At 41.6% G+C, this 72,089-nt stretch overlaps 2 protein-coding genes across 2 annotated transcripts; both read left to right on the plus strand.

The window, feature by feature from the left end:
- The first annotated feature begins 468 nt into the window (after window positions 1-468).
- Window positions 469-44,920, plus strand: LOC117476194 (caspase recruitment domain-containing protein 8-like). Its single transcript, XM_034122565.1, has 5 exons — window positions 469-834; window positions 1,739-1,998; window positions 39,877-40,005; window positions 40,815-40,956; window positions 44,068-44,920. Exons 1-5 carry the CDS (start codon window positions 675-677, stop codon window positions 44,487-44,489), a joined length of 1,113 nt encoding a protein of 370 aa, XP_033978456.1. The 5' UTR covers window positions 469-674; the 3' UTR covers window positions 44,490-44,920.
- A 1,494-nt stretch (window positions 44,921-46,414) lies between these two features.
- On the plus strand, window positions 46,415-54,920 carry LOC117476213 (atrial natriuretic peptide receptor 1-like). The gene is made up of 8 exons (XM_034122589.1): window positions 46,415-46,658; window positions 49,171-49,339; window positions 49,844-49,990; window positions 51,196-51,319; window positions 52,557-52,625; window positions 53,465-53,639; window positions 54,039-54,137; window positions 54,710-54,920. Exons 1-8 carry the CDS (start codon window positions 46,415-46,417, stop codon window positions 54,853-54,855), a joined length of 1,173 nt encoding a protein of 390 aa, XP_033978480.1. The 3' UTR covers window positions 54,856-54,920.
- The last annotated feature ends 17,169 nt before the right edge of the window (window positions 54,921-72,089 follow it).

Raw genomic sequence — 72,089 nt, forward strand, 5'->3', positions numbered from 1 at the left:
ACACACACACTTACAGCCAGGCTGAGAAAAGATAAGGCTGAGTAAGTGTGTGTGTGTGTGTGCGGAAATCTGGAGCTGTTACGTCACTACGACCAGGAAGAAGAAAATACAGAAAAGTATCTCCAACGAGGCGTTCTGGGGCAGCATAGACACGTCTTTTCTGTGTTAGATTTGTACTCGCTACAGGGTGTACTTTGAGGGTTTGCGACTTTGCAGACCGTTTACATTCATAAAAAGCTACATAACACACAAGGGGACGGGTAATAACCAGAAAAGCATGACATGGGACCTTTAATTTCATGTCTTTCACCTTGAGGTATTGCATCCAATCTCTTTCCAACAGACATAAATAAAATAATGCCTCTGTGTGTAGGAAGGATTGTTTTCTTGTACCAGATCCTCGCTGGACTAGACATTTAGTTAATTTAATGAAAGTGGACACACACATTCTGACGCATGTGGACACATCTTCAGTGATGTTCCTGTAATCATCAGGTGTTTCAGATCTTTCAACAAACCCTCCTCCAGGTCAGACTCCAGCTGGATGAACACCTGTCAGTCAGAACACAGGCCAGTGAAGGCTTGTTGTAGTAACTTGTCCCCTGTGTGTCTACAGGTTCAGGTGTCCTGGTCCAGGTGAGTTCCAGTGTGCTTCGACTGGCCTGGTGTTCGTCATGGCTCAGGAGGCGGAGCTTCTGTACAGGACGGTCCCTTGGGGGGAGAGCCTCCTCCAATCAGCTGGCAAGCAGGCAGCAGGGCCGCTGTTCGACGTGAAGAGCTCTGTTGAAGCTGCCGTCGTCCAGCTCCACCTGCCACACAGCGAGACAGAGGATGGTAAAGACATCTAGTGTTAACAAATACACACTTATATAATGAGTAGCACCTTATACCATTCACTACTGGTCAAAGGTTATACATTTGCTTTATTAAACTAATTTAACAAAGATAGCAACAGTATAATTAAGAGACCAAATCTGTTCTTTACATTCAAATAGTTTTGTCCCCAAAAGAAGAAGAAAGAAATTATAAAACATCCATTTAGTCGATGTGTTTCATGACATCATTGATCATTATTGAAGCAGACGATGCAATGCAGCTCTAAATACTGAGTTGGATTGTCTTTGGGCCCTCTGCAGTCTCCTCACTGTAATATTAAAGAGATGTAAACTGTGATTGGTCAGTCCACAGCATGCTCAGCTGCTAACAGTGCTAACTCAACGCTAACTCTCTGTTACTGTTGTGATGCTAAGCTAGCAGTTTGAATAATTCTTACTTTGTTATCCATCTGTTGCTCTTTCTGCTCTTCACATTGTCAGTCTGGCTGAACCATGAACAAAACAAAACAACAGACAACAACATTTATAAGTTAGACTTTCTACGCCCTGAAAGCTTTAGAGAACTCTTCACACATCTAGAGAGTCACTCAGACATGAGAGCGGACTCAGTCAAGCTGTTCTGGCTGCAGATTACTAACATCTCAGCAGTCTTGAAGATTAGAAAATAATGAATAAAGTGTATGCATAACAGTAAATGCTCACATCCAGAAAGATCACAGGGGACAGATCAATAATGAAACATTAGAATAAAAGGTGGAGGATATAAACTGGAGCATCCTAGTGAGGCTCCAAAGTGAATGACATTAGATGAACATTAGCTCTGAACTAAAGTGGTGAGACATTGAATATGATGAAGCTGTTTCAGCAGCAAAGCAACAGATGACCAGCTCTTTGCTCCACAGCGCTGCTCCTGGACGGCCTGTTGTCTGTCGTCCACATCACTGATGAAGGCCTGAGCATCTTGGAGCCGCTGGAGGTCACACGCACTCACGTGGTGGTGAAGGTGCCTCACCTCTCTCTCTATGGCCTACTAATCGATACATTGAGAAGGCTTCTAAAACAGCGGATAAATGGCCAAATTCTGGTGTTCCTACGACCCCCGGGCAGAGAGAAGCAAATACTGGATGTATTTTTGCTGCCGAACAACGTCCTCGTGAAGGAGGTAATGTGATCACCATCAGACTAAACTCTGGTTTTAAACCACAGCTGTTTCCACACACACTGCTCCTCTTCTCAAACCTTCTCGTGCTGGGAGAAGATTAAGATCTATCTGAACTGAATATTTTTTAGCGTATATTGCTTGTGCGGATGCAAACTTGTCACCTTTCGGCGAAATTCGCCGTTTTGAATCCAAAATACGTAGTTTGTGTGGTTCATGTAGATCTGCCATACAAATATTTTTGTGGTATGGGGATATTAACAACCAACGTTAATATCTAGGTCGCCTCCGATACCGAGCTCCGGTGCTTATACCAATTAAAACAATGCAAATGTAATATCAAACATAGCCAGAGTCAAATATTAATATCACAGCAGTGATATTACCACATCATCACCGTGGTTGATGTGGTTTTGATTGATATTGAAATATGACATGTGCTCGTCATATTTCAATATCAATCAAAACCACATCAAGCACAGTAACCAATATGAAACTATAGTTTAACCTTAGCAGGGTTTCAATTCCCCTTAATCAATTTCAAGTCCAAATGAACAACTAATGTCAGCCTTTTCCAAGGAAGGGTATTCTTACCTCACTCTAAGACCAAGCAGATACCTTCAGAGACCACGAGAGAGACCAGGAATTGGGTTGAAATGTACAATGTACAAACCGGTTTTATTACGTTTTTAACAAAAATAGAGGATTTACAAGAATCCAAAAAAAAGTTAAACAAAATAAAGATACAAAATAGTTTTACAAAGACACAAGGTCAAAATACCAAAGCAACAGGTTCACAAATGAATCCCCTAGAGCCGTCTAAAAGAGCCCAGGCCCAGGCCCAGGCCCAGGGCCCAAGAGCCAAGACCCAGAATCAAGCTTCCAAAAAGTCCCCCCAAGCTCTCAAGCCCTTCGTTTCTCTTCAATCATCTTTTATAGTCTCTTCCCTCCTCCCTCTCTGCATCAGGTGGTTTCCCCTTTTCTATCTTTGAGGGAGAAGGAGGTCACATATGTTCAACTTTTACTTAATGAACAATTACAAATGTAAAGTTAAAATAAAACAAATAAAGACTCATAGTAATAATATGTCATTTTAACGAGAGCAAATATGCAAACTTTATACTTTAATTTATTAACAGAGACAATAGGGACAGCTTGTCTCTAAGATTCGCTGGCCCAGGAAGTTGGTTCAAATCTTTACCTAGTCCGTCTGCATCCTGTGCTCATTGTCTTCGTCAACCGTTGTAACCGTTGTCAAGGTGTCAAAAACCACAACGCCTTCCTAGAATTGTGGTTGGAACTTTTATGCTTTGCTTGCACCTTCTAAAATGCATAAGGTGCATAGGTCAAGAGTTCAGGATGTTCTGTCTAGTTTCACATGTCTGGTTTCACATGTCTGATAAGACATTATTGAGACATACATCCTTTCCATCAAACCAAATTATAGCCAATTAAAAAAAATGTATCAATGGTAAGCTTAATAGAGGTAGGTGAGTTAAAGGTCAGGTCTGTCACGGCCACTTAAACAGCAGATCTGTCAGCACCCTCTCTTGGCCGTGGCATACTGGAAGGATCGAATGGCGCTGATCAGGGTCAAGGACAATACACATTTATTAGTGCAAGGAACTTTGGACCATCAGGTACCTTATAGGGCAGTCAAATCCTCCGTCCACCGTCTGGCCCCTCAGGCTGGCGGCCCCCTCTCTGCTACCATCACTGGGGAGGGTTACACACTACTCAGATACCTTTACCATCTGCACCTCTTAAAAAACGTTTTCACTATTTGTTAGGCCCAGCATGGTGTTTGACTCCTTGAAAAGGCTTACCTGAAATAGTCAAACATAAGACAAATGTAATTACAATTTGATTGTAAAGCAATACAAAAAAGTCATATTAGTAATATTAGAGTAAGAATCAAAAATAAATTCTTGTCAAAGTTTAAAAAGCACACTTATCTCAAAATAAATGAATATTATCATAATGTCAAACAAAAAAATAAAATAATATAATGATTAACAATCATGTATATCAGAAAACACTTTTTTTCTTAACATGGATATGCACCACTGAGTATCAAAGTGGGTTTAAACAACACAAAGCCTAGTGGCTTAACAGCATTAGCATTCATATATATATTTTTTTCTTTAAATGTACGCGTACAGTTATGTTTAAAATAAATGAAGGTACTCTTAAAGGCACAATGTCAGCAGGTCAGGTCCACAGCAGTTCTGGAGCCCTCTCTCATCTGTGGCCCGTCTGGTCAGCTGCTCTAAAAGATCAGTTTGGAGACACAGAAGTCCTGGGTTGCGGTCGAATAGTCCAAAAATCAGCTCCTAACGTCTAACCCTATCGTCTATCCCTTGACCTCTGAGTGAAACGTCATGGGGTTAAGGGATAGTGGATAGGAGAATTCAAAAGGATTTAGGAGAAGAGACTGCGGCACTTTAGAGAACCGACTGCACTTTCACTATCCGACGTGTTTATGATGCGCCAGCGGACGTCATAAATGTGCGCATGCTGCTGTGGGGAAACTATGGAAACTACAGTTTTCTATCCAGCGGACTACAACATGGATGTTTAATAAGAACGAGGGACTACTGTAAACTCATCTAGAGACTCTGCACCGTGCTCTGATGCTGTTATGCTTTATGAACGGGGACAACAGAGAAACATATTCTTCATGACCAAAGTTGGAATTGAAATAAAAAAGGAAAGTGAAACTTATGCTCGTCACCCTCTCCCTCCGGTCCACATTAATACAAATGATCCCAATACGTATGAGTGTATGAAAAGATCTTAAAATCAATACAAATGTATTTATTATAAACGTTAGTCCTTAACATCTATCACTGTGTATATCATCATTCAAACATCTTTTACAAGTTGAACAAACCCCACACAGCTCAGTAAAGACTGTGAAATGTTGACTTTATTTGATCATTTCAGTAAAAACTAACGTTCATATTTCTCTTTTTGATTATAATACTGATGAACGTTCAAAACAAAGCACTTTGGCAACTTACCACATACGTTTTAAAATGCTTAATACGCACCGTAACTTTCATGATATCATTTCTCGTTCATAATCGGTTGTTTCCGTGAACGGCCAACTGTTGTGTGACGGCAAATGCCGCGGCCGCAAGGCATTGTGGGGCAGCATTTTCTCCTCTCCTTTCGGTTAGGGAGGTCCAGTGGTTCCTAAGCTAAAGGAGGTTATAAAGGAAGTTTGAAACCTCCTTTCCTTTCATTTAGAGAATTCGAACGGCACTTATCATGGCTGCCACTGAGGGACTTCCGGGTCATTTCACTCCGTTAGGAAGGTTCCTAATCTAAATGGACTATTCAAACGCAACCCTACACTTCTTAGCCGGAGGAGCAGAGGTAGACCTTTCCTCCAGCTCCCTAGGACTAATGTCAAAATAATTCTCTACATTTTCTGTAACATACCAGAGAGGTGGTTCCCTCTCATTTCTGCGGAGTCTAAGGCTGCCTTTACACGAGAACGTTTGCGTTTATGCACAGTATGCGTTTTCAAAAAAGTCTTCCGTTCACATGCATTCGTTTCATTTAACGTGTCTGTTCAAACGAGACCGCTGGAAACGCTGTAGTACATATGCCGGGACTGTAAGTGGCGCTGTACTTCCACACGAGACCGCTCGAAAGTGCTGGACACGCTGTAGTACATATGCCGGGACTGTAAGTGGCGCTGTAACTTCCGCCACAAAATACACCAAAAGCAGCGAAGAAGACCCCGGAGCAGCCCGGAGCAATGTTGCCATGGCTACCCTTCTGTTTATGCCCCGCGGTGGATTTAGCAACATGTAGTTCATGTAATTCTCCATGTCCACTTGTTGCTGATGGTTGTGGTAGAGGAGCTGTAGATTTTGCACTAACATCTGTAGCACGGTCGAGCTGTAGATGTTGTACTAACATCTGTAGCATGGTCAGTAGCAGTAGCACTAGCAGCATGCTACAGCAGTGTACTTTTGCGGGGGTGAGCAGCAGAGGTGGGGGAGGCAGGGCTATTGCGTCATCAGACATTATCACAAAATGACCGTATAGAGGCGATCACACGGAGCCGTATGACCCCCCAGAGCACTCCGTTCCCAGATCTATCCACCTTTGGACCCGTTATCGTTTGCGGGGTCCGTTTCTATCATTTTGTTACGGCCTCGTGTGGCAAAAAGGGCTATACGCAAGAGAAACTATGCGGATACAACCCGTATGCGGTTGTATTCCATGCTCTTCTACGGCGGAATATTACTGCCAAAAATCACGTGAGTGAGTCATGTGACTTTTGGCAGTAATATTCCGCCGTGAGAAGAAAAAGTTTTGTACTTGTAAAAAAAAGTGTTGTACTTGTAAAACCTAAGCTGAATTTGTCTCTGAAACATGATTTATTAGAAAAATGTTATGTGTTTGTTTGATAGATACATTTTTTCTTTGCAAAACTAAATGCATTAGTTTGTAGATGGTGTTTTGTATTTGCAAACCACATTGTGTTTGTTAGTGCATTTGTAAAACCTGTTTAGTTTGTTTGTGGAGTTATGGCAGGAAATTAGCTCCATAGTTTTGCCGTATGCGTTCCCGTGGGGCAAGCACCTATGTGAGAGACCCCTCCTAGATGCTGGCAACAAAATGATCAGTTAACTCTTCTCTCTGATATGAGTGTCTATTATTAACCATCCACTCAATAGAACGTCTAGATAAAAGGGGCTGAAGAATTACAAATGTAAATATCACTACATTTTATTTTTAAAGTGGAGCTATCATGCTATATTTGAATAATATAGTGTAGGACCATACCTATATAAGGCATATTTATACCTTTTTTTTTTCAAAATACCAAACAGATCATGCATTTTAGCCATGCCTCATTTCGCTCAATTTGCACTTTTTTAGCTCTGTTTTTGCAAGGGCTGATTCAGTGAGAACAGCACCATCTACAGGCCTGGCATATGTACTACAGCGTCTCCAGCGCTTTCGAACGGCAATGGCCGTGGCTGTCTCCTCCTGATTGGTGGAGTTGGCCCAATAGCCGTAGCACCACCGTCCTGACGTCAGGACAGTGTTCAAATCTGGATCAGTTTTTATCAGATCCGTTGCAGCCCCTTTTTTAGAGATTTGGGTATGGAGGAAAATAGAGAGGGTTGTGTTTTCTGACACTTGGTGAGTTCCCTGGAACACCGGGGACACATATTCATGTATTTTTTTATTTTTTTATTTAACCTTTATTTAACCAGATAAAAACATTGAGATAAAATCTCATTTTCAATGCTGACCTGGCCAAGAAGGCAGCAACGTTACACATAACACAAACATATAAAATACAGAGAACATAACTAAGAAAACAAAAGACGAAAAAGCAGTCACTACATTGTGCACATTAGGACAATAAAAAAAGTACACTACTTGTTACTGCAAGAGCAGCTGGTGGTGAGGACTTCAGACAACTTCAATTTAAAACATGATATAGAGACAAGTGCCCTCAGTTTAAGGCGTGATTGAAGGTCATTCCAAGACCAAGGACCATGATAAGAAAGACTCCTTTTTCCAGCCTCAGTCCGTACAGTAGGAACCTGGACCCGTATCCAGGCACTGGATCTGAGGTTGTAAGAGTCACAAACTGGAGCAAATCTGACACATATGTAGAGTGGAAGCTTTCCTAAAATGGCTTTATACATTAATAAAAACCAGTGCTGCATCCTACGCATAGTAAGTGAGGACCATCCAGTTAGGCTATACAGTGTGCAATGATGAGTCCTATAGGGTGCATTTGATATATAACGCAGTGCAGCATGGTAAAGTGGGTCAAGTTTGGCCAAAACAGTGGGACAGGCAAATCTATAAATGGTATCACCGTAGTCCAGCTGGGACAGGAATAAGCCAGAGACCAACCTTTTACGGGATGAAATTGAAAAACAACATTTAAGTCTGTAAAGGAAGCCAAGAGTGAATTTCAATTTCTTTGTTAAAACTTCAATATGGTGTTTAAAGTTCAGATTACTGTCCAACCAAAAGCCCAGATATTTGTAGGTATCAACAAACTCAACAGAAACGCCATCAAGGGTGTCAATGGAGAGGCAAGAGGAGGACGCTGACTTGGGAGCAAAAAGCATTGCTTTGGTTTTCTTACTGTTCAATAGCAGTTTGGAATCAAGAAGTGCATGCTGCAGCGTGATAACATCTGATTTTAAATTGGAAACGGCCATATCCAGAGAAGGAGCACACGAGTATACCATAGTGTCATCAGCATACATATGATAGGTAGAAAATTGCATCTGATTACAAATATTGTTTACATATAATAAAAAGAGCAAGGGCCCCAAGATAGAGCCCTGTGGAACTCCCTTCTCCAAGGTGACAGGGTCAGAGACAGTACTACCCAACCTGACGCATTGAGTACGGTCGGTTAGATAACTCTGAAACCAGCAAATGGCATTGTGACTGAAACGAGACACCAACATAACATTAGACATAATGTGGTGATCTACAGTGTCAAATGCTTTGGCTAGGTCAATAAACAATGCAACACAAACTGATTTCTTATCCAAAGCAGCCTTAATATCGTCTAAGACTTTCAGACTGGCAGTCACAGTACTGTGCTTTGATCTGAATCCAGATTGCATAGGGTTAAGGATGTTGTGTGAATTTAAAAAAAGTTTTAGCTGAGTAGAAACTAGGGACTCAAGAATCTTTGATAACACAGAAAGATTTGAGATAGGACGATAGTTATTCAACTCCGTGGGATCACCAGCTTTCAAGAGGGGCGATACCAGAGCTTGCTTCCACACAGCTGGCAGTGTGTGAGTGGACAGGGAGAGATTAAAAATATCAGTTACTGGTTGTGCTATCATCTGAGCTGCAATTTTTAAAAAGAACGGGTCAAGGCCGTCAGGCCCGGCAGACTTTTTAGGATCAATCGAGTGCAAACCCTGTAAGACTTCAGAGACCGAGAAATAAGCGAAATCAAAAACAGGGGAGTTCATCTCTTGACTATGGCTGTGAGTACGACCATTTAGAGAGTCATGACTTTGCTCATCAAAAATGTGACCAGCCTTTTTGAAGTGAGCATTAAAGGCATTAGACATACCATCTGAATCTGAAATAAAAGAATCACTGACCTTCAGTTTTTGTGGGAAACTAGAAACCTAAAAGTGATTTAATTGTTTTCCAGAATTTAGAATGATCATTAAAACAATCAGTGGTTAAGCTCAGATAGTAATCAGCTTTAGCTTTTTTAATAAGGGCAGAACATTTATTTCTGAGGACACGAAAAAGAAGCCAGTCATCACTAGTGTTAGACTTTCTAGCTAAGGACCATTGCTTATTTCGATCATGAATGAGATCAGATAGTTCTCTAGTAAACCATGGAGTGTTCCTATTCTTAACTCTGAATTTTCTAAGGGGGGCATGTCTATTAATAATCGATAAAAAGTGATCAATAAAAAATTGGACGGCAACATCAACAGATGGAATTAACGCTGTGAAGTGCCATTTAACCTCCGCCAGATCGTGTAGGAAAGCCTGCTCAGAGAAGTGTTTGAAGCAGCGCCTGAGCACAATAAGGCCCTTGGCTTTGGGCAACTTAGTGCTCCTAACGCAAGCGATAGTGCAATGGTCACTGATATCATTAGGAAAAACACCAACAGACACATACTTATGAGCTGCATTTGTTAGAATGACATCTATAAGGGTATCGTTATTGGGTTTGGCAGGGTTTATTCTAGTGGGACTATCAATAAGCTGAGTTAAGTTCAAAGAATCACAAACCTGCTTAAACTGTGAAGATTTATCACTTAACCAGTCCCAATTTAAATCACCCAATAAAATGATTTCAGAAGAAAACTTAGACAACAATTCAGTAAGGCTAGTAGTTGCATCCATGATGGCCGATGGAGGCCTATAACAGCCAATAACAGTGAGAGGAGCATTTGCTATAGTTATTTGGACTGCTAGCAACTCAAATTGCCTTGGAATTGAAATTGAGTGAAGGACAGAGCACTGTAGTTTCTCAGCAGTGTATATTGCAACACCACCAGCTCTGCCCTTACGATCAGCTCTGAATACATTATATCCATCAATCTGAATAACAGTGTCAGTGACAGAGGGTTTTAACCAGGTTTCAGAAACTACAACAATATCAGGCTTAGCAACTAAAAACCAGGTCTTGAAAACATCTAATTTGGGCACTAGGCATCTAGCAGAAAACCCAATCCTTGCCTACAGCTAAACTCATTCGGAGTTGGCAAATGATGCAAGGAAGCAGAGAAACACTGGGATTGCTGGGAGGCAATCCGTCAGTTTTGCCGACATGCGGGCTGACAATTAATCCCAGGAAAAAAGCGAACACAAGGGTAGCTTTAGGCAACATTGTGCTGCAACACACCCAATTCAGGATCCGCAGCTCAGGTCGATCAGCAGCTCAGGTCGACCAGCCCCCGACAGCACGGCAGGACAGACAGCAATCCACAGTCCGAAAGAGCGACAGCTCAGGCAGAGAGCAAACAATCCAGTCACAGCGAGGCACCGGCACAAAACGACGCAAAACAGCCCAAAAACTTTTAAAAGCTTTTAAAACGTTTTTAAAAGCGCAGCAGACCAATTTAAAAACGGGTCTAAAAAGCTAAATAATTTTTTTTAAATGTCAGTATGCACAAGAGGTAGTTAATGCCAAAAAAAACAACGAGAATGAGACTAACAGAGACAGAAACAAATCAACGTGCTGCCATCTTGGAACACACACCTAGGTGCAATCAAGCATCAGAGAGAATGTCCCCTCAATTAGTCCTGTTTGTGAAGCCACCGCACAGGTAAACGTCCAAAAGACGTACAAAAGTGCATTTTGCATGATAGGTCCCCTTTAAACAATTTTTACATCCACTTGGTTTTAAATTCATTACTACCAACCAGTAGTTGGATAAACACCGATACTACAAAAGGAGTTGGTAAAAATCTCCAAAGTGAGCAAACCTATTCTAATGACTTTTAGCAGCTCAAAAACTTCTAACATTATTCTACTTATTGAACCACCAGAAACGGTGGGTTACGTAATGTAACCCTAGTTATATAAGCACAGGCGGAGCCCTCTACTGGACTCTATGGGTACTGCCCTTGACCTTACTATGCGAGCGTTCACCTACCGAGATATTTATAAACGTAGCCGGCCCCCCGGGGGCGGGCCTACCTGAGTGCGTGCGCAGGCCCACAGTATATAAGGCGGCCTCGCCTCCTGACTGTCATCCTACACCCTCTTCAGCGAGCAGCATAGGACAGACAGGGCCCCTAGTAGAGGGCTCCGCCTGTGCTTATATAACTAGGGTTACAATACGTAACCCACCATTATATCTCACACAGGCTCCGCCCTCTACTGGACTCTATGGGTACAGTGGGTGGAGCCCTGATGGATACACGCTCTGTCGTCCAACAACCCATCACACTGCCCCTGACCGGCTTTTTGGTTAACAGCCACTGCACCGCAACCTCTCCTCCCTCGGTTGTGACTGTGGAGGAGGCGGGGCCGCAGTTTACTTGGCTGATAGAGCACACCCAGACACGCTTACCTCGCGAAGGGTGTGCACGGAAAGAAAATAGTGAGGAAGGCCCTGTATGGCGCTCACTGCGAGTAGTGTTACCAATCCCGCTTCAATCACATTAGTATGCATAAAAAAGTGACAGGTCACACCTTCTAAGTCCCGCCCCCTAATTATGCTAATGAGCCCCCTTTGATATGCTAATGAGCCCCTTTGTTCGAGGTGTTATCGCGTACAGGTGTTACATCCTCCCCGGTAGCCCCCACCCCCCTCAGCCCACCCCCCTCCCCCTCACATACAGGTGTTACATCCTCACCGGTAGCCCCCACCCTTCTCAGCCCCCACCCTTCTCAGCCCCCACCCCGCTCAGCCCCCACCCTCTCAACCCACCCCCTCCTTACAGCAGGTTTCACATCCTCCCTGTCGCCACCACCCCCCCCTCCTCAGCCCCCACCCCTCTCAACCCCCTCCTCCTCCCCCCTACTGTCCGGCCGGCATGTTCGTTACAGTTTAAATCTTCCGGGGCAAAATTAGAAAAGTGCCGGTTAAAGGTCTTCTATGTTATTTAATGAGCTTTGAAACAAACTGATATGATTCGATATTAAAGCAACTAATTATAGTAGATTAATTAACTATTCAAAACGTGTACAGTAATTTACAATAACACGGGAATAATAAACGGAGCGCTCTCCCCCCTCCTGACAACACGCCAGTATCAACGTCGCGGGTCCAATAATGAGTGACTCGACAGTAAAACTAAAACATATCTATAAATAGTTTAGGTAGTTTGAGAGGTAATTAAAATAGCTACGTGTGATATCTGAAGAGTGTGTTTTGTTCCGCTCACCGCATGCAGAGATGCATGTCGAATAGTCCGCAGCACCGGTCTCCCCCGTCAGCAACAGCGGGTCTCCCCCGTCAGATTAGACTTTACTAGCGTTTATGTCCATGCGCAATCAGCCCATACAGGACATCTTTTGTCTGTCACACACTATGCTTGTATGTCACATAAGTGGTGCAGCTGATGCGGTATTGCGCTAAAGGGGATATCATTCTGGCCGGAGAGATTTCCCTCCACACACACACACACACACACACACACACACACACACACACACACACACACACACACACACACACACACACACACACACACACACACACACACACACACACACATACCCGTATTCCCCTCCTACCCAGCCTTTTTTATTTTATTTTTTTTAAATAAGAGTTGGGTTAATAACCAAGGATGTTCTTTTGAATTGTATGGATGGTGAACTAATGTTTAATTACTTTACTAACTGTAAGGGGCTCTCTTATTGAAAGGAGGGGTAATCTGGTATTAAATGCAACAAAGTCTCTCTGAAGAGGTTGGCAATAAATTAAAGATCTTAATGACCCCATGGTGTTTGGTTTTTTCTTTATGTTTAATTACATCAATCCATTAATAAAATAATCCCTATATGAAGTTATATGTGTCATCTTTCCTGAAACTGACGTGCTGTCCGCTTTACAAACAAGTTATCTTTCTGCTTCTTCACCCCTGAATTTTCCTCCCCCGTCCCTATTACTTCAGCCATCACAACAGCAATCAAGTCAGATCTGTGAAATTAAACACCTCTTCCCAAAGCGTGACTTCCCTATTGGGGGAGTGGGGCAGTAGGGCCTAACCCGATTTGGCCAAATATACTAACATGCAGAACATATGGTATGTTTGAAAAAAGACTAACCATCTATCCAGTTCAAGCTGTCTTTAAGATGTGACATTGCGCTCTGACTTTTTCCCGTAAAATCGTGACAAACTATTACTTACTAAATTTGACCTCATACTGCTTGGTTGAAAATGATAGATGAGCATTTTACCAACAGATCAACGCGCAATCAACCCATATTTGAGGATTCTCAGTGCAGGCACTAACAGGAAGCTGCTGTGCATTAGTGGAGAGTCCTCTGAAGGCAGCTGTTATTTCATTCACACACTCATCTGTTACCTGCTGACTCCTCATAGTAAGTCTAGCCAAGTCAGCTGTTAAGTTGTCCATACCATCGCTTGATAACTGGTAACTTTTGATTGACAGTCCAGCCATGGCAGCTGCCAACTCGTCCATATAATTCTTAAGAACGTGGTGACAATACTACAAAAAAGTGTATATATTAGGTCAGTTAACCTTGAAGAGCTAAACAGTTCAAGTGGTAAGTAACTAAGTATTTGCAATGAATAAACATAGAAATGATCACTGTCATATTATATAATCACTTAATATGGAGATAAGTAAAACTGACACAGACAGTTTAAACTGCTTGTTAAAACGCTATTGCTTATTGTGTTTTCTCAGCACACTAACATAAATAAGGATGTATAATATAAAAAACTAGAAAACGATATAGTATTTTCAAGTCTTACTTTAGTATGGTAAAATTAAGAATAAGTCACATTAAAGTGTGTCATGATTTTCCGTAAAAAAGTCAAGTATAGTTTGTCAAAAGAATATGAAAAAATCATTTTGTAGAGTAGTATGTTGAAAATCTCAGTGTTTAACTGAACACACCTACATGTGATAACGCCTCGAACAAAGGGGTAATTAGCATACAAAGGGGGGTCACTAGCATCAGTGAGGGGAAAGGTGCTACGGGAATGAACTTTGAGGAGGGGGAACTTGTAAGAATTTCCAGCTTATGAAGACAATTATATGGTACCCGTCCTTACAGCTAAACAAATCCTATGCCAGGTAATCAACAGACCACAAGAAGCACAAAAAGCCCCAGAAAGGATTACATTCAGAGCTAATAATGGTGAAACCGAAGAAGAAGCAAAGCAGATTATAATCGTTGCGGGTGAAAGGATAGAGAATTTGCAAGTGATGTTAATGCACTTATCTGATATAAAAAAATGCATTCATTTACTTCCAAGAGACCCCTAAACATCTAGTTGGGCAATGTGAATTGAACGATAAACCGATCACTGTAAATGAAACGCGGAGAGAGGCAGCAGTGCAAATCGTTAAGTCTATTACCTTGTATGCACTACGACATTAACTTGGTCAAATGTAATATGTCTTTCTGAAGATGAGGCGAATGGTGTGTTTTTCAATTAAACAACCATAACAAATGAAAATGTGTTTTATTTTTGCTTTCATATATAGTAATAGTATTAACTCCTCTGACTAGACTGTACTAAAATAAGACATTTCACTGTTAAATAAAAATGGAAGTAGAAAATCGAGATAATGATGAGGCTCGTTATGTATCCAGTAACTATGAACAGCAGTTTTGAAAATGTTATTTAACCCTTTAACTCTAATTGACAAATCTAAAATAGCCTCTATCTTATCTATAAGTTTGGGATTTTAACACTTATTCACTGACACAAGGCAGATTATGGCTTTTTTCTCTTGCCAAGATACTTTTAGACACACTCTGAGGTATGCAAAACCTTAAAACTAGAAAATGAAGTACATTGTCTGATTAGATTTTTTCGTAAAGACTGTTTCTCTAAAAGGCAAGTTTGTGATTTTTAACACTTATTTACTGACACAAGGCAGATTTTGACTTTTTTTCTCTTTTCATGTGTTACCAAGATACTTTTTAGATACACTTTTATGTATGCAACACTTAACAAAGGGGTATAATATGAAGTACTTTGTAAGGGAATGGGGGTTTCCTTAATACCCCTTTTTTATTTCTAAAAAACACTTGTACAGTTAAATAATGTAGGTTTTCTCTGATATTCTAGTTATTTTCAGCTACCAAGATACTTTTGTTGATACACTTTTATGTAGGAACATTTGGCAACTGGTAGAATGTCAATTATTTTGTAACAAAAATGTATTTTCTTAAAGACTGTGACTCTAAAAGGGAAGTTGGTGATTTTAACACTTCTATTTTTCCCCCGTTGTCTTTCACTTACTGTTTTGATACAGTTTTATGTATGACAACTTTACAACTGGTAGAAAGTTAAGTACTTTTTCTTTCATATTATTTTAACACAACATTACTTTTTTCATATTTTTCAACATACTGTGATATATATATATATATATTTTTTTCTCTCCATTATATTTTGATGTGGCGAATGGTGTGTTTTTCAATTAAACAACCATAACAAATGAAAATGTGTTTTATTTTTGCTTTCATATATAGTAATAGTATTAACTCCTCTGACTAGACTGTACTAAAATAAGACGTTTCACTGTTAAATAAAAATGGAAGTAGAAAATCGAGATAATGATGAGGCTCGTTATGTATCCAGTAACTATGAACAGCAGTTTGAAAATGTTATTTAACCCTTTAACTCTAATTGACAAATCTAAAATAGCCTCTAGCTTATCTATAAGTTTGTGATTTTAACACTTATTCACTGACACAAGGCAGATTATGGCTTTTTTCTCTTGCCAAGATACTTTTAGACACACTCTGAGGTATGCAAAACCTTAAAACTAGAAAATGAAGTACATTGTCTGATTAGATTTTTTCGTAAAGACCTTTTCTCTAAAAGGCAAGTTTGTGATTTTTAACACTTATTTACTGACACAAGGCAGATTTTGACTTTTTTCTCTTTTCATGTGTTACCAAGATACTTTTTAGATACACTTTTATGTATGCAACACTTAACAAAGGGGTATAATATGAAGTACTTTGTAAGGGAATGGGGGTTTCTTTAATACCCCTTTTTTATTTCTAAAAAACACTTGTACAGTTAAATAATGTAGGTTTTTCTCTGATATTCTAGTTATTTTCAGCTACCAAGATACTTTTGTTGATACACTTTTACGTAGGAACATTTGGCAACTGGTAGAATGTCAATTATTTTGTAACAAAAATGTATTTTCTTAAAGACTGTGACTCTAAAAGGGAAGTTGGTGATTTTAACACTTCTATTTTTCCCCCGTTGTCTTTCACTTACTGTTTTGATACAGTTTTATGTATGACAACTTTACAACTGGTAGAAAGTTAAGTACTTTTTCTTTCATATTATTTTAACACAACATTACTTTTTTCATATTTTTCAACATACTGTGATATATATATATATATTTTTTTTTCTTTTTCTCTCCATTATATTTTTGAATATACAGCAAACTCCTGGACTACTATCGTCACCACCATTGTGGACACCCATATATTGCAGTACTACTGCTGCTGATGTTACTCCTGGGGCCAAGACGTCTCTGTTTCTGAACATAGTGAAATCGGAGTTGGTTGATATTCTGGAGAGGGTGCTGCATCGGTACAGAGAAGAAATCTGCAATGGATGTCGAGTCAGCCACCCCAGCCAGAGGCAACACGATTGTCTGAATGACATTCCAGAATATTTCTTCAGAAACAATTACAACGCGTTAATGAAAAGACTTTGGCTCGCCGACTTCATTACTGTGATTGACCAGAGTCTTAATGATAAAAACATTTACACGGCTGAATGGAGGATCCAAGGCGCTTCGGAGGCTTTTCTGCACAATCTCAAAAACTGCAGACGCCTTAAGGAGAGACTTGAAAAGATCCATGCCGAGCTGGATGGAGAAGAAGAAGACTAATAACCAGCGGTTGATTGAAGCCAGGGGTTTTTATTTTATTTTTTTTCCGATACTTTGACTTTTCTTTAAAGTAAAATAAAAAAAAAGGGATAACTACTATGGAAAACAATCTGTATATATTTATCAGAATGCAGTCAATACCTGTTTAATAAGTGTGTTGTTGATGACGATTGAAAACAGAATGAGTAGTGATCCCCGTGTAAACAGAATGGCTAAAGTTTGTAAACTAGAAGACATTTTGGATATCGTTCATTCTGGCAGTACTATTCCGGGGTCATTGGGAAACGATTGTAAACGAAACATTTAAAGTGGTACTGGAATCTTCATTTTCCGAAACATTCTGTAACATTAGTCAAGTCATAGTATAGTTTGACAAAAAGATCTTGAAAAAGTCATGGCATTGTGTGTTGAAATGGTTTTGAATAAACACATCAGTATTTAAAAAAGTAAAATTGTATCAAGTGCATCAGACAACTCAAATTACTCCATTTGAACCATATTTATAAATAAGTAAAGAATGGTCATAGTATATAGCAGGGCTGTTTAATAGTTTTCTGTGTTCTGTGTTTTGTGTGTCAGTGTTTCTGTGTTTCTGTGTTTTTGTGTGTCAGTGTTTTCAGTGTTGCAGTGTTTCAGTGTTTTGGGTGTCAGTGTGTCAGTGTTTTGTGTTTCAGTGTTTCAGTGTTGCAGTGTTTCAGTGTTTTGGGTGTCAGTGTGTCCGTGTTGCAGTGTTGCAGTGTTTCAGTGTTTTGTGTGTCAGTATTTCAGTGTGTCAGTGTGTCAGTGTTTCAGTGTTTTCAGTGTTTTGTGTTTCAGTGTTTCAGTGTGTTTGTGTTTCAGTGTTTTCAGTGTTTTGTGTTTCAGTGTTTCAGTGTTTTTGTGTTTTTGTGTTGCAGTGTTTCAGTGTTTTCAGTGTTTTGTGTTTCAGTGTTTCAGTGTTTTTTTTTTGTGTTTCAGTGTTTTTGTGTTTCTGTGTTTTTGTGTGTCAGTGTTTTCAGTGTGTCAGTGTTTCAGTGTTGCAGTGTTTCAGTGTTTTCAGTGTTTTGTGTTTCAGTGTTTCAGTGTTTTTGTGTTTCAGTGTTTCAGTGTTTTGTGTGTCAGAGTGTCAGTGTTTACAGCCTTTCTTTGCTCTGATCAATCCCCAGGGATCCTCCCCTGGAAGGAATATAGCAGGATGAGAGAAAAACATTTAAAAAAAACGTATCTTAGAAGTGGCTATAACATTTGATGCAATTCTAAAAGATAGTCAGATTCCTAAAAAGTTACAAACGGATGCTGGAAAAGAATTATTTGTTTCTTCAGCAAGGCTTCAAAAATCTTGTTAAATAATTATTTTCCAGCATCCGTTTGTAACTTTTTAGGAATCTGACTATCTTTTAGAATTGCATCAAATGTTATAGCCACTTCTAAGATACGTTTTTTTTAAATGTTTTTCTCTCATCCTGCTATATTCCTTCCAGGGGAGGATCCCTGGGGATTGATCAGAGCAAAGAAAGGCTGTAAACACTGACACTCTGACACACAAAACACTGAAACACTGAAACACAAAAACACTGAAACACTGAAACACTGAAACACAAAACACTGAAAACACTGAAACACTGCAACACTGAAACACTGACACACTGAAAACACTGACACACAAAAACACAGAAACACAAAAACACTGAAACACTGAAACACAAAAAAAAAACACTGAAACACTGAAACACTGAAAACACTGAAACACTGCAACACAAAAACACAGAAACACAAAAACACTGAAACACAAAACACTGAAAACACTGAAACACAAACACACTGAAACACTGAAACACAAAACACTGAAAACACTGAAACACTGAAACACTGAAACACTGACACACTGAAATACTGACACACAAAACACTGAAACACTGCAACACAAAACACTGACACGCAAAACACTGAAACACTGCAACACTGAAACACAGAACACTGAAACACTGAAACACAAAACACTGACACACTGACACCCAAAACACTGAAACACTGCAACACTGAAAACACTGACACACAAAAACACAGAAACACAGAAACACTGACACACTGACACACAAAACACAGAACACAGAAAACTATTAAACAGCCCTGCTATATACTATGACCATTCTTTACTTATTTATAAATATGGTTCAAATGGAGTAATTTGAGTTGTCTGATGCACTTGATACAATTTTACTTTTTTAAATACTGATGTGTTTATTCAAAACCATTTCAACACACAATGCCATGACTTTTTCAAGATCTTTTTGTCAAACTATACTATGACTTGACTAATGTTACAGAATGTTTCGGAAAATGAAGATTCCAGTACCACTTTAAATGTTTCGTTTACAATCGTTTCCCAATGACCCGGAATAGTACTGCCAGAATGAACGATATCCAAAATGTCTTCTAGTTTACAAACTTCAGCCATTCTGTTTACACGGGGATCACTACTCATTCTGTTTTCAATCGTCATCAACAACACACTTATTAAACAGGTATTGACTGCATTCTGATAAATATATACAGATTGTTTTCCATAGTAGTTATCCCTTTTTTTAATTTTACTTTAAAGAAAAGTCAAAGTATCGGAAAAAAAATAAAATAAAAACCCCTGGCTTCAATCAACCGCTGGTTATTAGTCTTCTTCTTCTCCATCCAGCTCGGCATGGATCTTTTCAAGTCTCTCCTTAAGGCGTCTGCAGTTTTTGAGATTGTGCAGAAAAGCCTCCGAAGCGCCTTGGATCCTCCATTCAGCCGTGTAAATGTTTTTATCATTAAGAATCTGGTCAATCACAGTAATGAAGTCGGCGAGCCAAAGTCTTTTCATTAACGCGTTGTAATTGTTTCTGAAGAAATATTCTGGAATGTCATTCAGACAATCGTGTTGCCTCTGGCTGGGGTGGCTGACTCGACATCCATTGCAGATTTCTTCTCTGTACCGATGCAGCACCCTCTCCAGAATATCAACCAACTCCGATTTCACTATGTTCAGAAACAGAGACGTCTTGGCCCCAGGAGTAACATCAGCAGCAGTAGTACTGCAATATATGGGTGTCCACAATGGTGGTGACGATAGTAGTCCAGGAGTTTGCTGTATATTCAAAAATATAATGGAGAGAAAAAAATATATATATATATATATATATATCACAGTATGTTGAAAAATATGAAAAAAGTAATGTTGTGTTAAAATAATATGAAAGAAAAAGTACTTAACTTTCTACCAGTTGTAAAGTTGTCATACATAAAACTGTATCAAAACAGTAAGTGAAAGACAACGGGGGAAAAATAGAAGTGTTAAAATCACCAACTTCCCTTTTAGAGTCACAGTCTTTAAGAAAATACATTTTTGTTACAAAATAATTGACATTCTACCAGTTGCCAAATGTTCCTACGTAAAAGTGTATCAACAAAAGTATCTTGGTAGCTGAAAATAACTAGAATATCAGAGAAAAACCTACATTATTTAACTGTACAAGTGTTTTTTAGAAATAAAAAAGGGGTATTAAAGAAACCCCCATTCCCTTACAAAGTACTTCATATTATACCCCTTTGTTAAGTGTTGCATACATAAAAGTGTATCTAAAAAGTATCTTGGTAACACATGAAAAGAGAAAAAAGTCAAAATCTGCCTTGTGTCAGTAAATAAGTGTTACAAATCACAAACTTGCCTTTTAGAGAAACAGTCTTTACGAAAAAATCTAATCAGACAATGTACTTCATTTTCTAGTTTTAAGGTTTTGCATACCTCAGAGTGTGTCTAAAAGTATCTTGGCAAGAGAAAAAAGCCATAATCTGCCTTGTGTCAGTGAATAAGTGTTAAAATCACAAATTTATAGATAAGCTAGAGGCTATTTTAGATTTGTCAATTAAAGTTAAAGGGTTAAATAACATTTTCAAACTGCTGTTCATAGTTACTGGATACATAACGAGCCTCATCATTATCTCGATTTTCTACTTCCATTTTTATTTAACAGTGAAACGTCTTATTTTAGTACAGTCTAGTCAGAGGAGTTAATACTATTACTATATATGAAAGCAAAAATAAAACACATTTTCATTTGTTATGGTTGTTTAATTGAAAAACACACCATTCGCCACATCAAAATATAATGGAGAGAAAAAAAAATATATATATATATATCACAGTATGTTGAAAAATATGAAAAAAGTAATGTGTTAAAATAATATGAAAGAAAAAGTACTTAACTTTCTACCAGTTGTAAAGTTGTCATACATAAAACTGTATCAAAACAGTAAGTGAAAGACAACGGGGGAAAAATAGAAGTGTTAAAATCACCAACTTCCCTTTTAGAGTCACAGTCTTTAAGAAAATACATTTTTGTTACAAAATAATTGACATTCTACCAGTTGCCAAATGTTCCTACATAAAAGTGTATCAACAAAAGTATCTTGGTAGCTGAAAATAACTAGAATATCAGAGAAAACCTACATTATTTAACTGTACAAGTGTTTTTTAGAAATAAAAAAGGGGTATTAAGGAAACCCCCATTCCCTTACAAAGTACTTCATATTATACCCCTTTGTTAAGTGTTGCATACATAAAAGTGTATCTAAAAAGTATCTTGGTAACACATGAAAAGAGAAAAAAAGTCAAAATCTGCCTTGTGTCAGTAAATAAGTGTTAAAAATCACAAACTTGCCTTTTAGAGAAACAGTCTTTACGAAAAAATCTAATCAGACAATGTACTTCATTTTCTAGTTTTAAGGTTTTGCATACCTCAGAGTGTGTCTAAAAGTATCTTGGCAAGAGAAAAAAGCCATAATCTGCCTTGTGTCAGTGAATAAGTGTTAAAATCCCAAACTTATAGATAAGATAGAGGCTATTTTAGATTTGTCAATTAGAGTTAAAGGGTTAAATAACATTTTCAAAACTGCTGTTCATAGTTACTGGATACATAACGAGCCTCATCATTATCTCGATTTTCTACTTCCATTTTTATTTAACAGTGAAACGTCTTATTTTAGTACAGTCTAGTCAGAGGAGTTAATACTATTACTATATATGAAAGCAAAAATAAAACACATTTTCATTTGTTATGGTTGTTTAATTGAAAAACACACCATTCGCCTCATCTTCAGAAAGACATATTACATTTGACCAAGTTAATGTCGTAGTGCATACAAGGTAATAGACTTAACGATTTGCACTGCTGCCTCTCTCCGCGTTTCATTTACAGTGATCGGTTTATCGTTCAATTCACATTGCCCAACTAGATGTTTAGGGGTCTCTTGGAAGTAAATGAATGCATTTTTTTATATCAGATAAGTGCATTAACATCACTTGCAAATTCTCTATCCTTTCACCCGCAACGATTATAATCTGCTTTGCTTCTTCTTCGGTTTCACCATTATTAGCTCTGAATGTAATCCTTTCTGGGGCTTTTTGTGCTTCTTGTGGTCTGTTGATTACCTGGCATAGGATTTGTTTAGCTGTAAGGACGGGTACCATATAATTGTCTTCATAAGCTGGAAATTCTTACAAGTTCCCCCTCCTCAAAGTTCATTCCCGTAGCACCTTTCCCCTCACTGATGCTAGTGACCCCCCTTTGTATGCTAATTACCCCTTTGTTCGAGGCGTTATCACATGTAGGTGTGTTCAGTTAAACACTGAGATTTTCAACATACTACTCTACAAAATGATTTTTTCATATTCTTTTGACAAACTATACTTGACTTTTTTACGGAAAATCATGACACACTTTAATGTGACTTATTCTTAATTTTACCATACTAAAGTAAGACTTGAAAATACTATATCGTTTTCTAGTTTTTTATATTATACATCCTTATTTATGTTAGTGTGCTGAGAAAACACAATAAGCAATAGCGTTTTAACAAGCAGTTTAAACTGTCTGTGTCAGTTTTACTTATCTCCATATTAAGTGATTATATAATATGACAGTGATCATTTCTATGTTTATTCATTGCAAATACTTAGTTACTTACCACTTGAACTGTTTAGCTCTTCAAGGTTAACTGACCTAATATATACACTTTTTTGTAGTATTGTCACCACGTTCTTAAGAATTATATGGACGAGTTGGCAGCTGCCATGGCTGGACTGTCAATCAAAAGTTACCAGTTATCAAGCGATGGTATGGACAACTTAACAGCTGACTTGGCTAGACTTACTATGAGGAGTCAGCAGGTAACAGATGAGTGTGTGAATGAAATAACAGCTGCCTTCAGAGGACTCTCCACTAATGCACAGCAGCTTCCTGTTAGTGCCTGCACTGAGAATCCTCAAATATGGGTTGATTGCGCGTTGATCTGTTGGTAAAATGCTCATCTATCATTTTCAACCAAGCAGTATGAGGTCAAATTTAGTAAGTAATAGTTTGTCACGATTTTACGGGAAAAAGTCAGAGCGCAATGTCACATCTTAAAGACAGCTTGAACTGGATAGATGGTTAGTCTTTTTTCAAACATACCATATGTTCTGCATGTTAGTATATTTGGCCAAATCGGGTTAGGCCCTACTGCCCCACTCCCCCAATAGGGAAGTCACGCTTTGGGAAGAGGTGTTTAATTTCACAGATCTGACTTGATTGCTGTTGTGATGGCTGAAGTAATAGGGACGGGGGAGGAAAATTCAGGGGTGAAGAAGCAGAAAGATAACTTGTTTGTAAAGCGGACAGCACGTCAGTTTCAGGAAAGATGACACATATAACTTCATATAGGGATTATTTTATTAATGGATTGATGTAATTAAACATAAAGAAAAAACCAAACACCATGGGTCATTAAGATCTTTAATTTATTGCCAACCTCTTCAGAGAGACTTTGTTGCATTTAATACCAGATTACCCCTCCTTTCAATAAGAGAGCCCCTTACAGTTAGTAAAGTAATTAAACATTAGTTCACCATCCATACAATTCAAAAGAACATCCTTGGTTATTAACCCAACTCTTATTTAAAAAAAATAAAATAAAAAAAGGTTAGGAGTTGGTTAGGAGGGGAATACGGGTGTGTGTGTGGTGTGTGTGGTGTGTGTGTGTGTGTGTGTGTGTGTGTGTGTGTGTGTGTGTGTGTGTGTGTGGTGTGTGTGTGTGTGTGTGTGTGTGTGTGTGTGTGTGTGTGTGTGTGTGTGTGTGTGTGTGTGTGTGTGTGTGTGTGTGTGTGTGTGTGTGTGTGTGTGTGTGTGTGTGTGTGTGTGTGTGTGTGTGTGTGTGTGTGTGTGTGTGTGTGTGTGTGTGTGTGTGTGTGTGTGTGTGTGTGTGTGTGTGTGTGTGTGTGTGTGTGTGTGTGTGTGTGTGTGTGTGTAGGGAAATCTCTCCGGCCAGAATGATATCCCCTTTAGCGCAATACCGCATCAGCTGCACCACTTATGTGACATACAAGCATAGTGTGTGACAGACAAAAGATGTCCTGTATGGGCTGATTGCGCATGGACATAAACGCTAGTAAAGTCTAATCTGACGGGGGAGACTCGCTGTTGCTGACGGGGGAGACCGGTGCTGCGGACTATTCGACATGCATCTCTGCATGCGGTGAGCGGAACAAAACACACTCTTCAGATATCACACGTAGCTATTTTAATTACCTCTCAAACGACCTAAACTATTTATAGATATGTTTTAGTTTTACTGTCGAGTCACTCATTATTGGACCCGCGACGTTGATACTGGCGTGTTGTCAGGAGGGGGGAGAGCGCTCCGTTTATTATTCCCGTGTTATTGTAAATTACTGTACACGTTTTGAATAGTTAATTAATCTACTATAATTAGTTGCTTTAATATCGAATCATATCAGTTTGTTTCAAAGCTCATTAAATAACATAGAAGACCTTTAACCGGCACTTTTCTAATTTTGCCCCGGAAGATTTAAACTGTAACGAACATGCCGGCCGGACAGGAGGGGGGAGGAGGAGGGGGTTGAGAGGGGTGGGGGCTGAGGAGGGGGGGGGTAGTGGCGACAGGGAGGATGTGAAACCTGCTGTAAGGAGGGGGTGGGTTGAGAGGGTGGGGGCTGAGCGGGGTGGGGGCTGAGAAGGGTGGGGGCTGAGAAGGGTGGGGGCTACCGGTGAGGATGTAACACCTGTATGTGAGGGGGAGGGGGGTGGGCTGAGGGGGGTGGGGGCTACCGGGGAGGATGTAACACCTGTACGCGATAACACCTCGAACAAAGGGGCTCATTAGCATATCAAAGGGGGCTCATTAGCATAATTAGGGGGCGGGACTTAGAAGGTGTGACCTGTCACTTTTTTATGCATACTAATGTGATTGAAGCGGGATTGGTAACACTACTACTGCGCACCATGTTTCTCGGGTCCCTAAGGAGCATGGGAAACCATAAGTGCATTATGTCCAGGGGGGGGGCAGACATCTTCTGACCCACAGTACGATGATGAGCACAGATGATGAGAAGGAGCCAGACATGTCCAAGAAAAATCGATCCAAAGAGCCCTTCTGTAAACACAGGGAATGTAGACGGTGGAATGTAGACAGCAACTAGGACGACAGAATAAAGTTCTCTGGGTAGATAAAATGGACGTAATCCCACAGCTAGCAGTTCAATGTCCGGGCTACAGAAACGCTCCTTCACAGTAACGGACCGTCCACACGTGCGTTGAAGCTTGCTCCATTCACTTGAATGGGGTGACGTCACGCTTCGCCGAACTGCATTGTGGGGAGCGTAGCTACGCGTTGCTCGCTGCAAAAGTTGAGCAATGTTCAACTTTTGAAGCTTCTGAAGCTTCGGTGGAAGCGTCAGCCAATCAAACCGCGTGTATGCTGGGAGAGACACACCGCAGGTCATTTCCTCATATTCCAAAAAATGGAGCAAGCTTCAACGCACGCCGCTGTGTGGACGGGCAGTAACATGTCCAGGGTTACACCATCGTTCGTTCACATACAGTGCAATCCCTCCTCCTTTCTTTTTGCCGCTCAGAATAACGTCCCTGTCCGCCCGAACACTCGTGAAGCCGGGGAGAGCCGTGTTATTATCCGGGATGAGCGTGTGCAACCAAGTCTCGGTAAAACACATGATGCTACACTCACGGTATTCCCACTGCGTCTTCGTCAGCACGCGGAGCTCGTCCATCTTATTCCCCAAAGACCTCACGTTCCCCATTATGATGGCCGGTACACAGGGTTTGTATCTCATCTTCTTCTTCATCTTCAGCTTGGCCCCAGCTCTGCAGCCCCGCTTGAGCCTCCGAAGCTCCTCCGGGATGTCATGCCTGGCTCCGGGCAGCAGCACGGGTTGGCACCGCGCAATCAGCTGCTCACGCGAGTAAACAATGCCATCACTCCTCAGAGCATGGCTCTCCGACACAAAAAGTGAAAAAAGTAGCAGAAGAATGACCAGAAAACGTTCGAAGTAAAACGTGGCCATAGTTCGCTACAAGACAAAATAAATATCCAAAGAAAAAAGTACAACTAAGAGGATAAAAGTAAACAAAAAGATAAAGATCAATAAAACACAGGGAGCTGCAAAGCAACAGGCAGCCACCAGCACGGCGCCGAGAGCTCAATTTGCTCAATTAGCAATGAGTGAGATGCCCAACACACCCGTGTTTATTTGCAGCCGCCCTGTCAGCTCTCTGCTCAGCCTGCTGCCTGCTGGGAGCAGATGGGCACTCCGCTGCCATGGTCATCACCGATGGGAAATCCTGACGTGCGGACTTGTGGGGTGAAAATCTGAACAAAACACCTACAATTGCCATAACAACTAGAATAATAAGAAATTCCCCACTTCGCTTTATTGAAAGCATAGACAACTTTTAGCCGTAAATCTGTGAAGGCCTTATCAACACTATTAGCAACAGTTAAGGTACCTTCTTTTATCTTTTCACCAGCATTCACAAATGTCTTCTTAATTTTTTACCAAAAACAGAATGCATTGGATCTTATATTGAACTAGCAGATACAACTGCCACTTCATTATTATTTTTGAAAATGAGAAACCAGCTGCAGCCAGTTCTTGTCCCAGACCTTTTGGAAGAGCTCCTTCTTCCTCCACCACCTTTGCTTCTTTCCCTCACTTTTGGGCACATCAGTCTCTTTTATGTCATATGTCCAGGTTAAAACCCCTCTTCCAGGTTTCAACAACAGTCTCAGTGACACTATCACAAACACTTTAGGGTCCAGTCGCTGGGGTCAGACAGCCGTCTGACAAAATCTTTCCCTGTCTCAACTGTCCTATTTCGCCTACTTCTAAAAAAAACTTCCTTCCTGTGTGTCACCATGTCGTCGTATCCCAGATTGGTGAACTCAGTCATTCAATCAAAATGAGGCACATAAGGTCCCCACTCCAAAAGCTCCAGTCTCTCCTCACAAAGGTATCCTTGCTTGGCCATGTTACCACCCAGTAGGGCTTTCCCCACTAGATGAGATCACAAACCCCTTCCTTGGACCAGGATTACCAGCCCCCCGAATGTGTTCGCTAGTGCAGTCTGTGGCAGGGCCATTCTTTTTTCTTTCTTATCTGTCAAACCAAATTATAGCCAATTTAAAAAAAATTATCAATGGCAAGCTTAATAGAGGTAGGTGAGGTAAAGGTCAGGTCTGTCACGGCCACTTAAACAGCAGATCTGTCAACAATAGAAAGACAAAGCCTTGAACAGAGGCATGAAAATACATTTTCAAAATGCTCAACAGTGCTGCCAAAATTATAAACTGACTGCTACACAATTAAAATAAATGCTTTTATATATTTCTATTAGATGTGACTCTTTGGCGTTTCTGTTATTATTACCACTGCTGCTTTAGGCGCCGTTTACACGAGGAGAAAACTGCTTGTATCTGCATAGTTTCACGTGCGTATAGCCCTATTATTTACACGAGGCCGATAGAAACTGACCCCACAAACGATAACGGGTCCCAAGGTGGATAGATTTGCAAACGAAACGCTCTGGGGGGTCAACCGAGTCCGTGTAATCGCCTCTATACGAATATTTCCTGAAAAAATAACGATAGCCCCACCTCTCCCCGCCTCTCCTGCTCACTGCTGTAGCATGGCCAGTAGCCATCTGTAACGATCAACTATCAAAAATAGCTGTGTTAATTAAACGCACAAGGGGTTCTTGAATGAAATAATATTATAAAAGGCAAACCAGAATTGTTAACGCCAAATATACTCCTTAAACAAAATAAACAGAGTCAGATTTCATGCATTGATCCATTATATTGACAAAGGAGGATCTCACCCGGTGTTTGTAGAGAATATCTCTCTTTCTGAGCCGTCCTCTCCATGGAGACGTGCTTCTTGGTCGGTCGATGCAATATCCACAGATTCGGTTTCTTTCAGTTAACTTCCCCGTTGCATTTATCCATATGCTGAGGAAATGACTATATCCCGCTGAATACCAGCAATCGCCACACACACTTCCTCCTGTCAGTAGCTACTGCTAGTGCTACTGCTACTGACCATGCTACAGATATTAGTGCAACATCTACAGCTCCTCTACCACAACAATCAGCAACAAGTGGACATGGAGAATTACATGTACTACATGTTGCTAAATACACCGCGGGGCATAAACAGAAGGGTAGCCATGGCAACATTGCTGCTCCGGGCTGCTCTTCTTCGCTGCTTTTGGTGTATTTTGGCGGAAGTTACAGCGCCACTTACAGTCCCGGCATATGTACTACAGCGTTTCCAGCGGTCTCGTTTGAACAGACACGTTAAATGAAACGAATGCATGTGAACGGAAGACTTTTTTGAATACGCATACTGTGCATAAACGCAAACGTTCCCGTGTAAAAGAGGCCTTAGTTGTTCGGACTGCTAACATCCTCTGTTATTCCTCATTTTAAAGCCGATATTCCTTTGGATCGGGGGGCTCGGATCATCGGTCACCTTTTTCATACCTGATGCATCCCTGTTAATTATTAACATGGAGTGCCACACTCTACTTTGGTTATCAAACTCGAAGTTTACCTCAATACGTAAAAAAATACATTAATAAGAAGTAGAGGCCCCAAGCTCCCTACTGAGAGAGATAATATGATAGCACGATAGTCTCATTCTTTTAAAGTCTTTAAGCACGTTTTCTCTGCGGTCAGCACCAACTCTAGGCGGATGGACTACTAGTTACTTTAATACTAACTAGAAAATGCATTTCCTGCTGAAAATGCATGTGAATGCTGTAAGCTGCACACATTTGTTGCTGAATTTAGCTTAAAAATGCAGAAAAGCTGAATATTTTATTAGTTGAATGGTGACTGTAGCTGCTTTTCGCTACAAAAACCAAGTAAGTGTCACAGCTCAAATGCATTGCACTGACTTTGTTGAAAACTTAACAGTGACATTTTACTGGAAGAGTGAAAATAGTGATGAAACTTAATAAACAACAACATGTATAGCCTCAATGTCCTGAAATAGCTGAATAATGTTATAGTTGAATGGTTTTTGTAGCTGAAAGTAGGCTGAAGGAGTTAGATATCAAATGCACGTAGTAGTATACTGCAGAGGTGGGGACTCGAGTCACATGACTTGACTCGAGTCAGACTTGAGTCGCATATTTTTTGACTTGAGACTTGCTTGACTAACATTGATAAAAGACTTGACTTGACTTTGACTTGGTATTCATGACTTGAGACTTGACTTAAGCTTGAGACAGATGACTTGAAAGGACTTGACTGTTTAAAATTAAATATTTGCGTTTGTTTTGTAGTGAGATATTACGTTTAGTTTTTTCGAAAAACGTGATTGGGTGATTATAGCGCCGTGCGCGCAAACCTGGCAACCCACTAGACGGCAGGAGCGTCAGTTAACATGGCAGCGGCTAGCGTTACTCCACAAATAGTGAAGTTTGGATTCAAGGATTATGTTGTCGATGACGCTAATAAGAAGAGAACAGCGGTATGCAGGGTCTGCAGCATAAAGATCAGTGACACGACCACCACAACATCCAACTTCATTCGTCACTACAAAAAAACCCACAGAGAAAGGTGCGTGAATGTGTTGTGTTAGCTAGAAAGCTAACGTTAAGTTTAAGCTACGTTAGACTTGGTTTCAAATCGATTAAGCATTGCAAAGAGAAGACAAAACGGTAAATGAACACTAGAACCTCCAAGGGATTCATTTTGACTAACCCTGATACTGACGGGCCGTCAGGAGAGGGAGAGAGAGAGAGAGAGAGACGAAAAGAGATGCCTCGTTTATTTCCCCTGTGTTATTATCAGAAGTTACTGTAAACTGTTGAATAATGTAGTTCATCTACTTTTAGTAGTTTGTTTAAATGTTTTAATTATGATGTTTTTGTTTGTAGAAGTGCATCATTCCTTGATTTATTGTAAAATGAATCTGAACTTTTTGATCTGTTATGATGATAAACTGAAGTCATTTCAAAATTAACCCAATTAACTGAGTTTTAAATCGTCCTACTTAGTTTATAAGGAAATTATGAAGAGGAACAAATTCAATGATTTGAAAATGATATCTATGTAGGTGCTGACGCTGTTGGCGGTTCTAGTGTTAACAGAAATTTAAATTAAATATGTGTAATGGCAAATGCCATATATGATTTTCTTACCTGGAATTCTGCCTTTTTGAACAGACTGATTGAGTCCTAGCTATATTGTCTGCAGTTCTAGGGTTAATATGAATCTGATATGATTGCCATCGGTCTAAATTAGATTTCAAATGACTAACTGTGTATGTAATGAAGATCATAGTGTGGGTTGAATCCATTTTCATAACCACTGTCTTTTAACTGATTTAAATGCGGAAACTGGGCTTATTCATCAGAATTTTGTATGACTTGACTTGACTTGACCTGAGCAATGACTTGACTTGCTTGACTCTCACCACAGTGACTTGGGACTTGCTTGATACTTGTAGGTCAAGACTTGAGACTTGCTCATGACTTGCACATGTAGGACTTACTCCCACCTCTGGTATACTGTAAGCAGAGGTGTGGACTCGAGTCACATGACTTGGTGGACTCGATTCAGACTCGAGTCACCAATTTGATGACTTTGGACTCGACTTGACAAAATCACAAAACACTTGCGATTCGACTTGGACTTGAACACCAATGACTCGGGACTTGACTTGGACTTGAGCCCTCTGACTTGAGGTGACTTGATGATTTAATTCAGGGGTCTCCAACACGCCGATCGCGAGATGCCGCTAGAAGAGCAGACTCCCGTTGGGGAGAGCAGAATCTCCAGCCGCTGTAACTCTTGCTGTGAATCCATGCAGGCAGGGGCGGGTCTTTATTTAGCTGGGCCACCATGCGGCCAATCATATGCGAGGACACACTAGGATCATACCATTATGTGAAAGAAGGGTGGGGGGCAGACGCTCCAAACACAGCAGGTGTAGTGGTACAGGCCAGATACACAGAGCGACGGGGAGACGGGGAGCCGGATTTAAATGCAAGCGCGTCGGAAAAAGTCAAGAAATTAGCGAAAACCGAAAAAAGAAGCAGCATCTGGCTGCATATCAATGATATTGGAGAAAGCAAAGCTGAGTGCAGGATTTATAAAATGAAAATAACCTTCAGAGCAGGGTTTTTGTTTGGTAACCACTCAGGATGTATTGTCAGAGGTGGGAGAAGTTCAGATCTTGTACTTGAGTAAAAGTACCAGAGTGTAGGAATACTCGGTTACAATAAAAAGTCCTGCATTCAAAATGTTACAAGTAAAAGTACAAAAGTATTAGCATCAAAATATAGTTAAAGTACCACCTGCAGAGGGATCTAGATGCAGGTGTTCTCTTCCCCATAGAGACGCCTCGCTGCACATTATCCCTTGCATAAAGATAGATCGTGGGTCCCTTATAACATGTTGTACAGTGGAAATAAACATTCTGGTCACCTCAACATCAGGGATCTTATACATTAAACTCCTTCTGAATCAAACCGTCACGGTAGCCTTACCTTACTGATCCCTCTTACAATAGAAGAAAACACGTTACTTTACCAGCAGAGAGAAAATAGATTATTACAGTATTAATGTGACTAATAAAGAGCAGTTTAATTATTAAGTATTATTCTGTTGATGGGTGTCATTACATTTGGTGAAAAGCACATAATGACTTGTTTAAGACTCGTTTTGTCAAAGTTTAGGACTTGGACTTGACTTGAACTTGCCCATCCTGACTTGAGACTTGACTTGGACTTGAGCGCAAAGACTTGAGACTTGACTCGGACTTGAGCGCAAAGACTTGAGACTTGACTCGGACTTGCAAAACAATGACTTGGTCCCACCTCTGACTGTAAGTAAAAGTAGCAGTAGTAGTAGTAGCAGTAGTAGTAGTAGCAGCTGTAGTATAAGTAGCTGTAATAGGAGTAGTAGTTGTATTAATAGTAGTGGTGTTAGTAGTATAAGTAGTAGTATAAGTAGTAGTTGTATGAGTAGTAGTGGTGGTAGTATAAATAGTTGTAGTAGTGTGTGTGTGTGTGTGTGTGTGTGTGTGTGTGTGTGTGTGTGTGTGTGTGTGTGTGTGTGTGTGTGTGTGTGTGTGTGTGTGTGTGTGTGTGTGTGTGTGTGTGTGTGTGTGTGTGTGTGTGTGTGTGTGTGTGTGTGTGTGTGTGTGTGTGTGTGTGTGTGTGTGTGTGTGTGTGTGTGTGTGTGTGTGTGTGTGGGCGTGTCTGCTCTGATTGGAGGATGTCACTCAGCTGTGTCTGCCCCAATCTGCCCAGTAACTAGGTAACCAGGCATGCATTGAGGTTTATCGGACAATTTTGTTTTGAAAAACTATGGCTCCTATCAAAAAAAGGACCTGACCGTGAGCGCCAGGGAACCCTGATGAACGCATCTGTGTGTTTTTTTGTGTTTGGTGTGTAAAAGATGGCGGCAGTTTGTTTAAAGGACACCTATCATGCTATATTTAAATGATATATTGTAGGGCCATACCTATATAAGGTATACATTTCTGTTTTCAAAATACCAAACAGATCATGCATTTTAGCCATGCCTCATTTCGCTCTATGTGCTGTTTGCTGTCTACGGGGCTGATCTCTGTGAGCTGCAGCTGACCACGCCCCCCTGGAGGAGAGGGAAGCAGTGCTCTGATCAAGTCAAGAGGGGGAGAAAAGAGATCTCTGTCCTCCGTGTTTTATTATATAGAGTCGTTATTCATTTGTTTTAAAGCTCAATAAATAACAAAGAAGACCTTTGACCGGCACTTTTCTAATTTTGTCCGGAAGATTTAAACTTTAACGGACATCTTGACCGGCGAAACAAACTGAAACTGAAACTCTGCCGCACGGTCCCCTGGTTCCTTGGAAGAGGCGGAGAGGTGGGTGTTTGTCATCTGCTGGTGGACTAACCGGAGAGAATTACAGTGCTTGCCTCGACGGGGAGGGATTGCATTGAATTAAAGCAGCGGGAGCAAACGCTTGCCTCGGGGAGGGAGAAAAAAAGCCACAGCGGAGAATAAACAGAAGGGTAACCATGGTAACTATGGGCGGGAAGTCTTCTTCGCTGCTTTTGTGGCAGACTACAGCGCCACGTACAGGCCTGGCATATGTACTACAGCGTCTCCAGCGCTTTCGAGCGGCAATGGCCGGCTGTGGCCCAACCCCACATTCCCCTGATAGGTGGAGAGTTGGCCCAATAGCCGTAGCGCCACCGTCCTGACGTCAGGACAGTGTTCAAATCTGGATCAGTTTTTATCAGATCCGTTGCAGCCCCTTTTTTAGAGATTTGGGTATGGAAGAAAATAGAGAGGGTTGTGTTTTCTGACACTTGGTGAGTTCCCTGGAACACCGGGGACACATATTCATGTATAAAAGACGTACAAAAGTGCATTTTGCATGATAGGTCCCCTTTAAAGTGTAGGCTACTTCTTTCTGATCTGAAGAAAGATCCGGACAAATGTAACATGGGAGTCTATTGGAAAGTTTGTGGACTTTTTGTCACTCAGATCACTATTGGGCCCGAATCATGGGTCAGTTTGATATGATGAAGGCATATAGGCAAGCCAGACAAATATTGCTAATGAAATCTTTTGAAATTATTTGAATAGAGTGTATATTTTGGGATTGAGAGCAGTTTTACAATATTTTAAAGACTCTCTACACTCTGATACCGCATTCAATAAGGGCTATACAAGTGTTATACTGGGTAGTTTATTTAGTTTACATTTTTTTATTGACATCACTAAGTCCAAATGGACCAATTGGCACACAGCTATAGAACAATCGGCACACCCTCTGCCAGGGCGGACTCCCGAGCAGCACAGGAGTCCGCCCCGTGAGGCTCCCGGAGCGGACAGTGTTAGGTGGATTTCCCGCTGTGTTCAAGGTTCAAGGTTCTTTATTGTCAATCTGACATAGCTACAGAGTAATTATGCAGTTGAAAATCTTATGTCACAGGCTTCTCCAACAATGCAACATAATAACATAACATAATAACAATAAGAGCAAGAGCAATACAAAAATAATAATAGTTATAAAAATGAAATAAAGTTATGATGTGGAATAGTGCAGTATGAGTCTATATACAAGTTATTGGAATGATATATATATATTAGGTATTAGATACATACTACTGAGTAGCAGTTGAATGTTTGATGTTGTTTCAACAGTTCAATTGTTTAACAGTCTCACTGCCCGCGGGAAGAAACTGTCTCCGAATCTTCTTGTCCTTGCCCGGATGCTGCGGGTAACGTCTGCCAGACGGCAACAGAAAGAACAGTTTGTGGCTGGGGTGATGGGGGTCTTTGATAATCCGTAGTGATTTCTTCCTGAGCCGCTGGGAGTAAAGGTCCTCCATGGATGGCAGCTCCGTCCTGGTGATGTGCTGTGCAGTTTTCACCACCCTCTGTAAAGCCTTACGATCGAGGTCGGTGCAGCTGCCGTACCAGGCCGTCATGCTGCCAGTGAGGATACTCTCTATCGTGCACCTGTAGAAGTTGCAGAGTATCCTGGAATCCATTTTGAACCTCCTCAGCCTGCGGAGGAAGAAGAGCCGCTGTCGAGCTTTCTTGGTGATGGTGGTGGTGTGAAGAGACCATGTCAGGTCCTCAGTGATGTGGACCCCAAGGAACCTGAAGCTTTTGACTCTCTCCACCGTAGTCCCATTGATGGCGATGGGGGCGTGTCCCTCTCCCTGCTGCTTCCTGTAATCCACAATCAGCTCCTTGTTTTGCTGATGTTGAGATGGAGGTTGTTCTCCTGGCACCAAGATGTCAGGTTTTCGACCTCCTCTCTGTATGCCGTCTCGTCATCGTCTGTGATCTGGCCGATGACGGTCGTGTCATCAGCAAACTTCACGATGGTGTTGGAGCTGTGTGTGGCCACGCAGTCGTGGGTGAACAGGGAGTAGAGGAGAGGGCTGAGCACGCAGCCTTGAGGGGCACCGGTGTTAAGAATCAGGGTGGAGGATGTGATGTTTCCCACCCGCACTGCCTGGGGTCTGCCCGTCAGGAAGTTCAGGATCCAGTCGCAGAGGGCGCTGTTGAGCCCGAGGTCTCTGAGCTTGATGGCCAGCTTGGAGGGCACAATGGTGTTGAATGCTGAACTGTAGTCAATGAACAGCATTCTCACATATGTGTTCCTGTTCTTCGGGTCCAGGTGTGAGAGGGCAGTGTGGAGGGTGAGGGCTATGGCGTCGTCTGTGGACCTGTTTGCTCTGTAGGCAAACTGCAGGGGGTCCAGAGATTCAGGGAGGGAGGAGGTGATGAATAATTTGACTAACCGCTCAAAGCACTTCATTATGATGGAGGTGAGTGCTACTGGGCGGTAGTCGTTGGGGCAGGTGATGATTGTCTTTTTGGGGACAGGAATGATGGTGGAGTGTTTAAGACATGTGGGGACTACAGACTGCAGCAGGGACCTGTTGAAGATGTCTGTGAACACCTCTGCCAGCTGAACTGCACACACCCTGAGAACACGGCCAGGGATGCCATCAGGTCCAGGAGCCTTGTGTGGGTTAACCCTTTTAAAGGATTTACACACATCTGCCCTATTTAAAACAAAAGGGCAGTGTAGCTCCTGGTCCCTCTGTACCTCCACAGCCTGGCTGCTCTCAAAGCGTGCAAAAAAAACTGTTTAGCTCATCTGGGAGAGATGCGCACGCAGACACTCCCGCAGCACCCCCCGCTGCTCCTTTGTAGTCAGTCATTGTCCTTAGTCCCGCCCACATATTCCTAGTGTTACAGCCTTTGAAGTCAGATTCCACCTTCTCTTTGTACTGTCTCTTTGCATTTTTTATTGCTCTCCGGAGATCATACCTAGACTTCCTGTACTCCTCCAAATCTCCCGCTGTGTGCGCGAGAGTGCGCGCTTTCAGTTTGCCGCGCACCTCACCGTTTACCCAGGGCTTTTGATTTGGGAATGTCCGTACAGAAACCTTCGGTACCACGTCATCGATGCATTTCCCAATGTAGCAGATGACAGTGTCCGTGTGTGTGTTGATGTTATTGTCCTCAAACACACTCCAATCCGTAGATGCAAAGCAATCCTGCAGTGCTGAATCTGACTCCTCGCTCCATCGTTGTACTGTCCTTGTTATCGGTCTGTCCCTTTTAAGTTTCTGCTTGTAAGCAGGCAACAACAGTAGTGAGATATGGTCTGATTTGCCGAAGGGAGGGCGAGGGAGAGCCTTATATCCATTCCGGAAAGGGGAATAAACATGGTCCAGTATGTTTCCCCCGCGCGTCGGGAAGTTGATGTGTTGGTAATATTTTGGCAAAACCTTCTTCATGTTGGCGGTGTTGAAATCTCCGGCCACAACGAACGCCGCATCTGGCCGTGAAGTCTCGGTTTTATCAATAAACCCAAACAGCTGATCGAGTGCCGTGTTGTTGTCGGCGAGTGGCTGCGGCGGGATATACACTGCTGTTATCACAACAGATGTGAATTCCCTCGGCAGATGGAAGGCCCGACATGAGATCATGAGGTGCTCTAGCTGTGCGGAACAGTCCGATGAAATAATCTTCACATCTGAGCACCAGTTGTTGTTAGTCATTACACACACACCGCCTCCCTTACTTTTCCCCGAGTTTGCAGTCCGGTCCTGACGAAAAATAGAGAATCCGTCAGGGACAATAGCGGAGTCCGGGATAGCGGGGTTGAGCCAAGTCTCAGTGAGAATTAACACGTTACAGTTCTTAATGTCCCGTTGAAAAGCAATCCGGCTTCTGAGTTCATCTAGCTTATTTTCAATGGATTGAACATTAGCCAGAAGAATACTCGGAAGAGGGGGCCGATTCTCACGTTTTCTCAGTCTGACCAGCAACCCGGCCCGGCATCCCCGCTTTGTCTTCTTCTTGCGTCTCTCAGGTAGAACAGCAACAGGTAGCCATGGTGAATCTCCATTGTCTGTCGGAGGGTTAATATTGTCCACGAAGTTTCGCAATTGGAAAAGTTCCTCTCTGCTATATTGTATGGCAGAGTAGGTGCGGTCGGCTAGCATGTTGCGAACCATGTTAAAAGTAAAACGGCAAAAGTAAAAGAAATATGTACAAAATACGAAAATGGGCAAAGTTGGAGAGGAGCACAAAGACAATGCGGCCATCTTCACCGGCGCATCTCATGAGTTGTTTCCCTGGATGCTGGATATAGACCAAGCTCTGAACACAAACTCACTCACTCAGCCCCCACGCAGCAACCAGAAAACGACACCAGTAATCCAGCTCACACTGACCGCTCCTCGAGCCTCAAAGGGCGGAGCAGCAAGCCCCGCAACGTCCCGCCAACACGGCACCCAGACCCCACGCAGCTTTCTCATCTGTTGGTCATTACTGGTGTCATTTTCTGGTTGCTAACAAACACAACGTTGTAACACATAATCACTGATGTTCAGTTGTAACGGTGGTGGACTAATCAGAACAGAGTGGGCGAGCTGACCAATCAGAGCACACTGGGCTCATAGGGAGGGGGGGGGCAGGAGCTCCAACAAGCCGTTTAGGACAGAGAGTGAATACACATACTATACAGAGATGCTGTATGAGCAGCTAAAGTGAGTTTGGAACATTGAACAATGTCAATCTATTCTAGTAGACCTCAACAATGGAATTATGATCAGTAGAAATGGCCATGACATGGGACCTTTAATGGCGAGTATGGCAAATAAGAGCATAACAAGCAGTAGCGCTGAGCAAAGTGAGAACACGACCACACACTTTATAAAGTCAGGCAACACTAACCAGGCTTCGTGTGATTCTGTTTATTTGTACCTTACTTTGACCATCCGTTCGCTGTTATTGATCATTGTGGAGAGCAGGCAGACGTTTTGTTTTGTATTATAGCAGCTATCGGATGGAATCAATACATGGGCTGCACAGGTTGTCATGTCCGACTATCACAAGTAGAATCATAATGAAAAATACGCCGGTAAAATGTGCCTGTAGAACACGGCTTAGCAAGTAGTCAGTTTAGCTTCGGTTGCTATGCTAACATCACCCATGTTATACCAGAGAAACTTTCATAACAGCGTTGTGATGCCAAACAGCGTCAATTCAGACTGACACACATTCACTTAAGGGGAACTGGGGATATGTATCAGCTGCTTGTGTGACAGTCAGACAGTGAATACTTTACAGCACTGCAACGGTTGTTAAATGCCGCTGAAACACGTTAATAAACAATGAACCACGGCACTCTGGAGAAAAGTACAAGGTTGGAGAAGTAGATTTATTTTATTTTATCTGGCTTCGTATGATTAAAAGCAACACGATCATCGACCCGACAAAGTCCCCAATTGTTGATGTTGTTGTGAGCGGCGGAGAAAATCATCGACCTAAACGGTGATGTCATGATGCAGCAGTGGCAGCACCAGTCGGGCTCTGAGTGGTGGAAACACTAAAGAGAAGAACCAGTTAAGCACCAGAAAAGAACAAGAACTGATCTTGAAACGGAACCGTTTTGGTGGAAAAGGGGCAAGAGTCAACCATTATAAAATGTACCAAAACCTAAACTGTGATAAGTAAAAAATTGTAAAAGATATCATAAATCTGAATACAAGTTCAATAGCTGAACGTTTTGTGACTGTTCTAAAGTTGGAATTAAGTCTCTAGCTGAAAGTATGTGGCGCACGGTGTAGCTAAAAGAGGATTTGAAGGTTCCTCCCATTGAGTTCCATGTTAAATAAATAGTTTAAAAAGCTGAATATTTCAAAAAGTATACAAAGTTTTGAAGTAATTTAAAGTTTCCCATCGTGTACTGAAAAGGCTGAATATTTTTGATATTTGGTTTCTGTAGCTGAAAGTATGCTGAAGTTATTGAGAGCTAAAATATTGGGTGAAATAAGAAACGGAAGAATAAAGAAAAGAAGAACTATCAAAATCTGTGTGCTTGGGGAATTAACTATTTACAGGCCATTTGCTAATATCTGCCAGGCAGGACGTCTCGATGACGGGGAGTATGTGTTTAGATCAGTGGAGCAAAAAATCCTTAAACCGTGGGTTTTGTGCCGTTAAGGTTCGTCGTGACTTTACAACATCCTTTGCTTGTCCTCAGGTCAGAGCCGGACATTAAGTATTAAAACTGGGGATTTTGTCCTTGATCTTCCATTAGACATCATAGTGATGTTAGCCATGGCTAGCCAACCCTCTGGAAGTTTTTAGGGATTAGAGCCGGCATCATGTGTGATCGCATACAGGAATTGGTCATGTGATTGATATGCATTCATTATTTTAACGCGTCAAGGTTTCCAGATTAATCACGAGTTTTGACACGTTAATGTTGACAACCCTAATAAATATATAAAGAAATGTGTTGGAGTGGAATTTCATCCAAAAATATCTAACCTATACACTTTAATTAATCTACACATATATGTCCTCATAATGTTATTCTTAATTGATTGTAATTCTTATATCTCTGCAGGTCTGTCAACATAAGTTGTTTTAAAGTGATCAAAATGTCCTGTTATTGAAGGTTGCTGAACAACACAGACGTGCTGTGAACATCCCAATCTCCTCCGACTGTGAGCTGGAAATTCATCACAGTTACAGTGTGCACTGTGAAGCTGAGGACTGTGATATGGTGTATATCACACACCCTAAGGTGAGTCACTGATGCTCCACTAAAGAAACACAATGATCATTAACACACATTTATCTGCATGTGGATCCACAACCAGGAAAGAAACAGATACACATTTAAAGGGGACCTATCATTCAAAATGCACTTTTTGATGTCTTTTATACATAAACATGTGTCCCCGGTGTGTCAGGGAACTCACGCAGCGTCAGAAAATAAAACCCTCTCTCTTTTCCTCCGTACCCAAATCTTTTAAAAACGAGGGAACAACGGAGCTGATCCAGATGTGCTGCCGATATGACGTAATTTTGGATGCTGGCCCACAGAAAGTTGCTATCAGAAACAATGCCTGACGTGTTTTGGACGTAATATGGTCTGTGTTTACATTAGCAAGCATCGCTAACACTCAGAGCTAACCTGTACTGGAAAGCACATGTGTTTAAAAAGCAGGAAATAAAAAAAGAAACTCACCTTGTGATAAACAAGACAAAAAGCATTTGAGCTCCATACTGTTTCAGAAATAATCCTTGATGTGGTTTAGAACAGGATGGCGTTTTATCACGGCAGAATTTAACTTTATCTCCGGTAGAATTCTGATCAGGCATTAGCTCCGCCTCCTCTTTTTTTTTCAAGCTAAGGACCCAAAATCCGCTTTTCTCTCACAGGGCTGGAATAGAAGGATATGAGGGATGTTTAAAATACATAATCTGTTTGTATTTTGAGCAAAACACATCATAGGCATGTTTTTATATATTTGTATATATCTGAGACCCATAATATATGCCTAAAAATAGCATGATAGGTGCACTTTAACTTCTGCTTCTTTTTTCCAGAGTAAAAAATTTGAATCCAGGTTTGGACCAAATTACCATCCGACATTTCTAGTTTCCCTGACGACGAGCACAGAGACAGTGGTTTTGAAGGTCCAGGACCAAGATGAAAAGGAAGTCTGGTATTGTCCCGTGTCACTGGAAGGTAAAGACTCCACCTGAGCTCAGACCCAGTGATGGACTGGATAACTCTAAAGCTCCATCTCATAGCCTCCTCTATTAAAGAGCCTGTGACAGCCTCCCAACAACTGTTGTGCAATGAAATATTGGGCTACTAGTAATCTCGAACCGTCAGCTTAAAAAAGAAGGTGCGATACCGTTCCGATAAATATCAATAATTTCGAACATCGCGGGGAAATTCCGTCGACTCATTTTGAGGTTTTGGGGGAAGCCGGAAGTGACGTCAATGCGGGAATGCTTCACTGTGCGGCGAGAGAGCCAAACACGGACAAAGTTTGTCATGCGTAGAAATGGTGAATTACTGAGTTTAGGCACGTTAATAATGTTTTAATGAAGTTGACTACATTATATATTTGTTAGTGCTTTTCATGTCAATTCGGGGAACATAAACATAAATGATCGTGGTGAAGATGATGATTAAATGAGGATTAAGAATCGGTAGTGAGAGCTGCTGAATTTCCTCCCGTCGGATGTGATATAAAAACAAACCGATTATTTTTGTAGTTGTAAACTCAAGTGGATTAAACTACATTTATTAGTGCTTTCATGTCAATTCGGCGAACATATGATACATTAAATGATCGTGAGGATGATGATTAAAAATCGTTTGTTTGAGCCGGTCTGCATTTCCTGATGAAAGAACATAGCGATGCTTTTTGTAGTTGTAGTACACCAACGTGGATTAAACATGTGTTTTTTTTACCACAATGTTGGGGAAATTAATGGATGAAATGCACGGATTATGATTTATGATTATTATTATTATTCCCACTCCGATCGGGACACTAGGTCCACCGTTTCCCCGCAGCGAGGCAAACTCCGTAAATAAAATAGTTTACAAACCATTCCACATTGTTGTATTTTATTGTTGCCTCTGTGTTTAGTGTCCTGTCTGTCTGTAGCTTTGTGTGGTAGTGTTACCACTGACAGGTCTCTCTTGAAAATGCGACCTTGTGTCTCAATGAGATTTTACACCTGTATAAATAAAGGCTAAATAAAAAAAATTAAAAAATTGTTCATGCGTTGTAGATCGAGAGGTATCTCACGATCTTCGGGCGGGTTGTCGTCTCCACTGTCCGACTCGGAGTTCGTTTCATCCAATTCAGACTCAGAGGCATATGGTTCTAATCTGTAGGGCATATAGCCAATATCGTCTACGATGTCATGACTATCACTTTCCGATCCTTCAGCCTCATATGAGCTCTCAGACACGTTCAAAATTAAACTGCCATCGCTGTCTGAACTTGCTGCTGTGTGCGTCATCATGTGTTTGCATGCAGATGCTGGGATCCGGAACGGTGCAGCTGGAGCTCTTGGCCCGCAATTACGTCACACATAATTTGGCGGGATTTGAAGAACCCCCGAGAAGATCCAGAATATGGTCAACATTGAAGGGGAGATTAATGGTTATCAAAGTACAAATATCCCAAATCAGTTCAGTGGGACAATATTTACTAAAATTGATGGGTTTGGATGATGGGGGAAACTCGTGTCACAGGCTCTTTAAGGCTCCATGGCAGCGCATCATTACGACATTAAACACACAACCTGTTATATTCTAAAACCATAGTAAAAACTAGTGGTGTGGTGAAACAGCGGGGCATCATGGGAGTTGTAGTCTTCATCTTCTCATGGTTAAGTGGATACGCCGCGATTACAGGAGACCGTGATGAACGTACTGTTACCTTAATTAAAATGACACGTCTCTCTGAACCATTTGGGATAATGTTTGTACACAACTCAACAAAACATGAATAACATCGGTGTAGGAGTTTTTATACATTTTAATGAGGAAATGTTACATATTATAACTTTAAGTGAACAGAAATCCACCTCTGGGAATGTTGAGTTAAGGCGAGACACCCCAGGTGAATAGGGTTTTTTTTTTAACTTAAAGATATCAGCTAAAAATTTCTCCAGTTAATTACTTACAATAAGGCAATTGTTTTTTGTATTACAAGTTTTCTGAAATAGCATGTTTAAATATGCAAATGAACCATTATCTCATGAAATATGCGCATATTTTAACACATTTCAGGAACCGAAATCTGAACTTTGGATAAAGCCAGGATCAAAATTATTATTTCATTTTGTAGTCATATTAGTATCTAAGGCTTTTACAGAAGGGATTTTGGATATCTCTTTGTATCACTCCATAAATCAGAAAATACTGTCAACAGCCCTAAAATATCAATTTTCACCATGTTTTTAGGTATAAAATGTTATATAATTCAGGCTATGAATTATATATGACCAAACCCTTCTGTAAAAGCCTTCATAATATTGATAGGAATATAACTGGAAGGTTTGGTGTATGTAACTGCTACTGAAGTGGAAATTTCGAACTCAGAGTAGGAGAAAAAACTCATTTTGAGCAAACGACCTTTAAAGATTGCAGTGTGACGCTAGCTAAACCCTCCTGTTATCTGGATGATAGCTTGCGCATCGACGCACTCCGTGAAGGTATTTCATGTTCGGGGTCATTTGTTTTTTGTATAACCTTGCTTTGTGCAAGTGACAATTGTTGTCGTCTTCTCTGTGAACGTTTTTTTCTCCGTTATTTTGCCATTTTCAGAATTAAATTTCGAGCGGAAAGCTAACCAGGAAGTGCTTTAGCACACCACGTGACGCATCTGAACGAATCACGTTGTCAGAAATTGACACCAGCCAATGAGATTTCGTTTCTTGGTTTAAGACCCCTTTGCACTTTCACGATTGGTTGCTGATACAAAGGAAATGACCATATTTGGATCCGATGAGATTGTGCAGGAGAAACGGAGCTTTCCAACGATACCTCTGATGACATGGTGCAAACAGCGGTCGCGGTACTTTATGTTACGTTAGAATGCTAACTTTTGGTGAATTTAGGAGAAATCTACAGACGCAAATAGACAAACTATAGTAAAATAAACACTTAAATGTGTATTTTGTACGTTTTCCTTCCAAAAGCCTGAAAGAAAACATGTTATGGAATCAAAATAGCACAAAATCTCAAAATTGACCAGTGCAGGAAAAACGATGTTTTTGCCTGCCGTGTCTCGCCTTAAGAGAAGTATTTTCCCTGTTTGTCTTCCAGATCCAAGGAAGGAATTGTCCCAGAGAAATGTCCCAGCAGAGAGCAGAGTCCCAGCAGAGAGCAGAGTCCCAGCAGAGAGCAGAGTCCCAGCAGAGAGCAGAGACCCAGCAGAGAGCAGAGTCCCAGCAGAGAGCAGAGTCCCAGCAGACAAGTGGCTGCTCTTTCGGACAGAGTTCATTAACAGAGTGTCTCTACCTGTCCTGGACGACCTTCTGGATAAACTCCTTGACTCTAAAGTGATCAGTAAATCTGAAATGGATTCAGCCAAAACCAAATACCAAAAGGACAGAGCACGAGAGGTGGTGGACGCGGTGCAAAATAAAGGAGTTGTAGCCAGCAGGGTTCTGATCAATGCTCTCCGTGAGCTGGACCCGCATCTTTACGAAGAGCTCAACAAGCAAAACCTTGTGGAGAGTGTGTGAAAGCCCCTTGCTAGTTTTGTACGTTGCTACCTGTAATTATAGATGGGTGTCAGGAACTAAACTGTTACCGGTACCTGATTGGTCAGGTGATGTGGTGGTCTGACCGCCATCAGCCAGCAGCGCAGACCCTAAAGCCATCTTTTCTTTCATTTATTTTATACAGAAACATATATGAACATCATATATTTTGAATACAAACCAGTTGACATCAGGGGGAGACATATATTATAAAATCACATTCTATAACTGTCCAAGTCTTTTTGTTAAAACACTGCAGAGCCCATACTGTACCTGTTTACTTCCTGTCTGTCTTCTCCTGCTGTTCCCTTTAGTGTTTACTTCCTGTCTGTCTTCTTCTGCTGTTCCCTTTAGTGTTTACTTCCTGTCTGTCTTCTTCTGCTGTTCCCTTTAGTGTTTACTTCCTGTCTGTCTTCTCCTGCTGTTCCCTTTAGTGTTTACTTCCTGTCTGTCTTCTTCTGCTGTTCCCTTTAGTGTTTACTTCCTGTCTGTCTTCTTCTGCTGTTCCCTTTAGTGTTTACTTCCTGTCTGTCTTCTCCTGCTGTTCCCTTTAGTGTTTACTTCCTGTCTGTCTTCTTCTGCTGTTCCCTTTAGTGTTTACTTCCTGTCTGTCTTCTTCTGCTGTTCCCTTTAGTGTTTACTTCCTGTCTGTCTTCTTCTGCTGTTCCATTTAGTGTTTACTTCCTGTCGGTCTGTTTAATCTGTTTACTATTTTTTGCACTTACTGAGATAAAAGAGGAGGATTTAAAAGCAGAAATGTTAATTTGATATGTGATTCAACTTGTAACACTGTTCAAACTGCCTCTGTGAATACATTCATTATTATTAAAAACATTAATTAAAAACAAAGTCAACTTCTTCAAAAGATTTACACACACACACACACACACACACACACACACACACACACACACACACACACACACACACAGCTTCTAGCTTTCTACATCAAAGACACTAAAATAGTTGAGTTTTATATATTACATATTGTGTAAATGATTACAGTCTCACAAAATGAAATATGCATTTTAAAAATGAAATGTTTTATTCATGGGAGAACGCTGAAGTTTTATCATTTCTCTTAAACATATTTTTAGAAGTTTGTTTTCCCTCGGTTTATTTATTTTATTTAATAATTTACTTTTTAAAAATCATTTTTTAAAGTTTATTTTCAATTAAATGTGTAGATTTTGTATAATTTAAAACATGCTTTAAGCCATCTGTCTGGGCCCTCCTCCTGTGCCTTCCGTATATATAATTAAATATTATTTTTTATATATATTTTTTTAATATATATTTTTTGGGGCCCCAATGGCATTGACCGGTTCACGCAGTCTTCAAAGTAACCAAGCAACCTAAATTAATTTGTAATTTGTCTCTCCAATGACCTTGCTCCCTTTCATGTCACGTGATACTTTGCGTGACGAGCAACCGTTTAATCAACCTGTACTGTACTGTAGCTAGCAGCAGCAAGTTCGGTAGCATTATAAAAAATGTAATAGCTTGCATTTACAATGTACAGCAAACCAAAGCACAAGAGCGGCGCTCAAAAGAGAAAGGACAAGAGAGAACAAGGAGATGTAACAGCTAAACTGACAAAATTAGACCGTTTTCTTTGTCATACATCGTCCTCGAAATCCTCTGCTCACCCCACAGGGCCCAACATCCACTCAGCCAAATCACGCCATCTTCCACCACCACTCCATGCACTTACAAATACATATTTCAGACTCCTCCAGGCCATCCACCACTCAGAAATACTTACCCACACATTCACTACAGGCATATTTCCACAGGGGATGATGAGACAGGTAACCCGACTCACATCCTTCATTAAACCAGCTGCACCTAACATCCAGACATTTGAAAAATTACAAAATAACACAAACACTTGGATGCACAACAATATGACAATTCTAAGAGAACACTACGACCTGCTCATTGCTGTGGAGTTGGAGAATCTCCCCCCGTTCAACCAGGAACCTTTAGACAGGGCTGTCCAGTGGGGCCAGGTGAGGTACGGGCGGAGACTCACGGCATCCTCTCTTTCCACCTTAAGGGACCTCCTGACCAGAGGCTCCCGAACAGAGGAGGCCCCTCCACCTTCCCTTCTCTCCCCTCTTGACTTTCCTGCCCTCCCTCAGCCAGCCAGTACCTTAACCACGTCTAACCCTTCACCCCCCTCCCCACTCACCTAACCCTAAACCTAACCTCTCCCCTCCCACATCCTCTCCCCCTCTTCCTTCCCCTAAACCTAATTTCCCACCTCTCCCTGTTACCCCCGCTCACCCTACCCTAACCCCCCCCCCCCCTTCCACGTCCTTTCCTCCCCCTACTACCTTATCTTCACCCTTTTCTAAACCCAGTTCTCCCCCCAACCCTTCTTTACCTTCCAACCCTCCCCTCTCTTCCCTCCCTACCTCTCATCGCCCCCCGTCCACCACACCATCTACTTCCTTTAGCCTTTGTACATCGGGGGGACGGTGGCGGCGGTGGGGCCCAGAGAGGGTACGCAGACCCCGCTGCCTAAACGTTACCCCAGACGGCGGGTCCAGGTCGAGATCCATCAACTTCCCCAACAGGTACTCCGCCGTCTGGGTGCAACCCGGGCTGATTCCTTAGCCTGCCCCCCTGTTGCCCCTTCTTCCCCTGCAGTAACACCATCTCTCCTCTCTCACCCACAGACACACAGTCCCTCCAGCAGAGGGAGCCAGAGATGCTGCAGAGCCACTCGAAGGCAAGAAATGGCCTGAGGTGGATGAAGACTCCACAGAAACAATGACGATGCAGGGCACAATGAAATTCTTACTGAACTCAAGCCCATTATCTGAGGCATCCACCTCCCACCCGACCGGGGCCTCTGCGGCGGTAACTGGCTCCCCACCCCGTCAGGAACCCTTCACTCACCCACACACCTTCAAAAAAATACAGGAATGGAGGTGCGGAAGAAGACACTCATCTTAGGTGACTCCAACCTCTCCCGGATCCCCACTTTCACAGACCCCAACCTTCAGATAGACAGTTTTCCAGGTGCAAAAGGCCATCACATAACAGCCAGCCTGAAAAAAACTCCCCCCCTGGCAATTACATGTTAGAGGCACATAGGCAATTAAATAACAACACATACTATAAACTGTGGAGGAAACTTCTGTGTAGTAATGCATGGGGTCACCGACTCAGGAAGGAGACACGGTGAGAGTTGGAGCTTTGATGTCAAACACTGATGGGTTTATTCAGAGTATCGGCCGGAGGATTCACATCACAAATCAAAGAGTCAGAGGTTCTGACTACACGGTAGAGTTGCCACATCAATTCTGAAGAGCCTCTCTCTATGCTAGACCTTTTAACTGGTTCACAGAGAGTAATCAACATCTCTGAAGGAGTAGACTAAACAGCTGGGAACACTGAACCACCTGCCTCCGACAGTCATGGCCTCAAGGATTTCACATCTTAGAGTCCACAAACACCGATAAAGAAGTGCCTCAGCGTTCTCACAACAAGTACCATTCGTGCCAGACAAGTTGACCGGTCACAAACTGGTGACAACAACACATATGGCACCAAGGCCTTTCCTTAAAGGAGATAACAGACGTCAGAGTAGATCATAAAACGTCACAGAGCAAAAGGTTAGATATCTAGAAGAATTATTCCTTAACATAAACCACTGACACAATCAGATATACCTGGATGGTCTGGTGGAGCCCAGGCCCCACCTCTTCTCCCGAAGATCCACAAACCCGGGGAGGCTTGGACGGTGCGATGCACACAGGAATAAACGCAGATCATCCTCTGGCTGCAGCCTTGACCGGCACTTCCTTTGATCAGAGTCAATGCGGAAAACACTTTTACAGCCTGTTTGGCGAGGTGGGGGAACTCGGTCTCCACAGACAGCCAAAAGTGTGCAAGTGTCACTTTACTCGTCTTTTTCTCGTTATTATTTTTTCTCACGCTGCGCCTCCCCTGAAACTCTCTGGCGCCCCCCAGGGGAGGCGCGCCTCACACTTTGAAAACCGCTGCTCTAGTGTGTTCTATAGGTTTTAGTGCATGTCAATGGTCTGCAGAGGCTAAAATCCCTGAGTTCCCTTAATCCAGGGCTGTCAAACTCAATTTCATCGCGGGCCACATTCGCATTATAGTTGCACTCAAAGGGCCGGTTGTAACTTTAAGACTATAAAAAAATGTACATAACTATTTAATATATATAAAATAATGTACTATATTACATTATTGGCTCTGCATTGGATTATTATCGGATAGGGTAATAGCTTCATAATTAACTACGTCTGAAAGCACAAGTCTAGGGCTAATAATTGCAAGTCTCTTCAGTGCTCATGTCACAAAACCAAATGCATTGTGGGACATGTAGTTTATGGGCAACATGCTTTTGTAAAGCGGCATGTAACCGTACAATAAACTTATTATATTCTTTGCAAGCTCTTACAGGCCACATACAATGAGTTATCTTTAATATTGTTTTATGCATGCTTCTTAGTTAACATTAAGCTGTCCGTGGCTCTTTTCTAATGTAACAAAGTACATTTCCCCTCTGTGGGACGAATAAAGGGATTCTGATTCTGATTCTGATTCCAGCATCAAAACTAAATTGGAAATGATTACCATCCTTGTAAACATTTGCAGTAATAACCCCCCCCCCCCCCTGCAGAGATCGTTGACCGGGTGGTTCTGGGAGAGTGGCCCTGCCTCCGGCCCACCACCGACCCCCAGAGCCACAGCCCTGAGCTCGGCCAGCTGATGCAGCGCTGCTGGGCGGAGGAGCCCACCGAGAGACCCGAGTTCAACCACGTCCGGCTGCTGCTGCGCAAACAGAACAAGTGAGAGAGAATCAAACCAACTGCAGGAATGAGTCCTAAAACCCCCTTTCATCACTTCCTGTCCCCTGGTCTGAGAGTCAATGGTTCTCTGAATGTGTTTTTGGTTGTTAGCCTGAAATAAAGTCTGTGTCAGAAATCATAAAGTGGTGTTAATATGTGGAGATTATTCTGCTGAACTAAACGTGTAAGTATCATAATGGAGGAATCCCATTGGACCAGGGAGATGCTGCCTTCAGGGACCAACCCAGGAATGGTTTCTATAGAGGACCCATTTCTGATTACTGTGGTACGCTGCGCCTAGTGTACGCTCCTCTCTGGATCTGTGGGTTAATGTGTGTGTGTGTGTGTGTGTGTGTGTGTGTGTGTGTGTGTGTGTGTGTGTGTGTGTGTGTGTGTGTGTGTGTGTGTGTGTGTGTGTGTGTGTGTGTGTGTGTGTGTGTGTGTGTGTGTGTGTGTGTGTGTGTGTGTGTGTGTGTGTGTGTGTGTGTGTGTGTGTGTGTGCAGGGAGTCGAGGACTAACATCCTGGATAACCTCCTCTCCCGGATGGAGCTGTACGCCAACAACCTGGAGGAGCTGGTGGAGGAGCGCACTCAGGCGTATCACGAAGAGAAGAGGAAAGCAGAGACCCTGCTGTACCAGATACTACCTCAGTGAGTACTCTGTGTACTAATACTACCTCAGTGAGTACTCTGTGTACTTATACTACCTCAGTGAGTGCTGTGTACTAATACTGCTATACCAGATACTACCTCAGTGAGTACTCTGTATACTAATACTACCTCAGTGAGTACTCTGTATACTAATACTACCTCAGTGAGTACTCTGTGTACTAATACTGCTGTACCAGATACTACCTCAGTGAGTACTCTGTGTACTTATACTACCTCAGTGAGTACTCTGTGTACTAATACTACCTCAGTGAGTACTCTGTATACTAATACTACCTCAATGAGTACTCTGTGTACTAATACTGCTGTTCCAGATACTACCTCAGTGAGTACTCTGTGTACTAATACTGCCTCAGTGAGTACTCTTTGTACTAATACTACCTCAGTGAGTACTCTGTATACTAATACTACCTCAGTGAGTACTCTGTGTACTAATACTACCTCAGTGAGTACTCTGTATACTAATACTACCTCAGTGAGTACTCTGTGTACTAATACTACCTCAGTGAGTACTCTGTGTACTAATACTACCTCAGTGAGTACTCTGTGTACTTATACTACCTCAGTGAGTACTATGTGTACTAATACTACCTCAGTGAGTACTCTGTGTACTTATACTACCTCAGTGAGTACTCTGTGTACTAATACTACCTCAGTGAGTACGCTGTGTACTTATACTACCTCAGTGAGTACTGTGTACTAATACTGCTGTACCAGATACTACCTCAGTGAGTACTCTGTGTACTTATACTACCTCAGTGAGTACTGTGTACTAATACTGCTGTACCAGATACTACCTCAGTGAGTACTGCTGTACCAGATACTACCTCAGTGAGTACTCTGAGTACTTATACTTCCTCAGTAAGTACTCTGTGTACTTATACTGCCTCAGTGAGTACTCTGTGTACTTATACTACCTCAGTGAGTACTATGTGTACTTATACTGCCTCAGTGAGTACTATGTGTACTTATACTACCTCAGTGAGTACTGCGAGTACTTATACTGCTGTACCAGATACTACATCAGTAAGTGCTGCGTGTACCAAATACTACTTCTGTGAGTACTGTGTACTAATACTGCTGTACCAGATACTACCTCAGTGAGTACTGTGTGTACCAGATACTACCTCAGTGAGTACTGTGTGTACTAATACTGCAGACCCTACCTGTTCCACGTGTCTCCTCAGCTCGGTGGCGGAGCAGCTGAAACGGGGCGAGACGGTTCAGGCCGAGGCCTTCGACTCGGTCTCCATTTACTTCAGCGACATCGTGGGATTCACCGCCATCTCAGCTGAGAGCACGCCGCTGCAGGTTATTCAAATATATAATATATAAATATAATTATTAACAATCTGTAAACAGTACCAGCTACTTGGTTTATTTTCCATGCTGTACTTCTGCGCTATTTGTTTTTTACTAATTGTGTTTTTTTATTATTTAAAGGAGAGGTGTCATGCTTTTCCGGTTATTACCCGTCCCCTTGTGTGTTATGAAGGTTTTTATGCATGTAAACGGTGTGCAGAGTCAAAACCCTCAAAGTACACCCTGTAGCGAGTAAAACTCTAACACAGAAAATACCTCCCCAAAACGCCTCGTTGGAGATACGTCACTGCCCATTTGATTCTTCCATTTCGTTCCGGGTACGGCATGATGTCATGCCGTACCCGGAACGAAATGGACCAATCCCGAAGAGCCGTTACGTTACGTCCGCGGAGCCGTTACGTTAAGCCCCCGCTGATTGGTCCAAATTGACCGATCCACGGACTTCCTCACACACACATCTGTGTGCAGGGAGCAGGCAGCTCTGCTGATTTCTCCTCCCTGGCTGCAGGCTGATAACAGACAGTTGGGATCGCGGCGAAATTCTCTCTGCAGACCCATTCTCACAGCGTTTATCAACCTTTTTCTTACTCAATATCAAGCCACACTTATTGTTTTTACTTCGGATGTGAGTTTGTGTGTGCTCAGGATGAATTTGGCTGTGTTTCGCTATGTATCCTAAACAAGGAAACAACACCTCCACGGAGCTCAGCGCGATTCACAACGTCCCGACCAATCAGAGCACACTGTGCTCACAGGGAGGGTGGGGGCTGGAGCTATTGGAGCTACAACGAGCCGTTAAAGGCAGAGAGTGAAATTCAGTGAATACAAGTAGTTTACAGAGATGCTGTATGAGAAACCAATGTGAGTTTGGAAAAATGCACAATATAAATCTATTTTAGTAGACCTCAACAATGGAATTATGATCAGTGGAAATGGCCATGACACCTCTCCTTTAAACATATATTGATATTTAACATTTAATATATGTAATTATTCAATGTGTACATTTTATTATGATATATAACAACAATACATATGTAAACATTGGAATATTACAGTGGTGTATTTATATTTATAAAGATATTATTGCTGAAAAATTATACTTTCTGAGAGTGGTATCTGCAGGTAATCCTGTGAACAGAGACATGCTTATGAGTGTGTATTATATTCATATTATAATATATGATATATAGTATTATAATATAATAAGGTTGTTTCTCTGCAGGTGGTGACGCTGCTCAACGACCTCTACACCTGTTTCGACGCCATCATCGACAACTTTGATGTTTACAAGGTGGAAAAACAACACAGACTATTCTCTTTAAGAAAATAATCTGAATGTGTTCATACGGAGGCCGAGAGGAGCTAACCCTCTACAACGACCAGAACATTTCCTTCAGGAGAAACGTGCTGATATAAGAACACAAATGTTCCAATGTGCGTCACTCTTTAGTGTCCCCTGGTCTCCCAGCTGTGTGCGTCACTCTTTAGTGTCCCCTGGTCTCCCAGCTGTGTGCGTCACTCTTTAGTGTCCCCTGGTCTCCCAGCTGTGTGCGTCACTCTTTAGTGTCCCCTGGTCTCCCAGCTGTGTGCGTCACTCTTTAGTGTCCCCTGGTCTCCAGCTGTGTGCGTCACTCTTTAGTGTCCCCTGGTCTCCCAGCTGTGTGCGTCACTCTTTAGTGTCCCCTGGTCTCCAGCTGTGTGCGTCACTCTTTAGTGTCCCCTGGTTTCCCAGCTGTGTGCGTCACTCTTTAGTGTCCCCTGGTCTCCAGCTGTGTGCGTCACTCTTTAGTGTCCCCTGGTTTCCGTTGTGGTTTGAGCTTCTTCAGCGTTTGGTTTCTGCAGCTTTTAGTAAACGCTGCATGTCTCCTCAAGTTGCTGAATGTTCTCTAAACGCTGCACGTGTTGTCAAGTTGATGAAGATGTTTCTTCGTGCGGAACATTTGTGTTTTTATATCTGCATCCTTTCTGAAGCTGCAGCGTGTTTCTCCTGAGTTCTGGGCCGTAGAAGCGTGTTGGCACCTGGAGGCCGCCGTAGTTTCAATAAAAAAAGAAGAATTAGCTCTGTGTGGAAGTTTTTTAAACGTATACATTAAATACACGTAAAATGGAGTGCACCCCTCCCCCCTGCAGGTGGAGACGATTGGCGACGCCTACATGGTGGTGTCGGGGTTGCCGGTGAGGAACGGGAACTTGCACGGGAGGGAAATCGCCCGCATGGCGCTCGCCCTGCTGCACGCCGTGCGAACATTCAAGATCTGCCACCGGCCCGAGCAGCAGCTGGAGCTGAGGATAGGAGTTCACAGCGGTGAGTACACACACACAGCTCTAACCAAGACGCTCCTCCAACAATGCAAAGCTGTAAAGGTAATGAAAGCGACCCTCGGGCCGATAGCCGAGCAGCAGTCGTGTGCAAAGACCTAACATTCTGCACCAGGTTAAAAGATAACATGACGAGTAAGAACATATATATTATGGATTAAACAAAGTGAACCACTTCGGATAATTGAAATGTTAGTGTTTTTATTCTGCTCTAATTTTATGCACAACATACTTTTCTTCTGGATTTGTTGTGTAAAGTGTTGGATGTTTGCAAAAGCAAGTGCTGCATTACATTTAACGTTTACAATAATAGTATGTTAGATCAGGACTATTTTATATGCACTGCTCTGGAGATGCATGAGCTTGCCGTGTGTTTCCTCTGCAGGGCCGGTGTGTGCGGGGGTGGTGGGTCTGAAGATGCCGCGCTACTGTTTGTTCGGAGACACCGTCAACACGTCGTCACGCATGGAGTCCAGCGGCGAAGGTCAGACATGTCTTTATGTTGTGCAGATTCATCAGTATGTTTTCACTTAACTGCACAGCTCTGATGTACTGCACACTAAAGAGTGACGCACACGGCTGGGAGACCAGGGGACATTAAAGAGTGACGCGCACAGCTGGGAGACCAGGGGACACTAAAGAGTGACGCACACAGCTGGGAGACCAGGGGACACTTAAGAGTGACGCACACATCTGGGACGGAGCACTTGGTGACGTTCAGGATTATAAAGCTGAACAACTGTCTCTGTTGCTGGAAACTTACCTAAAATGTTTGATGGTCTTATTTTAACAATGTGATCACATGACTCCTTCTGATGTTACTGCAGATCTGCTGAAAGCTAGCTAACTAACGTGTGTGTGTCTGTCTGTCTGTCTGTCTGTCTGTCTGTGTGTGTGGTGTGTGTGTGTGTGTGTGTGTGTGTGTGTGTGGTGTGTGTGTGTGTGTGTGTGTGTGTGTGTGTGTGTGTGTGTGTGTGTGTGTGTGTGTGTGTGTGTGTGTGTGTGTGTGTGTGTGTGTGTGTGTGTGTGTGTGTGTGTGTGTGTGTGTGTGTGTGGCACTGAAGATCCACGTGTCGGCGGCGACTCACGACATCTTGCAGGAGTTTAACTGCTTCCAGCTGGAGAGGAGAAGGGAGATCGACGTGAAGGGCAAAGGGAAGATGACCACCTATTGGCTCCTGGGCGAGAGCGACAGCCAATGAAAAGACAGCTTCCAGGGGACAGAGAGGAGGGGACAGAGGGACTCCAAAAAACTAGAGAGTAGGGTGCGCTGACAGAGGAGACCCTTCTGAGACCTGTGCAAAGACATCAATAATAACTTGATATCGTGTGCTGCAGGTCTCATGTGTTGTTTGTACGAGTTAGGGTGGGTTTACGGTTGATTTGAAGGTTGTACGTCAACAGTTCTGCAGATTATTCTTCCTTCAGAGCACCAGGATCGGGTGTGTTTTGTAACCCTCCCTTCCACACCTTAACACGTTGCTTAGCTTGGTGTTTCCCCGATTGAAAATGTCTTTTTTGGCAGTGTTATCACTTTCTTTTCATATCTTACGTCATCACACTCTTCAGAAAGTGTTTGTCTCTCTAATTTAAAACTTCCTAACACTATGGTGGAGGATATCACCCCGTTCTCTCTACATATGTTACCGTGGTGTTAGTAGCCTGGAATTCATTGTAAAAAAAAAAGAACCGCTGTATTTTTGAGATGGATAATCATAAAGAGGGATAAGCACTGAGTTAATGAATAGAAATGGACTTAAGGATTGTTAAGTATCAGGCAATTGCTTCAAATCTAGAGAAAAAAACCTAAATGCATCAGTGCTGTAAGTTACTTAAATACACATATTCTTTAAAAAAAAAAAAAAAAAAAAAGTGTTCATACTAGATAACACATAAGCCCACACCAAAGTGTATTAATAGATGAACTGGTGATGACATTTTAAACAATATTCTTCTACAGTTCACCAGCGAGAACACTTCCTCAGATGAATACTCACTGGTTGGTTTATTGAAGGATGGTTTGGTTCGTTAGATTAGAGATCAGCCTTTTGTTTCACACAGTGGATGAAACAGCTGTTTAGTGACTAGTTCTGTGATCAACTGAAGCAGGGCTCATTCATTAGTCATTCAATCATCCACAAACACCTCGCTAAAGATGCTCAATGAGGCCCAGCTTTGCAGAACATCAGTAAACAGGATTAGATCTCGGTGCCCGTTCTCTGTAAGTGTTTCCTTTTTGGTTTTTCAATAAAAAAATGCAATAACATGAAGTGTTTTTGTATTATTGTGTCGGGAAAACGTCAGCAGTGCAGACTGCAGGGGATAAAAACCTCTGGCAGTTATTAGACAATGATTTTCTTTACCAATGCATGCATTCATGAACTGAGAAATACTTTTTATGTCAACGTTGGAGCAGGGAGATGGTGCCTTCAGGGTCCAACACAGAAATACCACATCCCTGCACCCCTCACTGTTGCACTAAAATAACCAATGCCCCTCCTCGAGTTACATTTGATGAAGAAGATAAATGTTAACAGCAAAGTTTACTTATATTTTTACGTTTTGCGTTTCCTTTATGCCATCTACGTGTATGCAATACCAAGAGATGAGTGAAAGTAGAAGTACTCAGATCTTGTACTTAGTAAAAGTAGAAGTACTCAGATCTTGTACTTGAGTAAAAGTAGAAGTACCAGCGTGTAGGAATACTCTGTTTCAGTAAAAGTCCTGCATTCAAAATGTTCCTCAAGTGAAAGTAGAAAAGTATTATCATCAAAATATAGTGAAAGTAGCGACAGTAAAAGTAGTCATTGTGCAGATTGGTCCATTTCAGAATAATATATATGATATGTTTTATAATGATTGATCATGAAAGTGTTCTCAAAGCTGGTAAAGGTGCAGCTAGTTTGAATGACTTTGTATACTGCAGGGTAGCTTGTGGATTTACTCCAGGTGGAACTAAAGTCTGATTTAACACTTGATTATATTTCACATCATTCATCCACATCTGTGAAGTAACTAAAGGTATTAAATACATGTAGTGGAGGAAAAGTACACCATTTACCTCTGAACTGTAGAAGAGTAGAAGTACACGGTAGCAAAAAATTAAGATACTCAAGTAAAGTATAAGTACTTCAGATTTGTACTTAAATACAGTACTTGAGTAAATGTACTTAGTTACTGAACACCACTGGGTTTAATTCACTACCTAAGTATATTATATTTACATTCACCAGCACAAACAGGTACAGGTTTTTGCAGATTGATAATACAAAACAAATAAAACTCTTAATCGCATGCCGAGGTACCAAATGCGGTGTCTTCCCAATTCGCCCCTAAATTATTCCCAATTTGGCCCTTCTCCATTTCGCCCCTTTTTTACATTCGGCCACACAAGAAATGGAACTTGTTTTGCTTGGTCGTGGGTCTTAGGGTTATGGTTAGGATAGGGTGAGAGGGGAGCGCTGCGTGGGGCACTGGCTCTCGGGGATAATATTGTGGTTAAAAAACCTTCTAAAAAACTCCAAGGGAAATACATACAATGTTTCTAAAAGCCCTGTTAAAAATAAGAATACAAATAAGTAAAATCAATTAAAAAACAAGAGGAGACCAGATCCCAGAGGAGGCAGAGCAGCGGGACCTAGAGACCTTCCAGGGACCCCTAAAGGATGTGGCTGACGAGGACCCGTCCTTAGGGAACCCTTCAAAAGGCCTGGCAATGGTGTGAAAACATTCATGAGACGACATCTTGAAAAAGCATGCAGGTAAACAATACAATGAATAGAACAGTGTCCAAGGTAAAAAAGTGTTTTGTAAAGAATTCACACAACAAAACAAATTCATGCTGAATAAATAAATACATAAATAAATACATAAATAAATAAATAAATAAATAAATAAATACACAATAATAAGGAACGAATTGTCATAAAATAAAGTGTGATTAAAACCAGTAGGACCCAGGTTCATAAATTAAAAGATTCCACATAGGACAGGCCGCAAGTATCTAAAATGACTTCTTAAACACTTACACTTAAAATTTAAAGTAAAATTAAAAGTATTTACAAGATATATAGAAATATAAATAACAACAACATCTTCAAAAAGGCAACCCATGCTGGACAAAGGGTCCGGCTGAGGAAGGTCCCTTCATTCCTGCTCGGATGAAATAAATAATTAATAAATAATTAATAGTTCCATAAAAAACAAACAATAAATAAAATAAGATAAATATAAGTATTAAAATAAATAAAAATGTAAAATAATATATTTGATCAAATTAATGGTTCAAATATTAAAATAAAAACAACTGGATTCCTTCATATCGGCCCGCAGAGAGGGGGTTCAAAAGGCCACCCAGGGGAGAGGCAATGGGAAGGGTAGGAGATCAAAATCAGTTAAAGCGGGTTATAAAGAAGGGGAGGCGGATCCATCAGCGGTACCTCTCGTTTAGACCGGTGGGGTCGATTGTTTTCTGTCGATGAATCCACCTCCTCTCCGCCGCCTGTCTCTGGTCCGTGGTCCAGTCCCTGTTGCTCTCCAGGCCCGAGGATTGTACCTTATCTGGGCCGTGGACTTTAAAATGTGCATATAAAATGCTCGTGCCGTCACTGCTATTCATTTGATAAATGTGTTGTTTGATTCTGAGGCTGATCTCATTCTGTGTCTCCCCCACATAGAGCCTGTGGCAGGCCCTGCACCTGACAGCACATACTGCATTCTTTGTGTTAGGTGTCAGGGCTTGTCCAAGGTTTGCTCCGGCTCTACTGAATGGGTTAAAAATGTGGTGGAGGTGGATGAAACCAACCTCAGAGACGCAAGGCGCCTCCCTGTTCGGTGTTTTCTTGTTAAAATTGGTGTGGACTAGGAGGTCCTTCAAGTTTTTATTTCTGCGGTAAGCGGAGATCAGCCGACATTGCCGCAGTGCATCACTGTCCGCCCTCGCCCCCTCAAAGTTGGACCTGAGGTCGCCTAAAAAAAAGTACCTGACCCTCCCTCACAGCACAACCCGGGCCCTGAGGTCCTCTGAGCAAGGCCTCCTAAGGGTGCCCCGAACCAGGCTAAAAACTAAGGGGGACCGTGCCTTTGAGGTGGTGGCCCCAAGGCTTTGGAACAAACTCCCCCAGAGCCTCTGCCTCAGTAGAGATTTTTAAGGGGCAGTTAAAGACCCACCTTTTCCGACAGGCCTTTGGGTCGTCGGAGGAGGTGAGTTAGTGGCTGTCTTTTATTGGTGTTTTATCCTATGTATTACCTGCTGCTGTTTTATGCCTTCTACATTTTATAGTTGTACTTTGAATTGTGTCCTGTGTACTGTACTGTAAAGCACTTTGTACATCCGTGTTGAGAAGGGTGCTATATAAATAAAGTTTTACTTACTTACTTACTTACTAAAAGGCTCCCCAGGTCCTTGGAATAGTTGGTGATCAGGGGACGAGGGTCGGGCCGGAAGGCTGGGTTGAGATGGTGTTGTATTTATCTTTAAAAGTTCGGCCGACCTCTGCTTTGATGCTTCTAAGGAATCGCCTCGAGTAACCCCTTGGTCTCAGTGCACTGAAGAGGGTGCTGGTTGCCTCCTCTATGCTCCGGGAAGGAACAACCTCCATCTCAACATCAGCAAAACAAAGGAGCTGATTGTGGACTACAGGAAGCAGCAGGGAGAGGGACACGCCCCCATCGCCATCAATGGGACTACGGTGGAGAGAGTCAAAAGCTTCAGGTTCCTTGGGGTCCACATCACTGAGGACCTGACATGGTCTCTTCACACCACCACCATCACCAAGAAAGCTCGACAGCGGCTCTTCTTCCTCCGCAGGTTGAGGAGGTTCAAAATGGATTCCAGGATACTCTGCAACTTCTACAGGTGCACGATAGAGAGTATCCTCACTGGCAGCATGACGGCCTGGTACGGCAGCTGCACCGACCTCGATCGTAAGGCTTTACAGAGGGTGGTGAAAACTGCACAGCACATCACCAGGACGGAGCTGCCATCCATGGAGGACCTTTACTCCCAGCGGCTCAGGAAGAAATCACTACGGATTATCAAAGACCCCCATCACCCCAGCCACAAACTGTTCTTTCTGTTGCCGTCTGGCAGACGTTACCGCAGCATCCTGGCAAGGACAAGAAGATTCGGAGACAGTTTCTTCCCGCGGGCAGTGAGACTGTTAAAAAATTGAACTGTTGAAACAACTTCAAACATTCAACTGCTACTCAGTAGTATGTATCTAATACCTAATATATATATATATATCATTCCAATAACTTGTATATAGACTCATACTGCACTATTCCACATCATAACTTTATTTCATTTTTATAACTATTATTATTTTTGTATTGCTCTTGCTCTTATTGTTATTATGTTATGTTATTATGTTGCATTGTTGGAGAAGCCTGTGACATAAGATTTTCAACTGCATAATTACTCTGTAGCTATGTCAGATTGACAATAAAGAACCTTGAACCTTGAACCTTGAAATCCTGTGGAAGCGTATCAGCTGGGACTTTATCGATCCTCTGTACGTATGCCTCGGGTGGTAGCTTGATTTATGGAGGAGTGCGTAGCGGTCTGTGTTTTTTAAAAATACCTTGGTTGCAAGGGTTTTAATAGGGTCGGTGGAGTTGCGGAAGAAGACACAGGTGTCCAATCGACAGAGAGTGGTTGAGAGTTAAGTGTCTCCATGAAAGTCAAAAAGTCCTGTCTGCTGTGATGCCAGAGGTTTCAGGGGAGTTTTATGGGAAGCCGTTTCCTCCCAATGGGCAAGGTAGATGTCGGCATATGCTGGTGCATACTTCCGGCCCATAGCACAACCGCACAGTTGGAGATAATGTTGGCTGTTAAAAATGAAGTCGTTCCGGGTGAGTGTGATGTTGAGTAACTGTAAAATGTGGCTGTCGGGTCTGGATGGATCTGGATGTTTAAGGAAAATGTGTGTGATGGCCGCGAGGCCGAGAGGTGTTTCCATGTTCGTGTATAGTGATTCTATGTCTAAAGTGAAGAGGAGTGTGTTGGTGGGTACCTGTAGATTATTGATTTGGTTAACAAAATGGTATGTGTCCTTGATGTAGCTGGGGTGAAGTTTTGATAGTGGGTTAATGAAGAGGTCTATGTATTCTGTTATTGCATATGATTCAGAACCGCAGTCGCTGACAATGAGGCGGCCGACCGGAACAACCGCAGACGCAGACGCAACAGACGCAGACTCATTGTTCCCACTAAAGTAGGAGTGAGTGTAATAAGGAGGCAAAGTTGACGTTCAGTGTGTTGCCGGGAGCATATAAGGATGTATCCACGATGTTGAAAATGTTAAAAATGTTTATAAGATATGTGTTGAGAACACGGCGTGCGAAAATATACGGGTCGTGCTGCAGCTAGATGTGCCTGTCCTCTGTCAGAAGGTGTCGGCGACTGACATGCAAGGAAGAACGGCTGTCCACAGGCTGTTCCAACTTTAACAACTTTATTATCTTCCAGGGTAGTGAATTGAACATGCTATTGTAATTGGGTGTGTGGTATATTTTCATGCACGGACACGCATGTTCCACAACACACAAACTGAACAACACTCAATTGTACGATCGCTACCAGTGTCCTTGCGATCTTGTTATAAGTGCACGTTACTGATGCAATATGGTTGAGACCATTCGGGCTTATTCTAGAGGGGTGCAAGGAATAGTCTAAGTAGTGGGGGAGTTTTATACAATATGTTTAAAACATAAAAATAAAAAGGTTTTAAAAAGTGATTGTTTAATGTTTTAAGGAGGTGACGCTACTCAGCCAATCAAATCGGTGCAGTCAGTGAGTCAGCACGATAGATTCAAACACATAGAGACGAGACAAGAGGAGAGAAACAGTCGGAATAATTTGAAATGGCGGAAGGTAGACAGCAAAAACCGAGCATTTAATGACATGTTCTCTTACTGGACCTCTTTGAAATGCAATTTAATACCCCTGCATTATAGCAACAACAACAATAATAATAATAATAATAATAATAATAATAATAATAATAATAATTAAAGCTGCAAGCAGCGTTGAGCGGGTCTTCGACGCTCCGCAGGCTGTTGTCCGCACGTCGAGGTGTGTAGGTGTCTCGAGGACTCGGCCGTTGGCAAACGTGGGAAGTTTCAGGCCGATCGAACAATGTATTTAGGAGTTACAGCAGTATCATAAACATTGTGTTTGATGGCGAGTGATCTGTCGCCATGGCAACGGAATTTGATGACACCCCATAATACGCCTAGATGTGTTGAGGGCTGCATCGTTATCAAACCTGTGAAGTTTTGGGCCGTTTGGAGCATGTTAACTAGAGTTATGAGAAAACCGTGTTTCACGGCGACCATTTTGTTACCCTGGCAACGACATTTGACGAATCTAAAAACTGACACGTATATGTCTCGAGGGCTTGACGGTTAGTACACATGTGAAATTTGAACACTTTTTTACCATTTACACAGGAGTTAAAGCAATATGGTGCTTAACGGCGAGGGATGCGTTGCCATGGCAACAGCTTTTGAGGAAAACTCACTATTGTCATATTGAGGTGTTGAGGGCCGGACCATTAGCCATCATCTGAAGTGTGGTGCAGTTTGGACCATTTTCCATTGACTTAAAACAACATCGTGTTTTACGGCGAGTGATGCGTTGCCATGGAAACGGCATACAGTGAGATCTCAGATTTCATGTAGAGCTGTTGAGGGCCGGACCATTAACTGTCATCTGAAGTCTGGTGCCGTTTGCAACCTTTTCCATTGATTTAAGACAACATCGTGTTTTATGGCGAGTGATGCGTTGCCATGGAAACGGCATACGGTGAGATCTCAGATTTCGCGTAGAGCTGTTGAGTCATGGACCAGTGATATAAAAGTGAAGATTGGGGGACGATGGGACCGTGTCGATTGGATTTACAGCGACACCGTGTTTTATGGCGAGGAATGCGTTGCCATTGAAACGGCATACGGTGAGATCTCAGATTTCGCGTAGAGCTGTTGAGTCATGGACCAGTAATATAAAAGGGAAGATTGGGGGACGATGGGACCGTGTCCATTGGATTTACAGCGACACCGTGTTTTATGGCGAGGGATTCGTTGCCATGGCAACAGCTTTTGAGGAAAACTCACTTTTGTCATATGAATGTGTTGAGGGCCGGACCATTAACTGTCATCTGAAGTCTGGTGCCGTTTGGAAGGTTTTCCATTGACTTAAGACAACTTCGTGTTTTACGGCGAGTGATTCGTTGCCATGGAAACGGCATATGATGACATCCCAGAATACGCGTAGAGCTGTTGAGGGCCGGACTAGTAGCCATGATCTGAAGTCTGGTGCAGTTTGGAACCTTTTCCATTGAATTAAGACAACATCGTGTTTTACGGCGTGGGATGCGTTGCCATGGAAACGGCATACGGTGAGATCTCAGATTTCACGTAGAGCTGTTGAGTCATGGACCAGTGATATCAAAGTGAAGACTGGGGGACGATGGGACCGTGTCGATTGGATTTACAGCGACACCGTGTTTTATGGCGAGGAATGCGTTGCCATGGAAACGGCATACGGTGAGATCTCAGATTTCGCGTAGAGCTGTTGAGTCATGGACCAGTAATATAAAAGGGAAGATTGGGGGACGATGGGACCGTGTCCATTGGATTTACAGCGACACCGTGTTTTATGGCGAGGGATTCGTTGCCATGGCAACAGCTTTTGAGGAAAACTGACTTTTGTCATATTAATGTGTTGAGGGCCGGACCATTAACTGTCATCTGAAGTCTGGTGCAGTTTGGACCATTTTCCATTGAATTAAGACAACATCGTGAAGTTTGGTGGCGTTCTGAGCATGTCAGTTTGAGTTATGACATCATCGTATTCCATGGCGTTTGATGGGCCTAGCATCGAGCGAACGCGAACTTTGGCGCCAAATAACGGCTGCGCCGTGCGAAAGAAAAAAACTTCCGTGATAACTTTTAATTGCCCATGTCTCGAGATGCTACCCGACGAATTTCGAGTCGTACGGATAAAGTCCCTGGGAGAAGATAGATTTTGCGCGGAGGACGAGAAACGCGATAAATCGCGTTTTTTGACGCCTTTTTCGACGCCAAATTCAAAATGGCCGACTTCCTGTACGTTATTTTATACCCCTCCAAGAGGCTTTTTTGTTTGTCTCCGCACCTTAGATAGGCTTAGCGAGTTTCGTTCGGTTACGTGAAAGTTAAAGTAGGGGGAGTTAACGTTAAAAACGGAAGTGGGCGTGGCCTACGCAATTTTTGACGTAAAGTTCCGGGACCAATTACACATCTCAAGTTGCAGCACTTCTGACGCACGTGCAACATTTGTTGAGTTTTCACATATGTGGCGGGTGTCAAAAGTGCGCGCGAAAAGTTCAAATAATAATCAGAATAATAATAATAATCGGACCAATATCAATAATGTGCTCGTTTACAGTGACGTGGGCTACGCCCACGTCACTGTAGGCCGTTGGGCTACCTACTGTCATGATTTAGGCCACTTTTAATGGGCTTTTACCCGTCTTTTTCCCTGTTTTTAGTGGGTTTTGCATGGTTATCGCTCGCTTCGCGAGCGACTAAATTGATCGTAACGATATTAATTATGCGAGTTGCAATCACGTGGGCTTCGCCCACGTGACTGGGCTCGCGCGGACTATCTGCCGTTACTATTTCCGAACCTTTTCTGTGCTTTTGCCGGTCGTTTTCCCTGTTTTTATGTGTTTTTCGCAGGTTTATCGGTCGCTGCGCGACCGATTTCAATAGGGTCTTCGCCGACCTATGGTCTCAGACCCTAATAATAATAGCAATAATAATTGGGAGGGGGGGCGCGGCTGTTCATATGTTCTCTGAGGGGAGGCTCACCTTCCCACACTTTGAAAACCCCTGCACTAGAGGGAAGGGAAGCCCCCAAAAGCAGAATAGGGCTCCTTTAAGCTGAATAATATGACTTGATACAGTACAGGACAGACAGGGCAATACAGAGTAAAGAGCTTCCTGTTAGAGATGGGAGTTTTAAGTGAAACCTGTTTTTCCTCCATCATTCATAGAAACCCTCTCTGCTCGCCTGCTTCCTGCCGGCTGTGGTTTGGAAACAGAAACTTTTCCATGTCTTCTTTAATGGTTCCTCTGTGATTTCTAGCTATACCTGGTAATCAGACTACTTTCTATACCTGGTAATCAGACTACTTCCTATACCTGGTAATCAGACTACTTTCTATACCTGGTAATCACAGTACTTTCTATACCTGGTAAACAGACTACATTCTATACCTGGTACACAGACTACTTTCTATACCTGGTAATCAGACTACTTTCTATACCTGGTAAACAGAATACTTTCTATACCTGGTAATCAGAGTACTTTCTATACCTGGTAAACGGAGTACTTTCTATACCTGGTAAACAGAGTACTTTCTATACCTGGTAATCAGAGTACTTTAGTAGTAGTAATGATACTGTTTCGATCACATTAGTTTGCATAAAAAGTGACAGGTGCTGTGACAGGTCACACCTACTACTACTTATGCTAATGGTCTCCTTTGATATGCTAATGAGCCCCTTTGTTCGAGGTGTTATCGCGTGTAGGTGTGATATCACAGATAGGTGTGATATCCTTTGATGTGAGGGGTGAGGTGTTGTAACATGTAGGTGTGATATTCCCCCTTGTAGTAGATCCTTTGTTGTCTAATCTAATTAGCCTTTGATGTATGCCCTTTGTTGTCTAATCTAATTACCCTTTGATGTCAGTCCTTTGATGTAAGGGGGGTGAGGTGTTGTAACATGTAGGTGTGATATCACACCGGTGTGTTATAAGCCTTTGATGTCTAATCTAATTACCCTTTGATGTCAGTCCTTTGATGTAAGGGGGTGAGGTGTTATAACATGCCGGTGTGATATCACACCGGCATGTTATAAGCCTTTGATGTCAATCTAATTAGCCCTATGATGTATGTCCTTTGATCAGTGTTTGTAACTAGTGTTAAGGTAGTCTCTTTGAAGTTGTGTGAGACTGTCTCGCACCCCGTCCTCCTCCCACCCCGTCCCCCTCTCACCTCTTCTGTCACCCCCCTTCCTTTTGCTGTGATGCCAGAAGATAGTGAGGGTTTAATATGGGTTTAATCAGCGAGATGCCTGTGACAACTTACCGCCATCAGTCGGGAGCGCCAGTCAAGAAACGGATGCAGTATCTGTGCCGGGTTCAGACCCTCCGTCTGAGGCTCTTCATGAAAAATGGAGTCTGGATGTGTGAGACTGTCTCCCCTCACACCCCCTCCCACCCCTCCCCTCCCCCTGCCTGTCACCTCCTGATGTTGCTATCAGCCATTCATTCTCATTCACTAAGTCACCTAAAAAATTAGATTAGTTTTGAATATGATTTGTGTTAACTATGGATGTTCTCTTAAGTTGTATGGCTTGTGAACTAATGTTTAATTACTTTACTAACTACAAGGGACTCTCTGTTTGAAAAGAGGGTAATAATAATAAAAAAATATGTTAATGATCCCCTTCACACAACTTTAAAAGCCCCTATGAAGTTGTTGTTAACTAAGGATGTTCTTTTTGAAAATGTATGGCTTGTGAACTGGATGTTCTCTTTAGTTGTATGGCTTGCGAACTAATGTTTAATTACTTTATTAACTACAACGAAGTCTCTTTGAGAGGAAAATAATAATTTAAAGATCTTAATGACCCCATGGTATTGTCTTTTTATTGTTTAATTACTTTATTAACTATAAGGAAGATTTACTGGTGTGCTTCCCTAGATGATGTAAATAGTCTTAGTGTCATGTTAGGGGGACATTACGGAACTCAGGAGTCCGCCCATGGAGGCTTGGAGAGCGGATAAAGAGAGGTGTATTTACTGGTGTTGAGCCCTGGATGATGTAAATAGTCCAAGTGCCATGGTTAACACAACATTACTTTTTTCATATTTTTCAACAAACTGTGATATTTGTTTTTTCTCTCCTTTTTCCATTATATTTTTGAATATACAGTGATTTTTATCAAAATACAACATCTGAAACATCTGCAACACATGCAACATCTGAAACAGTTTTTTAAGCCTTATTGAAGAAACAAGGTATTGCACATTATGCATCAGCCAGTGACATGAAGGCGTGTGTGGTAGAGAGATTTAACCGTACGCTGAAAACTAAAATGAGGAGGTATTTTACAGCTAAAAAACACTCATAGATACATAGACGTCTTGCTTGAACTAATTGAAAGTTACAATAATAGTTATCACCGAAGTATTAAAATGACACCACTGCAGGTGACAAAGGAAAATGCGGCTCAAGTGTTTCGTAACCTGTATACCCCATCTAGCCATTGTAAAAAAGCTGCTACGAAAATGAACTGCAACATCTGAAACACATGCAGCATCTGCAACACATGCAACATCTGAAACATCTGCAACATCTGAAACATCTGCAACACATGCAACATCTGAAACACATGCAACACACACACACAACACACGCAACATCTGAAACACATGCAACATCTGAAACACCTGAAACACATGCAACATCTGAAACACATGCAACATCTGAAACATCTTCTCTTACTTTTGGATACAGTTTTATGTTTGTCAACTTTACAACTGATAGAAAGTTAAGTACTTTTTCTGAACAGATTTTCTTTAAGACTGTGACTCTTAAGGGCATTTTAGTAAGACAATCCAGTTTTCTGGAAATAACTTAAATGATTTCTGTTTTTCTCCTACAAAGATACTTATACTTATACTTAATGGATGCAAAACTTTATAACTTGGTAAAATATTCCCTAATTTGAAATGAATTGAGTTTCTTAAAGAATCAAACTCTAAATGGAGAGTTTGTGATTTAACACTGTTTCGATGAAACAATGCAGTTTTGATAACTTGACTTGACTAACATTACTTTTTAAATATATGTTTTTAGATGCTTTACTACTGTGACTCTTAAGGGCATTTTAGTAAGACAATCCAGTTTTCTGGAAATAACTTAAATCATTTTATTTTTTTCTCCTACAAAGATACTTTTAGTTACACTTTAATGGATGCAAAACTTTATAACTTGGTAAAATATTCCCTAATTTGTAATGAATTGAGTTTCTTAAAGAATCAGACTCTAAATGGAGAGTTTGTGATTTAACACTTTTTCACTGACACTAGGCAGATTTAGCTTTTTAGGTCAGAAGGTGAATACAGGTATACTTGGTCATAGTATTTGGGGTGAGGGGAGGTGTTATCAAGTGCAGGTGTGATATTCCCCCCTGTAGTCGATCCTTTGTTGTCTAAAGACTGTTTCTCTAAAAGGCGAGTTTGTGATTTTATTTTATATTGTGACTTATTTACTGACACAAGGCCGATTTTGACTTTTTTCTCTTTTCTTGTGTTACCAAGATACTTTTAGATACACTTTGATGTATGCAACACTTAACAAAAGGGTATATTATGAAGTACTTTGTAAGGAATGGGGGTTTCTTTAATACCCCGTTTTTTTAAAAACACTTGTTCAGTTAAACAATGTAGGTTTTCTCTGATATTTTAGTTATTTTCAGCTACCAAGATACTTTTTTTGATACACTTTTATGTAGGAACATTTGACAACTGGTAGAATGTCAATTATTTTGTAACAAATGTATTTTCTTAAAGACTGTGACTCTAAAAGGGAAGTTGGTGATTTTAACACTTTTATTTTCTCTTTCCTTACTTTTTGGATACAGTTTTATGTATGACAACTTTACAACTGGTAGAAAGTTAAGTACTTTTTCTGAACAGATTTTCTTTAAGACTGTGACTCTTAAAGGCACTCTGGGATTTTAGTAAGACAATCCAGTTTTATGGAAATAACTTAAATTATTTTTGTTTTCTCTCCTACAAAGATACTTATAGTTACACTTTAATGGATGCAAAACTTTATAACTTGCTAAAATATTCATTAATTTGTAATGAATTGAGTTTCTTTTTTGTTTTTCAACATACTATTGTACACAATGACTTTTCCATATATATTTCTTTTCTGACAAACTATACTTTGACTTTTTCCGTAAAATCGGGACAAACTATTACTTATTCTTAAATTTGACCTCTTGCTGCTTGGTTGGAAATGATAGATGAAAAAGCTACAAAGCTTAAAGAACTTTCTAAAAACTCTCAATTCAACAGATGACTCCCCCCACTCAACGCAATAAGTCCACCCCCCACTCAGCAAATCATCTAAAACGAAGGACCCCACTAAGACGACCGTTGAAAACTAGCCAGGGATCTGAGAAAAACCAAGTCTCCCCCCGCGAGTTGCAGCCAGGAACAAACTCCTGGACTACCATCATCACCACCATTGTGGACACCCAAATCTTGCAGTACTACTGCTGCTGATGTTACTCCTTGGGCCAAGACGTCTCTGTTTTTGAACATAGTGAAATCGGAGTTGGTTGATATTCTGGAGAGGGTGCTGCATCGGTACAGAGAAGAAATCTGCAATGGATGCCGAGTCAGTCACCCCGGCCAGAGGTAACACGATTGTCTGAATGACATTCCAGAATATTTCTTCAGAAACAATTACAACGCGTTAATGAAAAGACTTTGGCTCGCCGACTTCATTACTGTGATTGACCAGAGTCTTAATGATAAAAAACATTTACACGGCTGAATGGAGGATCCAAGGCGCTTCGGAGGCTTTTCTGCACAATCTCAAAAACTGCAGACGCCTCAAGGAGAGACTTGAAAAGATCCATGCCGAGCTGGATGGAGAAGAAGAAGACTAATAACCAGCGGTTGATTGAAGCCAGGGATTTTTTTCGATACTTTGACTTTTCTTTAAAGTAAAATAAAAAATGGGTAACTACAGATGGAGCGTCTTATTTTGGACAGTTTGAAACGCGAGGGTCGTGATTGGTCCGTGATTGGTCCGTGATCGGCCCGTGATCGGCCCGTGATGAAGAGCCGGCCCCCAGTCTGACTTGATACCGCCCCCGTGATAAATACATTTAATTATTGTGAAGCCAGCTGCAATGGATCATTGATCCACCAGGGGGTGCAGTGGGGTACCACACTGGAGCTCATGTGAAATCAACTTCGATACAGTAAACTGGATGTACAGTATGTCTGGTACTAATGTATAGCGGATCTTTGTTAAGATCCATATGTCACGGATAGGATCATAGTCTGTGCTAAATAAGACATGTAATCATTTACAAAACATCACCATGTTGTTATTTAACAAAATAATGTTGTTTAGTCGAAAAAAACGAACGAGAGGAAATGCAGCCGGCTCTCCCGATTTTTAATCCTAATTTAATCATCATCTTCACCACGATCATTTATGTTTATGTTCGCCGAATTGACATGAAATCACTGACAAATATGAATATACTGTATTCAACTTCATTAAAACGATCAGGACCCCTGGGTGTTATTTTTCCCCACAATGAGAAATAGTCAGAAAAGCAGAAAAAGAACACTCAAACCGAGAGATGTTATTATTACAACGTGACTTCACTATTATTTAACAACTGTTTTTATTGGGTTCTTTTATTTGGGGTTAAGTCGAGGTGAATTGCACTAATGTGGGAAAGATCGTGATGTCTCCTCCGATCAGCTTTATGATCTTCGTTCTCCCGCTGTGTAGATTGGGGGGCCGCCGTCCTCTGTCTTCAATGTTCGACATCGCGTGAAACAGAGGATTTTGACATTCTGTATTCCTTGCTTACTTCCTTAAACCATGTTTAAGCATGTGCGAGATGGTCCGCCATATTGCACAACTCCGTACGGCAACCCAACTAGGACACTTGACGTCTAGACCGTCTAGACGGCTGGCCAATATGCGAATATGCATTGCGCATGCGCGAGTCTTATGATCTTATTAGGTGAGTTAGGTGAGTTAATTATTAGTTGTTAGTTAATTAGGTGAGTCTTATTAGGATATGGTTTAATTTAGTAAATGGTTGTGCGTTGTTTGTGAAAAATGTATATCTCTAAAAAGTGTGTTGGTGTATGATCACATTTGTATATGAAAATGTCTGAAGTTAATAAATACATTCTCAGTGTTCAAGTCAATCACTGACGATGCTTACGATATCATAAAATCTAAGTGTTAATGATTGTCAGTAGAGATGGGATGGCAGAAGGTGCTATATATATATATATAATTTCAAAGCTGGTAAAGACCTTTCAAATTTAGCAATAATAGTCATATAAGAAAAGTACTGATCTAATAACAGAGATTTGTTCTTGAATCAACTTTTTTATGAAAAATGTTTTATGTAATGTTATTTCATTTTAAATAAAATGAAAGACATTCACAGTTAATGTAATTAGATATACATTATTAATGCCATACATTTTTAAATGTAATTAGATATACATTATTAATGCCATACATTTTTGCATACATATTTATTCAGTATGATAGCTGTCTAACAGAAGTTAAATCCATTTCTCACTTATTCTGACAATGTACTTAACCCCAAATAAAAGAACCCAATTAAAATAGTTGTTAAATAATGGGTGAAGTCACGTTGTAATAACAATAACTCATCTCTCTCGGTTTTTTGAGTTTTCTTTGTGTGCTTTGCCAAAAGCCACTGTGTCAAATGTCCTAGTTGGGTTGCCGTACGGAGTTGTGCAATATGGCGGACAATCTCGCACATGCGCAGTACCGATCGGGCAGGCAGGTGAACGGATCGGGTAGTGACAGCTGTAATAGTTCGTTTAGAAATCCTAGAAACACTTTTATGGCAGCTCTCATTTACGGTAACTCCTTCTGATTTTTGGAAGACAAGACTGACCCAAGAGACCTGTAGTCGACTAATTACAGGCCTCAATAAAGTTCTGCCATTGGTTGTGAAAAACAACGGTGGACATAGTGGAAAGTGAAATTGACATTGTCAAATTTAATAAAAATACAAAATAATGTATCTGTGTACGTGTTTTACTATGTGATCTGCATGCACTTATCAAACATTTAATTAAAGAATGGTGATATACACAGCTGTGATGCAGCGGGAGGAGCAAAACACACACTTCAAGTCAGATCATCACCCTTAGCTATTTCAATTACCTCTCAAACAACCTAAACTAGTTATACATTTTTATTTTTATTTTAAATAAAGTCTTTATGACTCAGAATATGAATAATATGGGCCGTTACAGTTTGTTTTCATCTGATTTCAAATAAACAAAGTCTTGGCTTTCAGAATATTAAACTTGTTTCGGCAAATTTAGATGATAAATACAACTATGAAGCTTGTAACGGCATAATTACTTAAGCGGAGAACGGAGTAATTTAACGTTACAGCAGGCATAACAACAGCCGGTGTTTATTTTATTATTATATATAGTCGTTATTCATTTGTTTTAAAGCTCAATAAGGAAGATTTAAACTTTCACACACGTTGACCGGCAAAAAACTCTGCCCGGTTCACCGACCCCCCTCTGAGTGAATACCTGTTAACTTCA

The sequence above is a fragment of the Trematomus bernacchii genome, unplaced genomic scaffold (genome assembly GCF_902827165.1).
Source record: "Trematomus bernacchii unplaced genomic scaffold, fTreBer1.1, whole genome shotgun sequence".
NCBI classification, from domain to species: domain Eukaryota; kingdom Metazoa; phylum Chordata; class Actinopteri; order Perciformes; family Nototheniidae; genus Trematomus; species Trematomus bernacchii.

What these genes read in the sequence shown, in the direction of transcription:
- LOC117476194 (XM_034122565.1), top strand. Translation starts at nt 675, where the DNA reads ATGGCTCAGGAGGCGGAGCTTCTGTACAGGACGGTCCCTTGGGGGGAG. An exon ending in ACACAGCGAGACAGAGGATG is followed by an intron (nt 835 to 1,738) that starts GTAAAGACATCT and finishes TTTGCTCCACAG; the next exon opens with CGCTGCTCCTGGACGGCCTG. An exon ending in TTGTCCCGTGTCACTGGAAG is followed by an intron (nt 40,957 to 44,067) that starts GTAAAGACTCCA and finishes TTTGTCTTCCAG; the next exon opens with ATCCAAGGAAGGAATTGTCC.
- LOC117476213 (XM_034122589.1), top strand. Translation starts at nt 46,415, where the DNA reads ATGACAATTCTAAGAGAACACTACGACCTGCTCATTGCTGTGGAGTTG. An exon ending in CTGAGAGCACGCCGCTGCAG is followed by an intron (nt 51,320 to 52,556) that starts GTTATTCAAATA and finishes GTTTCTCTGCAG; the next exon opens with GTGGTGACGCTGCTCAACGA. An exon ending in GAGGATAGGAGTTCACAGCG is followed by an intron (nt 53,640 to 54,038) that starts GTGAGTACACAC and finishes TTTCCTCTGCAG; the next exon opens with GGCCGGTGTGTGCGGGGGTG.